The sequence below is a fragment of the Sander lucioperca genome, chromosome 14 (genome assembly GCF_008315115.2).
Source record: "Sander lucioperca isolate FBNREF2018 chromosome 14, SLUC_FBN_1.2, whole genome shotgun sequence".
In the NCBI taxonomy this organism is placed as follows: Eukaryota; Metazoa; Chordata; class Actinopteri; order Perciformes; family Percidae; genus Sander; species Sander lucioperca.
Genome location: NC_050186.1, coordinates 6,835,701 through 6,902,875, shown reverse-complemented (window position 1 = coordinate 6,902,875; position 67,175 = coordinate 6,835,701). Strand labels below are relative to the sequence as shown.

The 67,175-nt window shown below is 41.3% G+C and overlaps 3 protein-coding genes and 1 long non-coding RNA gene across 4 annotated transcripts in view; all 4 read left to right on the top strand.

Moving 5' to 3' along the window:
* Positions 1-20,642, top strand: part of ror2 (receptor tyrosine kinase-like orphan receptor 2) — a 64,260-nt gene extending 43,618 nt beyond the window's left edge. The window contains exons 5-9 of the mRNA XM_031282245.2: positions 8,974-9,095; positions 9,204-9,518; positions 10,173-10,427; positions 16,466-16,671; positions 17,738-20,642. Coding sequence (XP_031138105.1) covers positions 8,974-9,095; positions 9,204-9,518; positions 10,173-10,427; positions 16,466-16,671; positions 17,738-19,195 — 2,356 coding nt within the window. The 3' untranslated portion in view covers positions 19,196-20,642. The remainder of the gene's footprint in view (positions 1-8,973; positions 9,096-9,203; positions 9,519-10,172; positions 10,428-16,465; positions 16,672-17,737) is intronic.
* Positions 20,643-26,238: 5,596 nt separating this feature from the next.
* nfil3 (nuclear factor, interleukin 3 regulated) lies at positions 26,239-32,117 on the top strand. Its single transcript, XM_031282234.2, has 2 exons — positions 26,239-26,475; positions 30,118-32,117. The coding sequence occupies exon 2, from the start codon at positions 30,233-30,235 to the stop codon at positions 31,607-31,609; it is 1,377 nt and encodes a 458-aa protein (XP_031138094.1). The 5' UTR covers positions 26,239-26,475; positions 30,118-30,232; the 3' UTR covers positions 31,610-32,117.
* A 4,921-nt stretch (positions 32,118-37,038) lies between these two features.
* auh (AU RNA binding protein/enoyl-CoA hydratase) lies at positions 37,039-55,525 on the top strand. The gene is made up of 10 exons (XM_031282213.2): positions 37,039-37,338; positions 40,347-40,414; positions 42,297-42,384; positions 43,225-43,311; positions 45,064-45,156; positions 47,147-47,203; positions 49,364-49,551; positions 49,790-49,840; positions 51,698-51,745; positions 55,041-55,525. The coding sequence occupies exons 1-10, from the start codon at positions 37,098-37,100 to the stop codon at positions 55,116-55,118; spliced, it is 999 nt and encodes a 332-aa protein (XP_031138073.1). The 5' UTR covers positions 37,039-37,097; the 3' UTR covers positions 55,119-55,525.
* Positions 55,526-56,841: 1,316 nt separating this feature from the next.
* LOC116038022 lies at positions 56,842-57,355 on the top strand. Its single transcript, XR_004101994.2, has 2 exons — positions 56,842-56,901; positions 56,962-57,355. It is a non-coding gene; the product is annotated as an uncharacterized LOC116038022 (long non-coding RNA).
* The last annotated feature ends 9,820 nt before the right edge of the window (positions 57,356-67,175 follow it).

The window sequence follows — 67,175 nt, the reverse complement described above, 5'->3', positions numbered from 1 at the left end:
TGATCGACCCACACCGTGTTCCTTAAGAAAGGAAAAGAGGCAGCAGTTGGCAGCCATCACTCCCCCCACTCATTGTATAGGAGGACTGTGCTTTTTCCAGTTAAACTCCAGTAGAATAAAACGTTAAAAGGTCACACAGCATGAGGAGGAGCACATTGCTAAGCGCTGGTCAGCTGCTAGAGAGCCACTGCATGAACTGGGGTCATGATGATATTCTTTAACTCAGGGCTGCCAGCATGGGCTCCAGCTAAAAACAAAGGGCCGTCCAAAAAAAGTTGAACCAGGCTCAGCTTTTGCTGCAACGCAACATCAAATACATTTAAGCGCACATTCCTGGGAATACGACATAGTTGGTGCAGTGAAACGTTTTTCCAGTTAGTAAAATCCGGTCTCAGTGTTTCGTCTGGTGCAACAGAAGTACATTGCCAGCTTAAAACCAGACATCCGGCGCGGGGCTCCTCCTAGTCTCACATTGCCAGAGTGCTGTGTCAGCGCTGGAAGGTCTGGCTACACCACATATACATTCTAGGATTGGAGAAAAACAAAACACTCTGGCTTGTTAGCATTTCTTTAAACCAATCAGAATAGTTGCTACACTCCTGATGGAAGGAAGTTGTTTTTGGTAGAACATTTGCACGAGGGGAGGCGAGCTCTGCAAAGGCTAATTCCTCGCAAAATAAAACACCACATAAAATATTAAATGAAGTTAACTGTTGATACAATACAGTTACATGAGCTATTTCAATTAGCAATGTATCGCCATGTGGACATCCTCCCTTGTAGAAGGAGTGTTCGTAACAGATTATAAACCACTGTGTAGTGTTTTGGCCTGATAGGCCTGATAGACTTTCAAACTTATAGGACTGTACTCATGTTCCGGAAACAACACGGCCCACCAACCAGTCCTTGCTTTGTTGTCAGTCTGAATGGCGCTGACCTGTGATTTACCCTGCTACGATGACATTGGTGGGTGTGGTTTAAATTGATTGCAGCTAAGTGACAGAAACATGCATACACCTTCTTTCCTAGGAAGACAGGAAGAGAAGGGATCAAAGCCTGATACTTGAAATAAACACAACCTGGGCCCTATTTTAACGATCTGAAACGCAAGTATCATAGAGAAGAGAAGCAAAGTGTATGCGCAGTGTGCACACTCTACATTACGGCCAAGCATGCGCCCTTAAAATAGCATCTGAATAACGCGCCACTGACTTTAGACTAGGTTTTTCCCGGTCTGTGGCAGAACTGTTTTCTGAAACTGCAAAATAGCACTAGGGAACGTTTGCGCCGGAACACACCTCCTCTTTTTGCTTAAGCGCCCCCGGGAGGGCAAGTTCATTCCCTAATTTGCCGACATGAGTCTGTTGAGGGAAAAGTCCGCTGTGCGTCGGGTGCAAAATAGGAATGATACATGCGTCGGTGTACAAAGTCAATTGCGCTGGGTGCAAAATAGGGCCCCATGGGAACCTTCATTAGTATGTGGTGGTATGCAATAAGATGCAACAGTTCGCTACTGGGTCAAAATCAAAGGCACCAGTGGGCTCTGAAATCTCTCTGGATCAGCAGCATCTAAATTGAAGAGGTGCTGATAAGAATTATGTGGACAACAGGAGTCATTGGGACTATTTCTTCCCACAATGAGCAGCTTGATTCAATTACCTGTACCATGTCAATCTGATTGTAGGTGATCAAAAGCATAACGACTCCCAGAGTCCAGTGTTCACAGAATAGGACAGAGCAGCCGGCTTTGAGTCAGTGTCTATCTTCAGTAAGCATGCAGGCCTTTACTGTGTGTGTATCCACAGCTTTGGGCTCAGACTGTTTGTTTTGTGGATTAAGGCTCAAGTCAGGCCTGGGAGACTAAACCCAGCACAAACATTACATATGAATGACCTCAGCAAAGAGCCACCTTTGAAAACAAGTTCAGATCAGTTGGTTTAACCCGCACAGCTTCCTACACAGCACCGACCCTGAGCCAGCAGCTCAACATGCTGGCCTGCAGCCACACTGACTCTAGACACTTTTTATTATTAGCTTTTATTACCAGGGCTGCACAATATATCTTTTTTGTTAATCGTCATCGCAATATCAACACAACACACATTCGCGAAAGGCTGTGACATATCGTAAATCGACACTCAGAGATTCTTTGTGTTATTTGAAAGAAAATATATTTATTATTATTATTTTATATTCAATTCAATGTTCAATTTGTTCAATAACAGAAAACTGGAAATGATTTCCTTTCATTAGTTTTAAATTCAACAAGCAGTTTGTTGTATTTTAGCAGAATACCGAAGGCAGCAGAACTGAGTACACATAAATATCTGTTCTGTATTCATGGCAAGTAATTTATATCGCGATATTCAATAACATGCATATTTTCCTCATATGGTGCAGCCCTATTTATTAGTAGTATTTATTTTATTTCTTAGTTAGAAATTAAGTGGGTACTCTCCATCTCCAGTGATGAACATACACAATTATTTTCTGTCTTTCTGAGATTTTTCTTTTTTTCACATTATAAAAATAAATGTAATCCCCTTAAGGCCAGTGTTGATCTTATATTCTGATGTTTTATTTGCCAGGTTTGTGTAGACAAACAAGGAATTTGACTCTGGTTAATCTTTGCTCTCAAGTACAACACTCACTTAACATATAAGAATAAAAAACAGAAATGACAGTAAGAAATATAAAAAAAATACTGTTAAGTATATGGTATAACACTGCACTAGAATTTACAAATTTACAAAAAATATACTGTAGCAATTGAAGAGAGGGAAGGAAAGGTGCAATATCAGTATAGTCCGAGATTTAAGATTTAAGTATAAATATAAATATAGTGCAAGGCAGTGCGGTGCAATGGTCATATATTAATAACAATATTGTAATTGTAAGATTGAAATATACATGAGGTAGATGAGCAGAACAGTGTTTATTGACTTTGTTCAGTGTGATGGTGTTATTTCTGAGTGTTCAACAGAGTGACTGCTTGGGGAAAGAAGCTGTCTCTGTGTCGGCTGGTTTTGAGGAACAGTGCCCTGTATCTCCTACCAGAGAGAAGAACAGAGCCCTGTATCTCCTACCAGAGAGAAGAACAGAGCCCTGTATCTCCTACCAGAGAGAAGAACAGAGCCCTGTATCTCCTACCAGAGAGAAGAACAGTGCCCTGTATCTCCTACCAGAGAGAAGAACAGAGCCCTGTATCTCCTACCAGAGAGAAGAACAGAGCCCTGTATCTCCTACCAGAGAGAAGAACAGTGTCCTGTATCTCCTACCAGAGAGAAGAACAGAGCCCTGTATCTCCTACCAGAGAGAAGAACAGAGCCCTGTATCTCCTACCAGAGAGAAGAACAGTGTCCTGTATCTCCTACCAGAGGGAAGGTGGTTGAACAGTTTGTGACCAGGGTGTGAGGGGTCTGCAGAGATTTTTGCTGCCCTTTTCCTGACCCTGGACCGGTACTGGTCCTGGATGGAGGGAAGGTCAGCTCCAGTGATCCTCTCTGCAGCCCTAATTGTCCGATGCAGTCTGGCCCTGTCCCGTTTGGTGGCTGACCCAAACCAGACAGTGATGGAGGTGCAGATGACAGACTGAATGATGGCTGAGTAGAAAGTGGTCAGCAGCTCCTTAGGCAGATTACACTTCCTTAGCTGTCGCAGGAAGTATAACCTCTGCTGGGCCTATTTCTGGACACAGTCAATGTGAGGAGACCATCATCTCGTCATCTCCACAGTCTTTTTGGGGTTTAACTCCAGGTGGTTCTGACTGCACCATTGGACCAGCTGTTCCACCTCCTGTCTGTAAGCAGACTCATCACCATCCTGGATCAAACCAATGACAGTGGTGTCATCTGCAGATTTACAGACGGCTTCTTTGAGGTGCAGTCATTGGTGTAGAGGGAGAAGAGCAGCGGGGAGAGGACACACCCCTGTGGTGGGCCAGTGCTGATGGACCTGGTTTTGGATGAGATGCTCCCCAGTCTGACATGCTGCTGCCTGTCAATCAGGAAGCTGATGATCCACTGACAGGTGGTGGCAGGCACTGAGAACTGGGTGAGCTTCTGATGTAGGATGTCAGGGATGATGGTGTTGTCCAGTTCTCTAGTGTTATCTTTTAGTGTCACAGGCTTTATAACAATATCAAGCACCATTCAATGGCATGTCATTCACACGTTGCTCTTAAGTTTTTGAAAAGGTGACTTGGACTGTGCTGTGAGTGCACAGTGCATGGTTTTTGTACTGGGACAGCAGAGGAGCTTATGATGGGAGTCAGATTCTGCAAAGAGCCTCGGGAAAGTTTGGGCTACAGGAAGTCATTTTCTACGAGCCAGCATCAGACTTTACAATCCACCCACTGTGTCTCTGAGCAGGGCCAACATTGAAACAATCATAGACTGTTAATGGAAACAATACAGAGCAGCGCCGCCTGCTGCTATGGAGACGTGTTACGTTTCGAGCACGCGCAAAGCATACACACGAGTCAGCGTCGCCTCAGTGTGTTTTGAGGCACTTTTTTGGACCTCGGGGACCCGACTGATCAGTTCGACTGGCTTTACTGCCGACGGTCGGCCGTCTGGTTGGTGTGTAAGCACCTTAATCTGTAGGAGGCCCGACTCATTTCCTGGTTCTCCTTCTCCATCAACAACATGAAATCAAGGAGAGGGTTAACTTCTCCTGCTCCAGATCTCACCGTGGTCAGAAAGAACAGGGGAGACACTTTGTTTCTCTCACTATGACTCTAGAGTCACTACTCACTCTGAAGATAATCACCATCACTCTCAAACGGATCAAATTTTATTCTTAATCGTCACATACACACAGTATAATGTAGTGAAATTCTATTACTGCATTTAATCCAATCTAAGTATTAGGAGCAGTGTGTAGCTACACATACAGCATCCAGGGAGCAACTCGTGGTACAGCGTCTTGCTCAGGGACACTTTGACATGAGGCCGGATGACCTGGGATTGATCTGCCAACCTTGTGGTTCACTCACTCTACCACACACACACACACACACACACACACACACACACACACACACACACACACACACACACACACACACACACACACACACACACACACACACACACACACACACACACACACACACACACACACACACACACGCCAGCCCTGCTATTCTCTGAAAGAGATCGACACACACACCAACACATAAAACCTTCAGACCACTAACCTAGGCTACGGCTCTGCGTGGAGACTCCGCAGGATCATAAATCACGCTTTAGTCATAAGCAATGCGGAGGCATGGCGGTCCTGCAAACTGCAGGTCAGATCAATTAGTGTGCTGACTGTTCTACGTGTCCCTTAATGTCAGACAAGATTATTTCATAACGTTTTTTTTTTTTTATTCATTTGTGGTAGATGCTGACTCCTTGTGACTTAAAGGAACACGCCGACTTATTGGGAATTTGTCTTTATTTCTTTATTCCTTTTAGTCCGTGTTGGTGTTGGCCTACTATTTTCTTTTTGTCCCCTGTAACGTTACCTGTGGAAAGCATGAAATGAGCTATATCAATCTAAGTTATTACTACGTTGGCTGCTACAACAAACTCTTAATGCTCTGGCTCGTGACACAGTGACAGTGATACCTGGTTTAGCTCACGAGACATCCAAAGGAGGCTAAGTTACCGTATGACCTCCTGGTAACACTCACTCAGTAATCTCCAGTGGGTAATACAGCAGCGTAAAGAAAAGAGTATTAGGACAGCAGGTGTGGTTAAAACACTACCGCTTTAGTCCAAAGGGGACGCTAGAATCAACACAAACTGAAAGTTACATATAGACACTTTAAATGAACACGCCGACTTATTGGGACTTTGTCTTATTCACCGTAACCCCCAGAGTTAGATAAGTCGATACATACCCTTCTCATCTCCGTGCGTGCTGTAAGGCTGTCTGACGGCTCCAGCGGCATCAGGCCAGCACAGAACATGCAGGTGAATGGTTCCAGTAATCTTACTGCTCCGAATAAGTGACAAAATAACGCCAGCATATTCCTATTTACATGTTGTGATTTGTAGAGTCACAGCGTGTACAAATAACAACGTAACATGAGACACAGCCATCTTCTAACCGTAAACAAACCGGGTACTATATTCTCAGGCGGAAGAATATAGTACTTGGGCGGAATGATTTGCTTTGCAGCAAGCCTGTCTGAGAATATAGTTCCCAGTTTGTATACGGTTAGAAGATGGCTGTGTCTCATGTTACGTTGTTTTTTGTACATGCTGTGACCCTATAAATCACAACATGTAAATAGGAACATGGTGGCGTTATTTTGTCACTTTTGTCACAATTCGGAGCAATAGGGTTACTGGAACCATTCACCTGCATGATCTGTGCTAGGCTAAGCTACCGGTGGAGCCGTCAGACAGAGTTACAGCTCGCACGGAGATGAGAAGAGTATGTATGGACTTATCTAACTCTGGGGGATATGGTGAATAAGACAAAGTTCCAATAAGTCTATGTATTTATTATATAATCGTTATCTATTGGTTCTTCACTCATTCAACATTTCCAGTAACAGTCCCTTTATTAAGTTTCCGAAGTAAATGCAGAGCTGGCCAACGCTTCCAGAGTCCTGCTTCTCTTCATAGAAGGAATGCCAGAGGTCTGTTTGGTAATGAATTTTCCATGACATTATGTTTTAAAGTACTCATACTGAGATATGGGGAGTGAAAGAAAAAAGAATAGAATAATAGATGTAAGAGATTTCCAGGAATGAGTGATCCACACAGTGATATGCAGTCAACAAGTGGTGAACTGTTGGCCTGGCAGCAGCTGTGTGTGTGTGTGTGTGTGTGTGTGTGTGAGTGTGTGTGTGTGTGTGTGTGTGTGTGTGTGTGTGTGTGTGTGGATGAGAAATATAAATGGTGGCACGTTGATTCCACTGAAAGCTGCGGCTGAGGGCTGACTGCAAAATAATATTCTAATATTATGACACTTGATAGTGTTTAATAGACCTTAGAGCTTTTGGTGCAACGTAGCATACTTGTGGAAATGTACTTTTTAGTCTCACAGTACTGACTATCTATGGGCCAGTTACCAGTTTGAAAAAGTCACGGTTTCAAAACCACTAAAACTTCCCGTCATACCGTTCCTGTGGTATGAGCTGGTTTTGGAGTCTTCAAGAACAGAAAGTGCAGTTCAGAAATCCCTCTCCCTGCCCGTGTGCAGTGTGTTTAAAAGTAAAATACATTGTGTTTAATAGAGAAAGAAGTTGTTGTTTTTTTACCCAGACATTTCAAAATAATACATTTAAAGGAAAAGGACGTTTTTCCTCGCCACTGTCGCACCAAATGCTTGCTCGTGCAAAATTGTTGGGTCTCTGTAAATTATAGAGTGTGGACTATACCCACTCCTTCTGTAAAGTGTCCTGTGATAACTCCTGTTATGATTTGACACTATAAATAACACTGAATTAAATTGAATACTGCAATACCGTGAAACTGTGATGTTTTGGCTCTCATGCCTTTTGGCTCTCATGCCTAGTACTGAGCAAATAAAATACAAGTCTCATCTCAACTAAGGCCTGATCTATAGCGTGTAGTTTTGATTTTGTGCACTTTGTATCTCTGTTCATTTTTCTGACCCCATATTTCCTAGGGATTATGATAGATAGTAATCAGAGTCTGAAAGATACTGGGTTTTTGTTTGCCAATTCATTTCTTTTCAGAATCCAATGATGAAGTCATTCATTTTCTAACAAACACTTTTGATAGGGATCCCTGAAATGTTATGTTATTAAAGCTGAGACCAACATATGTACTGAGCAGGACATTTCATTTTAAAAATGTTATTTTGAGCTTTCTTGTGGACCGAGCCTGGACTACCAACAGAGTGAAGTTGGCCACTGTCCATTTGGTGGGCAAACTATTTGAGGGTTACTTTAAACATACTGTTCAAATATCTGAACTGCAATTTCTTGGTATTTGTCAGCCGACATACTGTCATGAGAATGACACAGTTTGGCCCTTGACGTGTCTAGAGTGAGTTCATTCCCTAACAAAGTGTGCTAAGTCAGGAGAAGGCTGGCTGCAGTGGGCTTACCTCTGCTCATCAACCACGGCTAGCTCCGACCCAGAGCTCCCCACCAGCAGCCAGTCCAGACGTTCAAGTTTTGTTGTTGTTGGTGGTGGCTGGTCCAAAAAGAAATCCAGCTGGAGGTAGTAGGCGTTCAGTTCTCAAGGCCAAAGTCAAAACTGGCCCCGGTGTCGAGTCTCAAACTCTGAAGGTTGTTCAGCGCCAAAATCCCACACCAGGGCCACGTTCAGCCCCGGCAAAACATAGCTACACGTTTTTTTAAACGGAAACGGGGGTGCGTTGAACACCCTGTTGTACCAGCCAACCAAAAATTCAGAAGTGACTACTAATATGAATGCTGAAAAGCACACTGCTCACTAGGGCTGGGTACTGAATTCAATACATTTTAGGCACTGATCGAATTGCCTCCCTTAGGATCGAGCATTGAAAGATGCCTCGTCATTCAATACCAAATTTCAACACCTAAGGAGTAAATCTCATCAGCGTCAGTGAGCCAATCAGCATGCAGCATGCTTCTACCAAGATCTAATAATGTCTGTGATTGGCTGTCTAACGTTACACGTCGTAGAGACTTCTTTGTTTTATAAAATTGGTATTGAAAAAAGTCTCTGTAACCGGTATCAAAGTCACAGTATTGGTATCGATACCGGTATTGACATTTTTTGAACGATACCCAGCCCTAATGCTCCCTCTAACAATGCACCAATTTATCTGTAATAAGCTTAAATACCTATATACATATAATATATTAGCTCTGGTCAATATATCAGTCAGGCTTACAGTACATAGCTATAGTGGGAGCTACCTCCTGGGTTCAATAAAGTGACTTAGTTTTCTCTTTTTTTTTTTTTTTTTGTTGCTTTCTTGGCTGGCGTTTAAAGCATAATTTGTTTTTCTTTTCAGGTCGCGTGAAAAAGGTTTCTGCCAGCCATACCGAGGCATTGCCTGTGCTCGCTTCATCGGCAACCAGAGCATTTATGTCGAGTCCCTGCAGATGCAGGGGGAGAGTGAGAACCGCATCACAGGTAAGACAACCAACTGACTCTCTGAGTTACCAACACACAGCTGGGTAGAACTGTAACTACTAGAGATATCTGAGATTACAGTTACAGTCTCTGTTTCCTTCCTCCCAGCCGCCTTGACTATGATTGGCACCTCCACCCACCTATCGGACCAGTGCTCCAGGTTTGCCATCCCGTCCTTCTGCTACTACGTCTTCCCGCTGTGTGACGAGGTCTCTCGGGCCCCGCGGCGCCGCCAGCTCTGTCGAGATGAGTGCGAGGCCCTGGAGAACGACCTGTGCCACACTGAGTACACCATCGCCCGGTCCAATCCCATGATCCTCATGCAGCTGGAGCTCCCCAGCTGCCACCTGCTGCCGCGGCCGGGCACCGCCGAAGCTGCTTCCTGTATGAGGATAGGAGTGCCAGCAGAAAAACTGGGTCCATGTAGGTGGATGCTACGGCATGCACACACACATTTGCACACACACAACAACTTGCAGCCAGTGTAACACTTTGATACTTAGTGAGGCTGGTCAGTTTAAACAATCATTTACTGAAACACAAGTTATTTATCCATTTAATTAAATTATTCTTTTTATCAAAGACTAAGATATAGTTTTAAAAAGTTTTTTTGCTACTTTTTATTGCTTAATCCCTTTGCCTGTCCCAATTCCCCCAAATCATTCCCCTTTGTCCGCTTCACACACACACACACACACACACACACACACATGCATGCGCTTTACTGTGCTTTATGCTAAGCTAGGCTAACCACATCCTGATACTGGACACACAGACATGAGATTGATATGAGTCTTCTCACTTTCAGAAGGAAAGAAAACGTTAAACTATTCCATCCAAAGTAGTAACGTATTATTTACTTTGCTATATTAAGCCCCACAATGTGGAATATAATAAAAGAATATGAATAACATTTGAACAACAGTCCAGTTAAAACGTGTGACCATGTTACACATCACAGGACTGTCACTCACTGAAGTTCTGAATATGCAATCATTTTGTAAACCCCTGGAAATGTAAGTCCCCTCTGGTAAAGTGTGTAGGAGCATCCACACTGAGTCCCTGTCTGCTCCACAGATTCCCCCTCGGACCACAGCTGCTACAATGGAAGCGGGGATGACTACAGGGGCACAGTGAGCATCACTGCGTCGGGCCATCACTGCCAGCCGTGGAGCGCTCAGTACCCTCACAGCCACCACCTGACCCAGGAGTACCCCGAGCTCTGGGGAAGTCACAACTTCTGCCGTAACCCAGGGGGCCAGATGCAGGCGCCCTGGTGTTTCACCCTGGACCCTCAGGTCAGGGTGGACCTGTGTGACATCCAGCCCTGCAGTAAGTACCACCATGCAATAATTATACTTTTAATAGTTACTTGGATTGTTAAAGAAACACGCCGACTTATTGGGACTTTAGCTTATTCACCGTAACCCCCAGAGTTAGACAAGTCCATACATACCCTTCTCGTGTCCGTGCGTGTTGTAACTCTGTCTGACGGCCCCACCGGTAGCTTAGCTTAGCACAGATCCTGGAGGTAACCAGCTCCATCTAGCCTACTGCTCCCAATAAGTGACAAAATAACGCCAACATGTTCCTATTTCCATGTTGTGATTTGTAGAGTCACAGCGTGTACAAAAAACAACATAACATGAGACACAGCCATCTTCTAACCGTAAACAAACTAAGCGTTATTTTGTCACTTATTGGGAGCAGTAGGCTAGTTGGAACCAGTTACCTGCAGGTTCTGTGCTAGGCTAAGCTACCGGTGGAACCGTCAGACAGAGTTACAGCACGCACGGACACGAGAAGGGTATGTCTGGACTTATCTAACTCTGGGGGTTACGGTGAATAAGACAAAGTCCCAATAAGTCGGCGTGTTCATTTAAAGTGTCTATATGTAACTTTCAGTTTGTGTTGATTCTAGCGTCCCCTTTGGACTAAAGCGGTAGTGTTTTAACCACACCTGCTGTCCTAATACTCTTTTCTTTACGCTGCTGTGTTACCCACTGGAGATTACTGAGTGAGTGTTACCAGGAGGTCATACGGTAACTTAGCCTCCTTTGGATGTCTCGTGAGCTAAACCAGGTATCACTGTCACTGTGTCACGAGCCAGAGCATTAAGAGTTTGTTGTAGCAACCAACGTAGTAATAACTTAGATTGATATAGCTCATTTCATGCTTTCCACAGGTAACGTTACAGGGGACAAAAAGAAAATAGTAGGCCAACACCAACACGGACTAAAAGGAATAAAATGTTGGCACTAAATGGAAGGGGGACGTGATTTAATGTCTGCTACTGACTACAACCACATCACGCATAAAGTTATTTTATGAATGAAATAGACATTACATACCTGAGGGCCATTCAGGGACGTTTTAAATCATGTACAATCCTCTAATTGTCTCCATCTGTTGAAAGCCTGACCGAGCGTGACTGTTTCGCCCGTCGTCTTTTCCTTTTCTCTTTCAGTTGTTCTTGGTTTAATTTCCTTCTTTCCTGTGATGGTCCTGTCCCAGTATCAGCCATCACTACAACAGATAACTTTAATACAATTAAAATGCAATTAGGCCTATATAAAGATATCTTCTGCTGCCCTTTTACCTGTTATACCGAAATCTGTGACCCGTCAGAATGTGTGACTGTAGCGCCGTCTACCTGCCGAAAATCGACACTTTGTGGGAAAAATCGGACCCGGGCAGAGGCATTAATAAAATCTACATAAAACTAGTGTTCTTCTCACTGTTAGTCTCGTTTGCTGTTACAGGTCATTTATTATCATCAGATGGAACATTACACAGCTTCACAAACATCTAAAAGTCACATATAGTCACTTAACACATTTGATAAATTTATCACATTTGATAAATAATCTAGATTGGTGTGGTGTTAGATGGTTTTACCTTTTTTTTGTTGCCCAGAACACATCAATCTATGTCACGTGTTCCACTGGATTATGCCGACACTACAGTGTGTTTTTGTGGTAGCAGTTTAGCCCCTTTCAGACATGAGCCTCTTATGTAAAGGTAATGGCAATTTTACAAGTCAGTCTCATGTCTAAATAAGCACCTGAGTCCCTCTTACTTAAAAGTCACAGCAGCAGTCCGACCTGAAACATTTCTGTAACAACACGGCTCAAGGCTAAATTGAACGCTGTCACATTAGCCCAAAGGCAACCCAAGCAGCAGCACAGGGTAAAACGTGCACAGAGAGATGAAATGCATGTCTTAGTTTCGCTTAAAGGTGGATTCTGTGATTCTAATCCAATACACTTTCTGTCAAATTCAGGAAGTCTCCCTACAGTCCGACCAAAATGCTGACATTGCTATAAAACTTGAAACTTGCCACTTGAATATACAGTAATACAACCAAGGCTTGAATATTGGTATTTCAGCCCAAATTTGGGTCTCATTCATTTATTTTTTCATTTTTGTTTTTTGCCAGTAACACGTGGTATATGCCTGTATGGAGTGAGTTTGTCAGCCAGTGGAATACAGATGACAAGCTCTTTTGCCATTCCTCCAGTAGAATAGCAGCGGTGTACCAGTAGTCAAAGTGTTAACCACTAAGACTCAGCATACACCACCAAACATGTTGGTGGAACGTAGAATCTGCCAGTGAGTGAGGTTTCATTTATAAGTTGCACACGGCAGCGGTGGCATATCATAAACAGCAGCGGCATATGTGAGTAAGAATCAGTGTATCTCAGTGGGGAGTGGTATCATACTGTTAAATACCAGCCATAAGTCAGTGGAACAGCAGGGACATTACACTGACAGGAGAATCAGCATATGACCAAGAACCAAGACCGATACTACTTTTCTGTCTCGGCACTGTTACCTTTTTGTGCTGCAACACATATTCATTGATAGTACTTTGATTTTAAAATAGTATTCTAATCCATGACCAGTGTGGCTAGAAATTTGGGGCATTTTTCTTAGGCTACATTTACATTGCTACATTTTAGTTTTTTACGTTTGAGTTTTGATCCCAAAGTGATCTCTGTGTACCAAGTGTTCTTATCTCCAGTAGAAGAACTGAAGAAACATTCTGGTATACTGGACATAAACAGGAGGCAGCGGGGAGACTCCGCCTACTGCTGGTAGTTACCATGGTAACGTTAGTAGCTTTAGTCTCAGAGAAGGAGACGTCGTGACCGATAAGACCCAATCAGGAGGAGAAACGTTGGCGTCAGTGTCGGTGTTGTCAAAGGTCTCCGTTTGAAACACAACCCCGCAGATTCAGAACCACAACGGGTCAGAAGTGTTTCCTAATGTCTCTGGTTTAGGTGCTCGGAAACACCAGAGCAGGCGGAATGAGAGGGGGAAACACCAGAGCAGGGGGAATGAGAGGGGGAAACACCAGAGCAGGGGGAATGAGAGGGGGAAACACCAGAGCAGGGGGAATGAGAGGGGGAAACACCAGAGCAGGGGGAATGAGAGGAGGAAACGCCAGAGCAGGGGGAATGAGAGGGGGGAAACACCAGAGCAGGGGGAATGAGAGGGGGAAAGGCCAGAGCAGAGGGAATGAGAGGGGGGAACGTAGCAGAAGATATTCCTTTTTAAACCAAAACGTAGCAATGTAAATGTAGTCTTAATTTTAGGCATTCATCAAGGGATATCTAACTGTATGGTTGCAAAAATCTATGTACCTCAAAATTTGGTCAGTCATTCTGATGAAGTGTTTTCACATGGGCAATCGATGGTAATTCAACAGTATTTCCCAGCATCATCATGCATCATCATGTAGAAAGCTGGAGGGTAAATCTAAAAAGTGGTGCATTTTGATTGGTCAAATGACATTAACAAGGTCTTTTAAGTCCTCAGCTGGCATGTTGTGTGAGCCAAAGTATCACATTACCAATGTGGGTGCACACAACCCCAGGACGCTGTCATGAATGATATTTTGTCAACATGTATGGACTAAGGGGCCAATCACACCAACAAGGGTTGCTGGAAACGCGTCGCCAGCAAAACCATTGTTTTACAATTGGACGGCACGCTTAACGCTCCCTTCTGTCTCGCGCAGCGCGTCATGTTTTTCTAGCCGTTTTTAGGCGTGCATAAAAGTTAAAATATTCTCGACTTTCCTGCGGAAGTTGCGAAGTCACACCGCTCGTCAATGTCACACTGGCCTAGGCAGCCAATCAAATCAAGCAAGAGGCGGGCTTTACTACTTTACCACTTTCTTCCTCAAGAAGAAGTAGAACCACTTCCTTCATGTTTTAACGGTGGAGGAACTTTACAGGTTTGTCTCGGTGTGATCGGCCCCTAACACAGTTTAGTGTTACTGGTTGGTACATTGCTTGTGTGAACAACAGATGGTGCTGCCTCTCCTGGAACAGTGTAGGCAATGTATTCTATCATTCTCACATTCAAACACCATCTTTGTCTGTGGCCGGGTTAGCTCAGTTGGTAGAGCAGGCGCACCTTGACGTAGCAGCCGCAGGTTCGACTCCGACCTGCGGCCCTTTGCTGCATGTCATTCCCCCCTCTCTCTCCCCTTTCATGTCTTCAGCTGTCCTGTGGAAATAATGCCCTAAAAAAAACCACCATCTTTGTCGTGATTAGACTACCAGATTCTTTCCGCTGATCTAAGGGACTGTTGGTAGCTGCATGCGGTCTGCAGTGCCGGACAGCACAGTGAGTGATCTGTCAGCACTTGATTTGTAACGGAATGCTGCAATGTAATGAAGAAAGCCATCCACAAGCTTTACACTCTGCTGTACATGTTTTGCCAAGGTCTTTAGCTGTCCATTAGTCCTGGAGGATGATGATGTGCTGTAGAAGCTATTGGCTCTACAGTCTTCACATGTCCCTGTTGTTGATGTGTGTATATATACAATTCCTCTGTCAGGTGGACCACAGGGCCCAATCAAAGTGCAGACAGGGTTATTACCAGCCACTGCTGAAAAATGTCCTGGGACATTTTGAAGGTCAACAGGAACTCAGCTTCTGGAAATCGTAAAACTTTCCCCTCTCTTGGCCTGTCTTATCCCAGTCCCTCCTTTGCTCTGCCAAAGTACTTAGATCCACTGGTTGGAAGCAGGTGGCTTTGGGTTAATGAAGTCACACAGTGGTCCACCTAACATATAAACTGTGGTTTTATTTCTTCCTGCAAACTGTGGGAGTTCCAACTTGAAAAATAAGCACTGTTCTTTATTCAAGGCAGTTACTGGCATGTTCTATTTCTGTCTATCCACGCACCATTTCTAATTACTGCAACTTTCTACGGTGTAGTTATTTAAAGTGGCGGGCAAAAAAAGAAAGAAAAAAAGAAGCACACGTGTGCAGCTGCTGCGGGTGGTGCAATAATCGCTCTAGTTCTGTTAGAAAGCTGCTAGAGTTTATATTTTTGGGATAGAAAATATTCAGGGCTCAGGTTCTGGAGGACCAGACGTGGCATCACTGCTATAGTGTACACTATATTGCCACTGGTTGCCATGGGATTTCTTCTCATCTAACAGTCAGCCAGATGCTTTAAAGGTCCCATGGCATGTTCATTTTCATGTTGATACTTGTGTTTTGGGTTTCTGCTAGAACATGTTTACATGCTTTAATGTTCAAAAAACATATTTCTCATACTGTCTGTCTGAATATACCTGTATTCTATTTCCCCTCTGTCTAAAACACTCTGTTTTAGCACCTGTCTCTTTAAGCCCCACTCCTGAAAAAGCCCAGTCTGCTCTGATTGGTCAGCGTTTCCGGGTCTTCAGCATCTGCACTTTCAGAGTCTCTGCACCGTCATTGCAGCCGGAGAATGACTGCAACGGCACTGTAGCAGAACTTTCTACCTATGTATAGTACAGTTGTGACATCACAACCGTACAGGAAGTCCTGACGCCTGGTTTAAAGGCACAGTTTCTGAATACAGGCTGTGTGCATTTCTCTGTGAATTGAGCATTTTCATACTTTCATAGGATTTATATAGCACCTCCACCTGCTTTATAATCAAACAATATGGGACCTTTAAGCTCAGTGTCACTATATGGTACATCTGTAATGAGTTCAGTTTAACCCTTTGTTTCACTTTTTGTTCTGAGATCTTAAAGTCTCACTGGGCCCTCAGTAGTTTTTCTGTTCATTCTTTGATTTTCAGGGGACAGAACCCATTTGTTCCACTAAGACCAAACCAGGTAGAACTGATGAGAATTCTGTGCCTGCTCCGTGAGGGTGGATGTAGTTTTAAACGTGGATTATTCTAAAAGTTCTACATACCATGTGGAAATTAAGCCGAGTTGTTGAACATGGAACAAAGGAGTTTTACTCCTATTGCTCTTGAACCGGGGTACTCTAAATACCACACATTATGTATTCAGAGATAAAATCAAAGAGGACTTAACTCACTACTATCTCTATTATCTTCCCCTCTCCAGAGCCTCCAGAGAACCCCAGGAAGGAGATCCTGTTCATTCTAATCCCCGCCATCGCCATCCCATTGGTCATCGCTTGCCTCTTCTTTCTGGTTTGCATGTGTCGCAATAAGCAAAAGGAATCGTCGGACACACCACTCCGCTGCCAGCTCAGCAGCTCACCTAGCCCGGACATGGAGCTGTCTCTCCTCAGTCAGCAGAAACAGCAGGTAACACACACACACACACACACACACACACACACACACACAGTGCGTTTCACTATCTTTGTGGGGACCCATCATTGACATAATGCATTCCCTAGCCCCTTACCCTAACCTTAACCATCACAACTAAATGCCTAACTTTAACCCTTACCCTCACCCTAACCATAACCTAATTCTAACCCTAATCCTAAAACCAAGTCTTAACCCTCAAACAGACCTTTAAAGTTGTGGGGTCCAGCATTTTGGCCCCACAAAGCTGTCCGGACCCCACAAGTATACTGTATTCCCGGTTTTTGGACCCCACGAATATAGTTAAACAAGAACACACACACACACACACACACACACAGGACAGAGTCTCATTTATTACTTCATCACATTCTTTCTGATGTATGGCCGCGTTCACACCGACATTAGCACTGCATTACACAACACAGCCCCCTCATTCATTTTAACGCAAAATAAATGACTAAGCCCAAATTCATTGAGGATTTTGCACCGTGATAAAGTGTAAGGGTAATAATAAGGTAGAAGATGGGTGCTTCAATATCAGTTTATTCTGCATTGTAAGTGATGCATAGTGTTACCAAACTACAAAGCACACGGTGAACCCTTGCACTTTATTGGTCACTCAGGGTGTATTACTTTGTAACATCAACGGGGTGATTCTACTGTTTACCTGGTGATTGTACAGAGTTTAAAATGATTGTTAGTGTGAGAACCAGAGCTGTAAAAATCCTTTCTTATAGTATTATAAACCACTGAGCAGTGTTTTGGTGTCTGATAAACCTTAAAACCCATAGATCTATTACTCAAACTCCAATCTGAGGATCTTATTCATCATCTCATCGGTACCTGAAGCAGCACACCCCCACCAACGCAGTGCTATAGTTATTTTTTAATGCAGTGCTGGTTTAGGGTCTGAACACCCAGTAGAAAGTAAGAAAGTGACCTCCGTACAGCTGGATTATAAACTGTTGCATTCCTGTGCTAAAGTAATACATTAGGTTTTATGGTTGGCCATACACTTTGATGACACGTCATTGTATTTATTGCTTTGTGCCTGCAGGCCAAGCTGCGGGAGATTAACATGTCAGCAGTACGCTTTATGGAGGAGCTTGGCGAGGATCGCTTTGGCAAGGTTTACAAGGGCCACATGTACGGCACGGCACCTGGCGAGCAGACCCAAGTGGTGGCCATCAGAACATTAAAGGACAAAGTGGATGCCACTCTCTGTGAGGAATTCCGCCACGAAGCCATGCTCCGCTTTCACATCCAACACCAAAATATTGTCTGTCTGCTGGGTGTGGTCACTAAAGAGCAGCCAATGAGCATGATATTCACCTACTCCGGCCTTGGCGACCTGCACGAGTATCTGGTGATGCGCTCCCCTAACTCAGACGTTGGCAGCTCAGATGATGGCAAGACAGTCAAATCCACACTGGAGCAGGCTGATTTCCTTCATCTTATCACCCAGATTGCTGCTGGAATGGAGTACCTTTCCAGCCAGCAAGTAGTCCATAAAGACCTTGCTGCCCGAAACATTCTGGTCTTTGACAAACTCAGCATCAAGATCCTGGACATGGGCCTGTTCCGAGATGTCTACTCTGCTGATTACTACAACCTCATGGGCACAAGCCCTTTCCCCATTCGTTGGATGTCCCCAGAAGCTATTATGTATGGCAAGTTCTCCACCGACTCGGACATCTGGTCTTACGGGGTCTTGCTGTGGGAGACTTTCAGCTACGGTCTGCAGCCATACTGTGGCTACTCCAACCAGGACGTGATTGAGATGGTACGCAGCCACCAGCTCCTGCCTTGTCCAGATGACTGCCCATCCTGGATCTACACCCTCATGCTGGAGTGTTGGAGCGAGTTCCAAGCAAGAAGGCCTCGCTTCAAGGACATCCACACACGCTTGCGCTCCTGGGAAAACCTGTCCAACTATAACAGCTCTGCTCAGACATCTGGCACCAGCAACACCACCCAGACCAGCTCTCTCAGCACCAGCCCGGTTAGCAACATCAGCATGAGCACAGCCAATGCGTCACGCTACACCAGCCCTAAAAAGAGCTTGCCATTCCATCAGCCCCAGTTCCTGCCCATGAAGGGTCAAATGCATCGGCAGATGGTGCCGCAGCAGCTCTACATCCCCGTCAATGGATACCACCCCATGCCAGCTTACCAATACCTGCAGAACTTTTACCCCATGCAGATACCCATGCCCATGCCCCACCAGCAGATGCACCACCCGCCACAGATAGTTAGCAAAGCCGGTTCTCACCATAGTGGCAGTGGATCCACGTCTACAGGCTATGTCACCACTGCCCCCTCCAACACTTCTGTCACAGAGCGAGCAGCTTTACTAAACGATGACTCCAAGACCAATGATGAGGACTTGGCTGATCAGGCGTCCCAGCAAGAGCTGGACCACAACAAGGACCTGATAGTGCCTGAAACAGAGTTGCTAGGTGACAGTGACCCCCCACAGACTGATGAACTGGGGATGCACTTGTCAGACACATAAGTGCAAGCTGTTTGCAGTAGAGCCCAAATATTCTGTGAGCCGTGCTTGCCAAAAATTCAATAAGCAGCATAAAGTGACGTGAACAGTTTTGTGGAACGGTGACTGAATGTTTTTTACGAGTTTCTTAGCTAGTACTGACGCATTTTGAATGTCAAGTATGTCTCGTGTTTGTACCTCTCAAACTCCTGTGTCAAGCAAGTCATTAAGCAAAATGAATCTGCAATCTCCTCTATAGACCTTGTTTTTATAATGTTGCCATTCAGAGGAATTTATGCTGTTGCTGTTGCTGTGCAACACAAAACATTTTCTTCCCCACAACTACTTCAGAGGATGCCTTGCCTTGATGGGAGTTTTGCCTTCTCTACAGCAGGGCTATTCACTGGGCGAGGGCAGGATTCATGCCCCCAACGACTACCCCCCACATCGGGCACCACACCCCTCTATACAGGCACCTCGACCTGACAGAAGGAATTGCTAGCTCAGCAAAACGTCAGATGATCCCTCACCCTCTTCCCACCCACTCACTATGCCAGTTGTGTTTATTGGACACAACCAGACTAGAGGTATTGCTACCAGAACCCAGAACTTTTTTTGAGCATGTTTTGGCCTTTATTTGATAGGCCAGCTGAAGACAGGAAAGGGGGGAGAGAGGGGGGATGACATGTAAAGCAAAGCAAAGGGCCGCGGCTTGGACTCGAACCCTGGCCGCTGCGGTAAGGACTGAGCCTCTGTATATGGGGCGCGCGCTCTACCAGGGAGCTACCAGGGAGCTCCCTGTGAGTTTTTTGTAGTGGTGGCGTTTCGCTCGTGCGCAACTTGTGCACCCCATATGACAATATTTTGTTTTTTGCCATTATTATTCTATGGTTTGTGAAAGCCATAATCATAGATTAATAGAATGTATGATGAATGGAAATCCTATAGGTCTATGGGTAACTTTGTTAATAATTATACTCACTGAGCTGTATTTTGGAACTTACCTCCATCAAACACGCGTCTTCATTTCCCCCTTGGTTGATACTTCAATCATCGTCTACTTTGATAACCAAATTGCACACATTTGTATGTACTTTGGTTTCAACATGTTATTTGTTTATAGTTTTTCTTTATTGGTGAAGATTCCTATAGCCTGGTGTAAATACAATGTTCTTTCCACCACATGTTTGCTTAGTCTAAGTGTTTAAGTGTTTTGCCTACAATATAATGTGTACATCCATCTATGGAGTATCCAATAAAGTCATATGAATAAAATGGTGTTTTTCCCCTCGGTAAGAGAAGGAAGTCATGTCCTATCACTTGATAATATTTTGTCATCATCTGTCATTACATGTGCAGAGAGTCTAATATATGGTACACTGCGCAGTCAAGTTACATTAGGCCAAAACATATGCTTTGTAGTGAAGAAAAACATGTATCGCTGATACTAATAAAATAATCTAAAAGATCACATACTGTACCTTTTCCGTATGGGTTCACATTCTCATTTACAACTGCTTTATATATTGTTAGGATTATGTTTCCCTTTAATTAAACAACAGGTAAGCATATGAATGTTGGTCCCTGTATAAAGGGACTAAAAACACGAGTCATCATCCTGCTGAAAGTATCCATTTGACAACAAGAACACTGGGTTTGACAAAATAAACTTAACTCAAAGTTCACTTACTTTTTAACAGACCTTTCAACCGCACGTTATAGTCGTCATCCGTGAATGTGGTTGTTGGCTTCGTCCTTTAAAGGGTTTGCTAAGTTCTTCCATATCAAAGCGTGGAACTCTGGCCCCGGGAGGCAGAGATTGTAACTTTTCCCCGTTCAAACATGGACTTGGTGTCTAAAAACAGCAGCGTACCATCCTCTTCCTGTTCACTCATGAAAAATGGTGTGATGAAGTGTTGGATGATACTGAAGTAGGGCTGGGTATCGTTCATATCTTTTTGATACCGGTACCAATACCAAGACTTTGATACCGGTTCCTAAAAGGAAGAAAAGACATTACACATTACGGCACAAATCTTTGTATTTATGTCTCAGCTCCTACTCCGTGAGCCGTCTCAGTGTAACAGAGTTTTTCCTGCGTGTCTCTACGACGTGTAACGTTAGACAGCCAATCACAGACATGATTAGATCTTGGGAGAAGCATGCTGCATGCTGATTGGCTCACTGACTCTGATGAGATATACTCCTTAGGTGTTGAAATTGGGTTTTGAATGACAAGGCATTTTTCGATAATCGATACTTCAGAGGCAACTGGGTCGGTGCCTAAAAAGTGCTGAGTTTAGTACCCAGCTCTATACTTAAGCAGTACAGTTTGGTGAAAGTGTCGCCCGTGTACTGGTACCAGATGTCAGGAGAGGTAGTGAAAGTTTAATCAGTTTCTAATTATTTATTCTCTCCCTCTCTCTCTCTCTAAATACAATTCCAGTTCACTCAGGAATACCATTGGATGGGATTGAAATCTCTGAAAAAAGCAAGAAATTGGACCATTAGTTAAGATTATTTTGTCAAACTTCTAAGGTCAAGGAGGAACTTTAATGCTCCAGAAGATGGGCTATGAAGTGATGCACCTAGTCAGCAACAATGCTAAGGTACGACAGGGCACGCTCTGCTGATAGGACAGAACTACTCCATGGTTTCATACTTTTTACTTCAAACAGCAGACTACTTGTCATATACCGGTTTGTAAAACTGCAACTCATATTAATAGACACGCTTTTTTGCAGATGTATGTCAGGCTACACAGTAAATAGGAAGTAAGGATTAAGATACAGGAGATCTCCTTGGCACAAAAGATCACAGGTCCATTACCAAAAGCAAAATAATGGAGCTCACCAACAAGTGAGAAACTAGCCATCACATCTGGCCAATCCGCCACCAACCACAGCAGTCTGTATGAACATCTGCAAGTGTGTAAAAACAGACTTCAGGGACCAACATATTTAAACTGTCCTGACCACACCTCCAATTAAAGAGTGTACACAAACAAGCTGGACTCTTCCCTGGACAGGATTTTTTTCCAAAATTATTGTTAACAATTTTAAAGGAATTAAATAGCACCAAATAAGTACTATAATTTGTTTAAAGTGATTATAAACATTTTGATTGATGGTCTTCGTTTCTCAAAACATAGCTGTGTACTTATTTGGGAATATTGGTTTTAATATAATCGAAAGTTCTATTTACAACCACAACATTTAAGCAAGCAGGCTACAGCCAATCCACATAGAGAGGGTTTTTGATATCTCACGGAAACGATACCCTTCCATTTTATTTCATTATTATTTCGTGTTAGACCACACTGCGTCTCTAACGTCATCCACTCTGTCCCAGCCAAGACTCAACACCTTAATACCTTGGTGGCGATCTCTGGAAATTTGAATTACGTGACTCTCGCCAACACCCTGATAAACTTCACACAGCTTGTTGACTTCCCCAGCAAACAATCCCGCTTATCCGGGGTGGGGTCTTGGGCACAGCAGCTCCAGCAGGGGACCCCAAACTTCCCTTTCCTGAGCCACATTAACCAGCTCTGACTGGGGGATCCATAGGCGTTCCCAGGCCAGGGTGGAGATATAATCTCTCCCCCTAGTCCTGGGTCTTCCCCGAGGCCTCCTTATCAGATGTCCCAACCACCTCAGCTGGATCCTTTCGACGCAAAGGAGTCAGCCTAAGGCTGGGCAATATATCTATATTATATCAACATTGATATATGAGACTAGATATCGTCTTACATTTTGGATATCGTGATATCGTAATATCCTGATATGACACGTGTTGTCTTTTCCTGGTTTTAAAGGCTACATTACAGTAGAGTGATGTCATTGCCTGAACTTACCAGACTGTTCTAGCTGTTCTGTTATTTGCCTTTACCCACTTAGTCATTATATCAACATTCCTGATGATTATTTATCAAATCTCTCATTGTGTTAATATTTTCTGAATGTTCCAAAAGTCAACCTGACAATGTCGACATTGATGTATTTGGTTAAAAAATCTTGTGATATTTGATTTTCTCCATATCGCCCAGCTCTAAGTCAGCCATGGCTACTTTCTACTTCTACTCCTCTACATGGCAGAAGAAAATATTGTACTTGTTATTCCAGTATATTTTGACACTTATTGTTACTTTTTACATACGTGAGTGATATGATGCAGTACTATACTACTAACATACCCAGTAGTATGCAAAGTATCTAAAATTGGCTCCACATTGCTAACTATGTTACAATGCTCCTACATGCATCTGTTAGGGATAAGAAACATCATAATATAATATTCTATAATAATATAACACTTTGGGCGCCCGGATAGCTCAGCTGGTAGAGCAGCGCCCATATATATAGAGGTTTACTCCTCGACACAGCGGGCCCTGGTTTGACTCCGACCTGTGGCCCTTTGCTGCATGTCATTCCCCCCCGTTTCATGTCTTCAGCTGACCTGTCAATAAATAAAAATGCCCAAAAAATAATATAATATTTTGAAAGGAACCATTCTGCATAATGAGGACTTTTATAATGCATAACCAAAACTTTTCTGTCTGTGTGTGTGTGTGTGTGTGTGTGTGTGTGCGTGCGTGCGTGCGTGCGTGCGTGCGTGTGTGCGTGTGTGTATTTCCTGCATGCATCATGGTCTTTCTGTGCTCCTCCTCTCTGTCCTCATGGTCACATTTCTCTCTGGTTTCTTCATTTCATGTATATTTTTGTTCAGACATAAAACGTAGGAACTTAGGAATCAGCTTAGACTCCCATCCATGATTTGACAAACAAGTGTGTAATATCTGCAAAAAAGTTCACTCAAATCGCAAGTGCTTCAGACTCATCACAGAAAGTACGTGGCACTCACACAGCCCAGCATGCACGCCAAGATATGTCTACACCTCTCATACTGCATAACTACCTGGTCACAGACCTCACAACTAACTATAAAACCAATCATATAACTGTATAACTCTATCACCAGACAATACAAACAATGTCTATCTGTTAAACAAAGCACTCAGTGGAATCCCTGCACTGTGAATTTCCTAAAAATGAACACAAATGAACGTTTTTGTCCTGTTTTTTCACACTTTTCCCCCCACTACCACCGTTACCAATTTGTTCCCACTAGTATTACACTTATTGTTGGAATACATGGTCAGTAAACCTCATTTATATGAAATTATATCTCATGTTTGAGTTTTAAAAAACCCAGAAACTATGATTTCTTTTAGGTAGAATGTTTGATGTAGGCCTGGAGCCTCAGTGAAGTGTTTGTCATACAGTATTACAGTGTTTGATCTTTGGTGTGCTACATTTAAAGCTATGTTGTGGGGCAAATGATGGTTAGGAGGGTGTCCACTCTTCATTATCCTGTATAGACTCATGTAATGATGACATGACCAGCGCACAACCTTTTTACATCTATATAAAGAGGAACAATACAGTGTCGGCAGTAATAGATTTACTAAACAACAACCTTGTAACTGAAAAACATTTAAATGCTACATTTCAAATGTTCAGAATCCATCACCTAATTCATTCATTATTATCGTATAACTATTTTAAGAATTATGCATGACATATTTTTAAATGAGCATTTTGCAAAAAGATCACGTACCCCCTGCAGTACTCCAAAGTACCCCCATTTCAGAAATAATCCCCTCCCCCCCCACACACACACACACACACAACACACACACACACACACACACACTTTCCCAAATCTCATTTCTGTCCCCCCCACTTTCAAATTCCTTTTCTATTATTTTATTCATAATTCTCAGTGATCAGCCCATGTTTGAACAATAGAGAAATTGTATTGTAACGATTTCTTCTGGAAGAATTCCTCATTATGATCAACTTCATTATTTCCCTAAATGTATATAGAAATACAGGCAGTGGCATTCAAATCGAAAAACTCTCAAACCAAAGTTACACCTCTGGTATTTCCTTGAATACATAGAGTGCTCACATTAAAAACAGGCATGTGAACTTCCAGGAACACATACTTTGAGCAGAGCCTCTGGTATGCAGCAGCCATCTTAACTCTGAACCTCCAGGTACAGGCCATGGATGGAGAGTCAGAGCCCAATGCACCGGCTATCCAACAGGGACCCCTAGAGGCGCCGGGCAGTACGGCAATCAGACAACAACAGCTCCAGGCCTCGGTGAATGGTGAATGGTGAACGACCAGCCAATGCAAATGGAGCGATGCAACACAACACACAGCTGGATGAAATACAAAATCTGAATATATCTGTATGACATTATGAAGTCCGTGCAGGTGGTGGTGCTTTAGTTATGGTATCTTGCTGAGTATTGTAATTCCTACTGCATTTTAACTATACTCAAATAATACTTATTATTTAACGTTTTGGCTGGTAAGTAAAGCACCATTTAGCTTGTTATTGATACAGTATGCAACTTTATTGAGAAAATACATCCAAATATACAACATTTCAGACACATACTCAAAATAATGATCCAGAGAAAACAATATGACTTTAAATAAACAGAAAATAGTGTCAATAACAAAGAATATGTAGAGGGGGATGATTAAACAATATACAATTACAATAAGAGACAAAAAGAATATACATTGTTCTTCACCATAGTGTCTATAATTTTGAAATACTTAATATATTCTTTGAATTCACGTAAAAAAGCAGTGAAATTGGGGGGTAACATTTATTGTTTTGCATTTTGTTAAATTTGTCCGATAAAATCCAATAAATTGACAATGAATTCAACTTTCAAATTCTCATGTTCAAAATAAAAAAAAGATATTTTTACATTCAATTTGGATATTATGATTGGTTTTACACTATATAGGCCTATAATGCATAATTCAGATCCCAAAAGTAATTGAATGTATACAATTGTAATATGTGTTATAGATTCTGGTTCATCATTGCAAAAACTACATTTGTTTTCAATTTGAACTGACGCACCTAAAAGCACCACACGCTCAGCGGATGACGACATACATTTGAGCTCTCTGCTGAAGCCCAAAGTCATTGGCTAAACTTTGGAAAATGCTGTGTTCCTATTGGCTGCAGTTGCTGTCATTTCATCTCACGTTGCCAATACACTTAACCAGCCCCTGACCTACTAACACAGATCATGAGTCAGTAGCCACCTTGAGAGGGAAAAGCCAAGGGAGGAGAGCCAGGTACTTCGCAACTTGTAAGATTTTCATCGACACTTCTTTCCTTATTAGCTGATGAGAAACCCATACTTCTTCTCTGTGCTTGATACGCGGCGGAAAACCAGACCAAACTCTCCAACCAGGTGCTAGAAAAGGTACAGTTATGATTTGAGGTTAACATTTGCCACTGTAGTGTTGGAGATTTGTGCGGGATGGTGTTGTGTTTACGTGTTCGGAAGAACGTCCCAGAATCCCGGCGGCGCAGAGCTTTGAACTGTCCTGTCGCTAACCTCCATGCTTTCTTGCGTAAAGCCCACTTTAACATTTAGAATAGCCATGTTCAGATTCGCATTGAAGGTGAAATCAAGCTCAAGTTCGAGGCAGTGTGTAACGTTATTATCTCGGCTGTTAGTAGTTGACTGTAACGTTACTGTATTGTAGCCTGCTAAAAGCAGGAGAACGGAGCCATGTATTGGGTTGTATTCGGGCACGTAGGCCTGCCGTTACAGTAGTAGGAGTTTACGGATTGCGACAGTGTTGTAACCCAGAATATGAGGTGGCTGGCAGACACGTTGGCAAAGCCTTGTGGCTGCTGTCTCGGGCGACTTGGGAGGCAGCGAGTTACGCTAACAAAGCAACCTCTTCTGTAACTTTATTAACCTATAATACTGCACATTACAACCGCTTACTTTTCTTGGGCGTAGAGACCCCACTGATGTATACAGAGTGAATGCTCACATTGTCTCAGCACAGCCTGTTACATACAGCGTTAAATATCTGACACATTATTTATGTATTAATTAAGATATATGCCTATTTTAACTTACACATGCAGAGCAGAACAGCATACTGCCACACAGGTAAACATTGCATAATGTCTGCAGCCATAGAAACTGCTGGAGTCGGAGGCCGGGGGCGCAGAGTTTATTGTGTCAGGAATGAATCAATGAAGGAATCTGGGACAATAGGATGTGTTGACGGTCCACTGCGGCCCGGCCCGGCCCGGATCCCCCCCCCCCTGCATGTACCCGCCGGCCTGCCGCGGCTGAACCGACGGTGAACTCCCGCGCCCCCCAAATCGAGCTCACGTTGCGGTAATATAACCACCCATTTTTATCACGTGTGATCCAGATTTAGCCTTGATGTCATTATGTTGCCTCGTTAGAACAGATCCTCACATCCCTAAATAAATAAGCCCAGCCGTGCTGTGGCAAATCAAATCTCCACATCTGTAATATTTCCCCTCCTGTGATGTAAGGGCACACTATTGGCATCTTCCTTTGTATTTTTGTAGTATGTATGTGTGCGTGGATGTCATATGTCTGTGTGCCTATGTGTCTGTATGTTGTGTATAAGCTATTGGACACTGTTCATCAGTCGCATATGGTAACATCAGCCATAAACTATTTCACAGAATTGCAAGTTGTCTAGTGGACTTCCACTAGGCTTGTTTGGATAGTAAATCTCATTAGGGCCACACCATAATAAGTCCATTCCATAGGAACCAGGCTATACATTAGTCTACTTGTCATTTATTAATAATGTTTATCCCTTAATCAATGATCCCTAAATGTAGACCCTCAACAGGACAAATGAGGACACAAAGTCAGGAGAGACTTTTTTTTTTTGGGAATTGTAACCACACCCCTAACCTGTATTTCTATTATTAACTTTATTTCCATAAGCCAACATCTTTCTGCAGCAGTCCCAGTTGGTTGTGTGGCAGTGTGTTAGGATGCCTGTGTGTGCTGTAGGCCTGAGGTTACAGGCTGTGTGTGTGTGTGTGTGTGTGTGTGTGTGTTTGACATTCTGCAGGGCCACGTGTTACCATTCCAGCTGTCTGTAGTCCTTTGTTCTATCTCCTCTGGATGTATGGGAGCTTGGAAGCCCAAAACAGGCTAAACTGCCTTTTTTTTAAGCAGCACCTGGGAGTAGGGATCACTTTAAAATGTATGTAAGCAAATGTCATCTTCAGGTGATAATGGGCTAGAATGAATTATGACTTTATTAATACTTTATCTTCTGTGGTCAGCACTGAACTGTTGCTTTAAGAAGCAAAAAGAATGGATGGTTTGTGTTTGGAGATGCTCTTAACTCTGCCCATGGCATCACTAACACAACCTTCTTTTAAACACATTACGCCAGAAACCATGCATTGTTTTCATTATTGATTCATTTGTATTATTTTCTAGATTAATCAACCTGGACCATATTTTCCTATGTTTTTTGTGTAGGTTTTTTGGCAGTTTGCAGATGATCTGTATCAGCATTTTATTTGCCTGATAACTGATAAAGTTAATGAATTAAAAAGTGGTCTACTTTGGCTCCTCTACAGCTCTGTGTCTGTCCTTCTGCTTCAGTTTGACTCACCACTGAGTCTGACTTCATGTCATGTCCCACCCCCCCCCCACAACACTATCTGACAACCACAAGGTTGGCGGATCAATCCCAGGTCATCTGCCCACATGTCAGTGTCCCTGAGCAAGACGCTGAACCACAAGTTGCTCCCTGGATGCTGTATGTGTAGCTACACACTGCTCCTAATACTTAGATTGGGTAAAATGCAGTAATAGAATTTCACTACATTGTACTGTGTGTATGTGACGAATGTATGTTAAAAATAAAGTTTGATCCTTTTTTGTATTAAACGTGAACGCTGTAATTGACAGCCACATCCCTGGCTGCAGTGTAACCCTATGGGGCAAATGTAAATCGTTAATTTTGTCCACTAAAAGTTCAGTTTTTGCCGCTGACAGGCTCAGATTATTATTCTAAGTGTCTGACAACATTATGGAAAGGATTCCTACAGAGATAGACCTTTTAAAACCTCTTTAAGACCTTTCTGTTTAACCAGAAACAGCTCTGAAGTCACTGGCTCTAAACCCACCAGACTCCATTTAAAAAAGCAATACTTTTAGCGTGTATAGAGCCAGCATATTTTCACATGTCAATCTGTAAACTGTGTTTATTTCAACCAAAACAAGAGTTGGGATGGTTGGAAAAGTGGAAAGACAACCCAAACAGGCTTTTCATAGTTTTATTTTGTTTCTGTCGACTTTGAATGAAGTGTATTTTACGATGCTAAAATTACTGTTTATTTACATGAAGTCTGGTAGGTTTAGCGAACCCAACCCGGACTTATTTTTTGAAAGGTTAATGTTTCTCTTTACCAGAAAAGTTGTACTCCTTAGAAATCCTGTACATAATGTTGTCAGAATATTAATTTAAGTCTGTCAGCGGCAAAACGAGCACTTTTGTGAAGGTAAATACAAGATGGACAATTGTCCTATTAACTTACATTGTAGCTTGTTTCTCTGCTGCCGACTGCAGAGATCTCTCTTAATACTGGACCAATGTCAAAGATTGTTGTTCCATCAGTCAGAGAGAGAGAGAGAGAGAGAGAGAGAGAGAGAGAGAGAGAGAGAGAGAGAGAGAGAGAGAGAGAGAGAGAGAGAGAGAGAGAGAGAGAGAGAGAGAGAGAGAGAGAGAGAGAGAGAGAGAGAGAGAGAGAGAGAGAGAGAGAGAGAAGAGAGAGAGAGAGAGAGAGAGAGAGAGAGAGAGAGAGAGAGAGAGAGAGAGAGAATTCACTCCACTCATTCTGTCTGCACCAGATCAAAGTTAATGTGTCCCTTCAAAACATCTTTAGGATCCATTATAAAAACCCACATTGTGTATCTAGATTCATATTGTATCATCTGAGAGGGAGACATACCTACCTTAATGGAAATGCATTACTTAGAAAATGGTTAACTCGACATTGACCTCTAGAACCTCTCTCATTGTCTGTTATTCCACAGATTTCCTCAACTCAAGTGGATTAATCCAATGTGGCAGTTACTATTGCTGCATTCAAGCATGATGGTGTACAGTTAAAGACCTGTCAACATATTGACAGTAGCCAACAGTGATAATATGCAATCCATCAAGCAAGAGGTGGACTCCACTGAGTCCTACAGTGGAGAGGATGCCCTGGTCCTGGCTGTGGCTTTACAGGGGACTAACAGAGACGGGATGGGCCAAAACATCCCTGGTATTCCTTTCAAAGCAAAAAGTACCTGTCGCAGGAAAAGAGAGTTTATCCCAGAGGAGAAAAAAGACACCGTTTACTGGGAGAGGCGTCGCAAAAACAACGAGGCGGCCAAGCGCTCCAGGGAGAAGCGGCGGATAAACGACATGGTGCTCGAGAACAAGCTGATGGCCCTCGGAGAGGAAAACGCCTCCCTCAAGGCTGAGCTGCTGTCGCTGAAGCTGAGGTTTGGCCTGGTGAGCTTGGCAGCATATACCCAGGAAGTGCAGAATTTATCCAGCTCCACCGCCATCGACCTCTACCAGGAGTTTGTTCCACCCAGCGCTGGCCAAAGTTCGTCCGGCAGGGTTTCGGAGCCTCTTCATTTGCGCAGCACCTGCATATCAGTCATCAAGCATTCCCCCCACAAGCTCGAGGCACGCACTGCGACTCAGGGCAGCTTTGATATCTGCAGGCCTGCAGAGGTCAAGCAGGAACCAGCAGAGAACGGCGGCTATGCACAAGAGCGCAGTAGTCCCTATGAACTCTACAGAAACTACATGGCCAGCCCTTTGTCTGGAGTCTACTCCCAGCCGGCCTCCTTCCTGCAGCTCACCAGGTCGTCCAGTGACTCCCCCAGGAGCTCAGACGACGGCGCTGTGAGCAAATCCTCAGATGGCGAGGATGAGCAGCAGGTTCCCAAAGGGTTGATGCCCTCTGCAGCTGACCCAAGAAGTGTCATTGTCTCCACACACAAAGTGCCAGATGCCAGTTCTTCAGCATTGCCCCATAAACTGCGTATCAAAGCCAGAACCATCCCGATCAAAGTGGAGGCCATGGACCCTGAATACGAGTCTTCTGGAAGGTCCTCCCCTCCCGTCAGGGTTTCCGAGGGAGGATGCTACCGGAGCACTCGGGACTCTTCAGAGTGCACCCAGTTGTTCCCGTGCCCTTTGTCATTACAGGTCACCAACATGCAGGACTGGAGCCAGCCGTCTGAGCAGTGGCATAAAAGCAGCACAGAGACCCTGCAGAAGGGCTGCCAGAGTAGCAGACTAACCACGAGCCCTGTCTTAAACAAAAGCGTTGTAGATGTAAAAGAACGTTCCTTCGCACACTCGCATGCTGAGGACTTGTATCTAAGACCGGGCCCTGCCTGCCCATCTGCAAAAGTGGCCTCTCTGAAAAGACTGATCCCAGCACAGCAAGGGTCTGTGATAGAGTCAACCAAAAGCCCCACTGATCATCATGAGTCATTACCACAAGGATGGTCCTCTGCATGACCTCTGTTGTTGTTTTGTTTTTTTGCATTTCCACTGTATTTGCTGTTGCACTGTGTGGTTCATATTGGAGTTAAACAATGTTTCAATTATTGTAACTTTTCAATTAGAAGGTGTTCAAATAATAGCTGTTGGAGCACGAGCAAAGGCTGTTTGTATAGTATAGGCTGATTTAAAAAACATTGAGTAGGCGTGGAATTACCTGTACTGTAGTTCACAAGGTACATTCATTAAAATGTACAAAGCCACAGCTGTAATCTTATCAGTACATGTCATTCTCACCACTCTGCTCCTTAGAGTTTCTCATCTCTAACACAAATACTGTTTTCATTCACTGTTTAATTCCATTTGCTCCTACTTTGGCATTTCTGAAACCACTTTCAATATATGGGCAATGAAACTTAACACTTCCTGCAATTGTTTATATTAAAAGCCTTGAAAATAAGACATTTCGGCCCTCAGGCCTTCTGCACCTCACCACAATCCTTGATGTGCGTTACTTTTCTATATTATTATTATTATTATTATTATTATATATATTTATAATATAAAATAAAAGCCTACCAGGAAATGTCAGGATTAGGCCCTGTAAGGAGAAACTTAACACTCCCTGCGATTATTTTGACTGATATTGCGATTGTGATATGATTCACGATATTGGAGGGAATGATCATTTTTGTATCATTATTCTCATTTTCATTGAAAAATATTAAAATTTCAAAATGTAAAATGATCATAGTGTGATTAATGCGAGGATCTGTACCAAACAAAGATTCTCTCTTCTTTCTGTAGGATAGGGATTTGTAGGCTGGGACGTCACTAAATTTAGAATGGTTTGACACATATTTTGCCTTAAACAAATATTGCACGCCCCTGGATATTGCACAAGTCCATATTGTGATTTCGATAAAATTGTGATTAATTGTGCAGCCCTAAGTGCTTTTACCAGTAGCTCAATCAGGTCAAAGCTAAAGCGACTGGAATGAACTGGTGATTGAAAACAGTACTTCTGTTAGAAGAAACAGCAGAGTGGTGATTATGACATGACTCTTTCACTGATTAGGTTAGTGATGAATTGTACATTATACTGAATTTAAACAAAGGGTTTCTGGGCACTGTTTGAGAATTTACAGTAAATTGTTCATTGATGATGTGTGACAGACATCATTAATGTGTAGGATATTAATATTAGGGATCGACCGATATGTATTTTTTAGTGCTGATACAGATTTTTTTTTTTTTCATCAGCCTTAGGCGATGACCGATACGGGCTGCCGATTTTCTTGAGCCGATATTTGGAGCCGATACTGCTTTTGCTCCCTCAATTTACATCACAAAAATGTAAACCCTGCCACACTGGATTTGTTTTCAGAATCTGCTCTGCCATTTCTTTAAAAATAATAAACAAAAACACAGATCACTGTCACTTTGGCAATCATCTTACATTCATATCACCCAAATGATGTGTGCAATGTGCATCATATGGATGGGTGCACTGCATATGGTTAACTGTGCAAGGGTAAAAGGCTTTCATCAACATCTACAACACAGCCTTGATGATGCATTGCTTGCTGACATATTATGAGACAGATATACTCAGGTCATCACAAAATGTCCTTTGTCAACACATTTAAATAATTTAAGAAAACAATAAACCTGACAAGTAGCCATTGAAATAAAGTGCTTGGTTTGTAATTTAAGACTGCCATGGTGCTGAAAGCCTGCCAGGCTTCCAGCACTCTGCTAGTGGGGGAGGGGCAGTGCATGGTCTGCACGTGAATTGCAGCGTCTCCAGCAGCACAGAGCTGCCTGTGGACGCCTGTCTGTAAATAATGCCGGGAAAAAACTATCGGCGAACGCAGCAGCCGCGTATCGGCCGATGCGATAGACGTAAAAACGCAAATATCGGCCGGCCGATAAAATTGGTCTATCACTAATTAATATGTGTGACGCTTTTATTTTATTTTTATTTTACCAAATGATTCATGACTGCTGTCCCACCTACTGTCACTGAGGCCCCCGCTATTAACATCATCACGTGTTTTCGGCTGGGGCCAGTGTGATAAATGTTGCCAAAGGTTTGGACATTATTTGCTTTAAAGCTGAAATCTGTTTTTAACTAATGTAGTAATGTTATTGTATCCATTTGTGTGTTGGTGTGATGACAGGTTTACAGTCCATATGGCTGCTTTAAAGGGAATGTTCTGTGGTGCTTTATTTTATGGGTTTGTCATTTCTAAAGAAGACATTTCCTGGAAGGAATGTTGTCATTTGGTTCTTATTATGGGAAAGAAGAAAGATGTTTAATTGGTACTCTTCCAATTATAATTCAATTAAACTGCTGATGGAATGTAGAATTTAGTCAGAGCACAGCAGTTCAGCTGAACATGTACAAATATGGAATTTGTCTACGGCAAACAAAGTTTTTCTTGAATTTAAATGGAGCTTTTTTTAAGGATACGCTATTTTCCCTATAATTATTATCTAATGACATAGTTCTTTTCAAGAAACTAAGAACTGGGACCCGTAAAATACAGCATTTCTGTTCTCTCTTGTCTTGTTTAAAAATGCAGAAAGTTCCAGATTTTTGGCGCTAACCTAAGTTCAGCGTAACTTTTAAATATGCTCTGGTGCAAGGGTTCACTGTTTGCCAAATAGCCATCGCTTCTCTTTTGTTTTTTAGTGGATTTTTGTTGATTATTCAAACGTTCCGGTCTGCTGGTTATACTGTACTGAGACTATGCGTGACACTGACTGGAGAATTGTGATTACCATCTGATGGAGCTGACATCAGTATATCTGAATGGTTTCATAAAGCTCAGACACATTCTATCCTCAGGTGTTTGCAACATTTATATATCAAGAGTCTCCAGAGATTCAGGCTACATTTACATTGCTACGTTTTGGTTTTAAAAACAAATAAATTCTGCTACGTTCCCCCCTCTCATTCCCCCTGCTCTGGTGTTTCCCCCTCTCATTCCCCCTGCTCTGGTGTTTCCTCCTCTCATTCCCCCTGCTCTGGCGTTCCCCCCTCTCATTCCCCCTGCTCTGGCGTTTCCCCCTCTCATTCCCCCTGCTCTGGTGTTTCCTCCTCTCATTCCCCCTGCTCTGGCGTTTCCCCCTCTCATTCCCCCTGCTCTGGCGTTTCCCCCTCTCATTCCCCCTGCTCTGGCGTTTCCCCCTCTCATTCCCCCTGCTCTGGCGTTTCCCCCTCTCATTCCCCCTGCTCTGGTGTTCTGACCCGTTGTGGTTCTGAATCTGCGGGGTTGTGTTTCAAACGGAGAGCTTTGACAACACCGACACTGACGCCAACGTTTCTCCTCCTGATTGGGTCTCATCGGTCACGATGTCTCGTTCTCTGAGACTAAAGCTACTAACGTTACCATGGCAACTACCAGCAGGGGACAGAGTCTCCACGCTGCCTCCTGTTTATGTCCAGTATACCAGAATGTTGATGAGATATGAGGTTTGGGCGTGTTAGTTTAAACAGAGATTAGTTCTTCTACTGGAGATAAAAATACTTGGTACACCGAGATCACTTTTGGCTCAAAACTCAAACGCTTAAAAACCAAAACATAGCGATGAAAGCGTAGCGGTGTAAATGTAGCCTCAGCATTGAACCAGAAAAGACAGTGGCAGTTCTAGACCATTTGAAATGGAGGGGCCAGGCTGGGGCCACATGCGATTTTAGGAGTACCAAATAAAAGCACAAGTGTTACATACCACCAACCCTCCATAGGTTTGGTTCTACAAAAGACTAATGATACACGTATAACAATAAACACAAGAATACTCTGTGTTAACCTACATTTTATGTATCACTGCACATGAATAATATCCTCTCTTTGGGGATAAAGGTGGGGTTAAAAATGTGTGAAAGTATTGGCCACAGTTAGGGGGGCCAGAGGGGGTTATGGATTCCAGATCTGTCAGGGGTTCATCAAGTTCAGGGGCGTATTTATTAATTTCTTATACCCATTTGGGGGATTACATCATACCTCCTGGTCTTCTATGTAGACAATTTCAAATGGCTGACTTCAGCCAACCCAAGATGAAGAATGGTGTGTGCATATGTTGTCATAGTTTGGATTATGATGATGATGATGATGATGATATTGATAACTCCATTTGCCCAGCAGCCTGAAGTCAAACTACATGTATCTGAACACTTTTCACAAGATTTATTGTAATGGTGAGTTTTTGTTTATAATAAATGTATTGTCACTGAATCAAGTATATTCTTTTCTGTGTATTTCTTTTGTTGTTTTATAAATTATCTGAATCTCAGTATACCTGACTGATACTTGAGTTTTGAGGCTGATACTAATATTATTTGAATTTAAAAAATCTGATAATTGTATTTTGGCTGATATTGATTTTGTCACACATTCAAGTCTCGAGACAACTGTGGGTCCCAAGTTGTTATTTTTAATGTTAGTCCAAGCCTAAAGTCTAAAGTTCTGCTCAGTTATTTCCCAATCACTTAAAACATCAGTGGGAGGTGTATTTTCAGCCACTAGGTCCCTCAGTCAAAACAATAACAATAAGTATATACCGCATATTCACAAAATTAGCATTTGTGAATGACATTCGCCAGGCAGAACTGACGGTGACAAGATATCCCAAATGTATGGTTATAAGTTACATATTCTTTGTTGTCAAGATAAGCTGAAGACATATTGTATGATCAGAGCCCAACACTAATGTGTGTGTATATATATATATATATATATATATATATATATATATATATATATATATATACTTTTATGGAAACATACAAATGTAATTACCGATATCCACAATTGGCATTATGACTAGTAAAAATGCTATTACAGATATCTACAGTCTATGAATTATGACTAAAAACAATTTAGTTGTGCCAATTGTGTCCAGTATGTTTATTTTGAAAAAATAGAAATTAAAATGATGACTATTAACAATTGAATTGTAGATAGGCTTTGTGAAAATGGAGCTCTTCCAATTATATTGTAGATATCTAGAATGTTCATTCTGGATAGGAAGACTGTCTTTTTTGTGGATTTTTGTACAGTGGATTGTGGATATCTGAAATGTTCTTTTTGACTACGGAGAATTGAAATGCGGATATCTGCAATAAATATCCAGTCTAGCTAATAAATGTTAAAACGGCCACTTACAGCCTACTTTTTAAGGATTTAAAGATATATTAAATTAATAATTAGTATGTTCAGTTGTAGATATCTTGAAATACAATTTCTACAAGTAAGAATGTTATTGTGGATATCTTTAATTACCATTCCATGAGAATATCATTTTTAACTAGGAGAAACGCTGTTATCATCTAAAGTGTAGGATTGGAGTGAGCAGACAGGAGTGGCGTTCGATTAAATGTTAGAACGGCTTGCCATAGCCTACTCCCATACTGTCCCGTACTGACTGCAACCACGTCACGTGACGCCAACACGTGACCGGGTTCACAGTTGAATGTCACTGCGGCTCAGCGTCCTCTATGGTCCTCAGCATGGCGGTCCTAGTGGGACACAGAGCCTTGTTGCAAGCCTTCCGCGTGAAGGCAACGGGCCATGACAGTGTGTGTAGGCTGGCAGCGGCCTTCTGCTCGAGACAGTATGCTTTCCCCGGGAAAGTCTCGCCTTCTTCTCGCCTCAACGGTCCCAGAGCCGGGACACGACACTACAGCTCGGACTCGAAGGAGGACCTGCGCGTCCGATACCTGGACGGAGAAGACGCCGGTAAGTCCCGCTCAGAATCAGTGTCATTTTAAAGGCAGGTTTGTCAAAGGAAAAACGGTTATTATTGTCTAAACGGAAGTCCCGGTAGCTTGCCAACAACCGGGCATTAACTGTGAAACGATGTAGTCTGCCATCCCACTGTATCAAAGTAGAGTGTACGCGTTGACGTCATCTTTTTTAACGTAATAACAACTTACTGAGATGCATGCAAATCTCTCACAAGTGGGGTGTGGGGAAAAATCGAAAGTCTTATGCATCGTAATTATTTTTGCCGCGATTTTTAAAATCGATTAATTTCCCTAAAAGCAATATTTAAATTTTTAAATTTTTTACCAATGATTGAGCTAAACATTTTCTGTTTATACGGTACCGCAGACAGCGACTATATCATATCTGTTTCCAGCAGAACAGAACGAAAGCAGAAAATCCATCTTATGTTCTTCTTTACAAAGTAAATAAATGCACCGAATCGGCTTCAGATTCGGCCGAATATTGGGCTTTTTGACAGGGTTGGGTTTCTGCCGACTCTTCGAATTTTTGTCCACCGAACCCTACGCTTGCACTACGCGCGCTACGCTGGTCGACGTAATGACGGCGCCGTTGATTACGGGAAGGTCAAGTCCAGCTACATGTTCAATTTGCAATGCTGATTTGTCTCGTGGTGGCGAGGACCCTAAACAATACACAACATCACTGCAGTTAAAACATTTGGTATGAAACATCTGAAAGAATACGAGTTGTGGAATGAAGGAATCTACAGACAGCAGCCAAAATGCAGCAACTTCAGGTACGGCAAAGGAAGGACAGTCACAGCTAAAAACTGGTGTTAACAGACAGTGCCTCTCCTGGGCTGTCAGCTGTTCTCTCAGAGTCTCCCTACAGTGGGAGCGGAGCGACCGAACGGCCGGCTGCTGCTCGTTAGCCAACGTTAGCTTTCTAATTTCACCCACCCAACATGCCTTCATCATACACTGGTTAGTGAAAATTTGCCAAACAAAATTGTCACTCATCTGGCGATAGCGATGTGCTTTCCTGCAATGTGAAAAGAGCGTGTGAATTCAACATTAAGTTGTTACATTGAACTGTTTTAGAGGCTGTGGACGTGGTTTACTTCATTAATGTGTTTACTGTGTTCATGGACTGAGGATGGGAGGAGGATTCAGTATTCGGTTTCGGATTCAGCAGAATCTTAACCAGTGGATTCGGTATTCGGCCGAACCCCAAAAATCTGGATTCGGTGCATCCCTAAAATAAATGTCAGACTGACTGACTGACATGTGATGTCATTCTTCAGTTTTTAGAAATGTCTCATGATGTATTGTCTCTAGAAGTGTTTTATTCAACTTTTGTTTTTGTTAAAGAAGGAAAAGAAAATCCCGATACAAATCCAATCAGCACCCATGTATCAGGAAAGAATTGGATCGGGACAAAAGCATATGGTCCCAGCTCTAATAAGTAATAACAGTAGACTGAGTAGAGCAGGATACAATAAAATGTTAAGATCATATCATTACAGTGCCAAAAGCTATAGCATAATAACACTTGAGGTTGGGCTGCAACTAGCATAACGATTATTTTCATTATAGATTAATCTGCCGATTTGATTAGTCAGTTATTCAATTGATCTATAAACCATCAGAAACTGGCCAAAATACAAAAGAAAATCAATTTACTGATATGTAAGAGAAAGCAACCTGGAGACTTGAGAACCTGGACAAACGGTTAATTGATTATCAAAATAGTTGTATTTGATGTAGTATTGTATGACATCCTGTTAGTAGAAAAGGTTTAAAGCGTAACTCTCGCCAAAATGCAACCTAGGGTCTTTTTGTGAATGTACCGTATTTTCGTTTTTGGGTCAAATGGCCTTCTGAATGGGAGTGCTAGGGGCACTTTTATGCTAGCCTCAAAATATCTATTTTTAAACCACTAAGAAGGCTCGACACAACATGAGACTTTGCTCCAAGTATCACCAGGGGCTCTACACCTTAACGAAAGCATTGACAACATTGGTTGTGTTCACAGAGTTTACTAAAAAGAAAGGTTTTAACAACTCACGTTAGCTGTTGTTCTTCCGGTCTCCGTCTGTCGAGCCAGTCAAAAATAGTCAAGGGAGGAGAGTAAAGATGGAAAGCTCCTAAAGCTTAGTTCCATATAAATGGATGGATAATTTGTTGTTTTTTTGTTAGTGAAACACAATATTGACCTTGTAGTTGAAAAAGGAACCTCATATAAGAATGACATTTCCTCCTATGGAGTCCGTTCATTCGGAGATCAACTATTTTGGACTGGGAAAATGGCGGATAGCGGAAACAACAGCTACAGTGAGTTGCTGAAAACCTTTCTTTTTAGTAAACTCTGGGTACACAAACAATGTTGTCAATGCTTTCGTTAAGTGTAGAGACCCTGGAGATACTTCAAGCAAAATCTCATGTTGTGTCGAGCCTTCTTAGTGTTTTAAAAATAGCTATTTTGAGGCTAGCATAAAAGTGCCCCTAGCACTCCCATTCAAAAGGCCATTTGACCCAAAAACGAAAATACGGCACATCTTAAAAGTGGCGATTCCGTCCTAATTATGCTTTTAAACTAAAGTTTGACTCGGGTACATTCACAAAAAGACCCTAGGTTGCATGTTGGCGAGAGTTACGCTTTAAGTATGTTGTTTCTAGGACACAACTGCCAAAACAATATACAGTACCAAAATGAAATAGCTTTCTACGTTCCTCTGCTGTATTGTAGTCTGTTGCATGTAGCAAGGACTTAGGACACAGCATTTTTCATGATGTGATTTTTGTTGTGTTTTCCAGTTGTAACGTTGTCGTGTTATAATAATAATAATACATTTCATTTAAAACGCCTGTCATGACACCCAAGGTCACTTCACAAACACAATCATCAAACATCGTTGAAATTATATTCATCTCATAAAACTAAAAATGTGATGTCTAACATGCTGCTCTTCATTAATGTACTTGTTAATTAATCAGCATGATGTCATTCTCTTTCAGGTATTGTTGTCGTTGGGATAAATCGACCCAAAGCGAAAAATGCCATAAGCAAAAATCTGGTCAAGATGGTAAGATGCCTTGGATGTTTTTTTTTTCTTTGAGATTACTTTTGGGGGGGGGGGGGGGGGGAGAGACGACTACACACGGCAGTAAGCATAATCGGTCCGCATACAGTAAAGGCAATGAGTCTTGGGTCTTATTTGAGAATTTTTTTTCTCTTATTTCTGACAATTTGATCAACAAAAATGAATCCCAATTAACAAAACTGGTTAAAAAGATAATATTAATATTTAAATAAATAACCGTGAGAGTCCGGTACAGCCTGACTCTCATATTCAAGTTTATGTTCTGCTTGTTCAACGATTGTTTGTTAAATTGCTCTTAAAGGTCCAATGTGTGGGAATTTCTCCCATGTAGCGTTGAAATCATATATCAATCAACTCTCTCACACCACGCAGTTCAAAGTAGGTATTACAGCTACGGTAGCCTTCACGCTTCAAAAAGACGGTCTCTTGCTCTTTTCAATCACCTTTTTCTTTTTCTGGGTGAAGAAGACTCCTGTTCCTGAAATTTGGATTTTGAATACGTGTGGTACTCCACGTTTAATTTTTCAAACTTGCCGGGGCCGGGAAGCTACGATACCCATTAGCAGCATTAGCAGCAGCTGTGAGGTTATCATGTGACAGTGAAAACGTGAAAGGTAGAGCAGTACGTCCTGTATGTCCCTTACCAGCTAACGTATTTCAAGATGGAGCATGAATATGGAACGTCTACCCCAGTTCATGAGAACGCAAATGTTACATTTCAAGCCAATAGGAATACTTGGAGTTGATGGTGGTGGTAAATATTCATTAAAAAGGACAAGTTTGTGAACGGGCAACACACACAAACATAACATTGATAATGAACAACTAAACACGTTACACACTGGACCTTTAAACACATTCAGAGAGGATCTGAATTGCTATTTTTATTCTCAGTTCTTGTCATTTTGGTGCTGGTGAATTTCCTTTGGGGCTGGCTAAAACCTGTTTGGGGGGCGTCAAAAATTCCACCATGCAGGAAAAACCCTGGTTGTTAAGATTTGTGCACATGGGCTCCTCTGCGAGCCTCGCTGACCTTTGGTTACCCATGATACCTTCTATGCGTACCTTCGCAGAGGCGTTCATGTGTCTCCTTAGAGGAGCCTCATTCCATCTTAACTATGATGGCAGTGTATGGAAACAAAGTGATCAATAGATCTTAAAAAACGATGAAGTACTTGTAGCTCTTTACTGGCTTCCAGCACTCAGGTTCAGTGTTTCCTGATCTCTCGTATAATTTGAGTTTGTCTTGAAATATGCTCCAATTTATTATTATTTTGGTTTGTTAATACAAAGTGAGTTTTACTAGCCTGACAAGCCAGACCCACATCCAGATGTTGGGAACCATTGGCAGGGCTCAATCCGAGGGGCAGGATAAACGGTTGTCTTTCAAATTCCCTCTGCACTCATAGCCAACCAGAGCAACGCTAGTTAATAGATTAAACTTTAAACTCTGAACACATCTTCCTTTTTTAAGAATGACTTCAGTGCCATTCTTTGTTCTTTTCACAAAGAAAAGCTGAACTCCAAGTCTTCCAGAGTCGCGGCCAAAGCAGATTCCAAAGACCGCTGTTCTCCAGCAGCAGCAGCCATCTTCTTTGTTTTCGAGTAGCAGGGAATTCACGCGGAACCGTCGCAACTCTGCCCTCATTATGTTAAGCCCCGCCCACCGACTCTATACACAATGTGATTGGCCTGACCAGAATTTGGTTTTTCCAGCTCGCAAGCCAACGGAGAGTTGCTAGACGACCCTGGCTGCAAATTACATTTGCTGCCGCTAGGGGGGTCTAGATTTCTAGGCTAGAGTTTTACATTTAAGTCATAAAACATTTTTTTAATCCCCTCCCAAAAACCATGTGTGTTTCAGATGTTTGAGGCTGTGGAGGATATCAAGAAGAATAACAAAGTGCGCAGTGTAATTCTATGTAGTTTGGTTCCGGGGATCTTCTGTGCAGGTACACTCTCTTTGTTTACTGGCATGCTGCATTTCCTCTTTTAAATCCCTTTTTTAAAATGAAGACATACTTTATTGATCCTGCAAGGGGAAATTACATTTTTTCAGTCTGTTTTTACTAATTACACACATGCCCGAAATACAAACATGCCTATACATGCACTTATGGAGAGTCAAAGTAGTTTATAGGCTTAGTAGGCTTCGGTGTCTTGCTTAAGGGCACTTTGGCAGTGAACTGCAAGCAGTCCACACTCACGTACACATACTTGGTCCGCACGGGGACTTGAACCGGCGACCCTCTGGTACTGCCAACCCCTAAAACCATGTAGTCGTGTGCTTTCTTAGGGTTCGTGGCCAGAATTATCTTTTATGTCACTTCTTAAAACCTATTTACATACAAAGGTATTCTCTTAACTTTTATTTTATTGATTATTTAAATTAAATTATTTCATGTTATATTGTTTTATTTTACTTTTTCTCAAATATAGCTCTTTCGCGTAATGTTAACTTTTAAACCGTTTTTTAAATAGTTTTTATAATTGTTTTTGTACCTTTTTGATTTGAAAAGTGTTTTCTGATTCACTTCTTATTCTTCAGTTGTAGACATTTTGCCAGTCCAATCTTTACACATACCTTTGTTTATAATATTTCATAATTACATCTTGACTCTGGAATAGTGAGCAGGTATGAATCTAGTAAATGTAATTCTGTATTCAGCTTTATGTTCAGAGACCTTGATACTGAGGTTTTGGCAGATCCCAGAGCTGTGAGTGGTGGACCACACTGTTTCAGGAAGCCACAGGCCTGTGGCGCCATGCTGATGCTCTGTGGGTTTGTGCAGGTGCAGACCTGAAGGAGAGGGCCAAGATGCACCAGAGTGAAGTGGGACCGTTTGTGTCCAAAGCCAGAGCACTCATCACAGAGCTGGGTAAAGAATGATCAAGTTCAGTGTAGGGCTGGGTATCGTTCAAAAATAATTCATATCGGTACCGATACCAATACCGGGACTTTGATACCGGTTCTTAAACAATCCTTTTTTCAATAACAATTTTATAAAATCCATTTTAACAAAAAGTAATGACAACATTACACATTATGGTACAACTCTTTTTATGTTTCAGCTCCGACTACATGAGCCGTCTGTGTAACGTAGAGTCTTTCCTGCGTGTCTCTACGACGTGTAACGTTAGACAGCCAATCGCAGACATTATTAGATCTTGGTAGAAGCATGCTGCATGCTGATTGGCTCCCTGACGCTGATGAGATTTACTCCTTAGGTATTGAAATTGGGTTTTGAATGACGAGTTATTTTTCGATACTTTAGAGGCAATTTGGTCGGCGCCTACAAAGTATTGAGTTGGGTACCCAGCCCTAGTTAAGTGACTGTTCATATGTGGACTTGAACAGGGGTCTCCAACCTTTCTTCATCTAAGGGCTACTTTAAAAAAACTAAAGTGGCCAAGGAGCTACTTGCATCACATCGCTTACATTTATTAACATAACACGCATAAGCTAAATTAAGCTACTGTTTGATGAAATTGTAATACCCAAAGCTTATGAAAAATCTTAACTTCACGTCAAGGTTCATGACTATTTTACACTTCTTTTATCCCAGATTAGAGTTAACTACATCTCTGAAAATATTCAGACGTGAAAAAATTACCACTTTACACGTCTATGGCCCACAAAGTCAGCTAACTCACTTTTAATATGGTGGTCATTTTGTGTCTCAGTTTGTCAACCTATTGGCGAGCTACTGGAAACCTGCTCGCCAGCTACTTGTTGGAGACCCCTGGACCTGAATGTGACAGGGATGCATGTTCATGCATCACTTTATTTAATAATAATGTTTGTAATAATGATGTTTGTTTACAGATCTCATGTTATTTTGCTGTTATCATTACTTTGAAATGGTGAAGAAGAAAAAAGTTTGAATCTTGAAACTTTGATTAATGACACAAGCCAGCACGAGTCAGGGCAGCCCAATAAGGTTTCATTTTCTGCTGACTAATGTAATTATATACTAGTTAAGTAATTGTAATGTTCTTCAGTGCTAATGTTATAATCACAGGCGGGCGGTTCCTATCTTCTCCCTGGCAAAAACTGGGAACACATCACTGTTGATTATGTGAGGATGTAATGTGTAATGTGAGCTTCACTTAGAGATGGTTTGGACGGATATTTGATTGAAATATAACTCGAGAGATCATATCGGGGTGGCCCTCATTTACAATGACATCGAGTAATGTACAACAACAACACAGAAAAGAATACACATCACAAGAAAGATAAAAGACAATAAAACTCAATTGATGTATACAATTTGATTAAACAAAAGTTAGGATAATATGGATACAAAAGAAAGTACAGTTATGTAAAGCAAGTACAAGTAGGAGTTTGCAAGTTTGAAACCAGATTTCTTAATTGTCCAAAAGGCACAAGTGAGTTGATTTTCAGAAAGTGCTGTAATTTGTCCATAGTAACACCTTGGTGAAAGGAGTTAGGGTTACGAAGTGTCTCTGGCTAATTATATGGCCCATAGCCCAGAAGCAGGGGGGAACTTTGTGCATGGATTTGTCAGAAGTGAAGTAAATACATGTTCCACCAATGGAGTTGGATTTGAAGTTGAATAGTTGTCTGATGTCTCTTGACGAGTACCTTGTTGTCTTTTCTTTGACAGGTAACCTGCCGGTACCAACGATTGCTGCCATTGATGGAGCTGCCTTAGGAGGAGGCTTGGAAATGGCCCTTGCTTGTGACATCAGGATTGCCTGTAAGACTCAGTGGACTTTATTTTCGAGGTTACAGATAACGTTAAAGGTGCCTTTATTGTAATTTCTAAGCATACACAGAGAAACGAAACTTGTCCTCTGCATTTAACCCATTCTATACATAGGAGCATGGGCAGGCCCACTCTAGTACATTTGTTTTGCCAGTGCCTTTTTTTGGTCAGGGGGCACTGACAGGAATACTAGCTTGAAGTGTCTATATGTAACTTTCAGTTTGTGTTGATTCTAGCGTCCCCTTTGGACTAAAGCTGTAGTGTTTTAACCACACCTGCTGTCCTAATACTCTTTTCTTTAGGCTGCTGTATTACCCACTGAAGATTACTGAGTTAGTGTTACAAGCAGGTCATATAGTTGTGATGAATGTATTGCTGAGACAGAAAATCATTCATTTACAATAAGAGAATACGTTTCAGATGCATCCTTTCATTTCCAGTGTTGCTACGGTAACTTAGCCTCCTTTGGATGTCTCGTGAGCTAAACCAGGTATCACTGTCACTGTGTCACGAGCCAGAGCATTAAGAGTTTGTTGTAGCAACCGACGTAGTAATAACTCAGATTCATATAGAACATTTTGTAAAACCCACGGATGCTTTCCACAGGTAACGTTACAGGGGACAAAAAGAAAATAGTAGGCCAACACCAACACGGACTAAAAGGAATAAAACGTTGGCACTAAATGGAAGGGGGACGTGATTTAATGTCTGCTACTGACTACAACCACATCACGCATAAAGTTATTTTATGAATGAAATAGACATATTACATACCTGAGGGCCATTCAGGGACGTTTTAAATCATTTACAATCCTCTAATTGTCTCCATCTGTTGAAAGCCTGACCGAGTGTGACTGTTTCGCCCGTCGTCTTTCCCTTTTCTCTTTCAGTTGTTCTTGGTTTAACTTCCTTCTTTCCTGTGATGGTCCTGCAAAACAATTAGGTCTATATAAAGAAAACTCCTGCTACCTTTTACTTTGCTGCACAGGCTTTTCCGGTGCTACAAAGAAATCTGTGACCCGTCAGAATGTGTGACTGTATCGTCGTCTACCTGCCGAAAATCGACACTTTGCGGGAAAAATCGGACCCGGGCAGAGGCATTAATAAAATCTACATAAAACTAGCGTTCTTCTGACTGTTAGTCTCGTTTGCTGTTACAGGTCATTTATTATCATCAGATGGAACATTACACAGCTTCACAAACATCTAAAAGTCACATATAGTCACTTTAACATACATGTTTTGGTGGTGGGAGGAAACCAGAGGACCTGGAGAAAAGCCATGGAACAGTGCTAACCACTGAGCCACCGTGCCGCCGCTGGTCTATGTCCAAAACACTGTTCATAGTTATTAGCAGCAGTCTGACAAAGCAGTAGAAGCCGTTACAGCTGATGCTGACACACTGATTTAAAAAGAATGAGGTGTGTGTGTTGTGTGTGTACCCCCTGGGCTAATACACTACTGATATCATGAGTCTTCATCACAGCTAAACATGCTGACAGGTTGCTGTCAGATCAGTGGAGCCTGTCTGCAGCGTTCAGACAGATGAGACAACAATCAGAACAGAACATCTGGGTTGAATCATTTTCAAAATAAGGCAAAAGATTTGATACAGCAAAACTTCAAACTGCATCACACAACTTGTATTTCCAGATGATGAGTGTGGGTTTTAAAAGCCTCCTCTGTTCCTGGAAATGGCATTATAGATGTAGAAAGTAGGTTTTAACAGAAACAAAGAGGCTGCACAAGCACTTTGATTGACTAGTCCAGTTCAGATTTCCTCATTCTAAATGATTTTAGCCCATTTAGTTCTTCTATAGTAGTTGTGTGTTGAGTAATGATGTTTTTGACCTTATAAGAATGATCAATTAATCTAATATATATTTATATACTTTGTTTATTGTATCATATAATACATCTATACTAGTACTGATCGTTGTATTTATGTCTAAGTAGTAATACTGCTCTTTGATCTCTCTAGCCAATACTGCCAAAATGGGACTAGTTGAGACCAAACTTGCGATTATTCCTGGAGCAGGTAAGGCTGGATTCTTTTTATGTCATCATCTCCAGTGAAAGTATTATTGCTGTCTAACACATCTGCACTTCAAGGGACTGCGGCAGGTTAAAGCAGGGTTTCTGCTAGAGGTGTTGAAATGAATCAAATAATCGATGCATTGAATCATGGACATGGACGATGCTGCCTCGATAATCGGCCGGGCCATAATCGATTATTTCTGTTTACAATTTAATGTAGGCCTAACAAGCTTTCTGTTTACATATTCTGTTATGTTTTGCACATTCAGGAAGTGCCATGTGCTCAGTGCTGTAGTTTTATGTATCCAATTTGTTTAGTATCAGAGCACTGCAGAATGTTTTGTTTTTGAAGCTTGAAAAGCTATGAATTAAATATCCTATATGGCTTTAATAGAAAAATGTATTTGACGCATCGTGATGCATCGAGATATCGAATCGCTGACATGATTAAATAGTTTTAGACAGGTCTTTATTTTCCTACCTCTATGCAACGCTACCTCTAATGCTCATTGAAATGCTCCTGCAGAGCTTTACAATGTGTTTCCCTGGTGACTAGACATCGAGGAAATCGGGGAATTGTTTCTGTAGTCTGAAATCTAATGTTTCTTTATTTTTTTATGTCATGATGTATTGTAGGTCCTAAATTTCATTCATAATGGTCTTAAAAAGGTCTTGAAAAGTCTTAAATTTGACTTGGTGAAACCTGCAGAAACCTGTAAAGAGATCATTTAAAACCTCTTTGAAAAGAGTATGGATGACTGAGGGCCAGATGTACGTACATTTGTGAATGTAGTGTTATCAGCACCATGGCCAACCCGCAGAAAGTGCACGCTGTGATACTTCAGCTTACGTCGTATTTACCAAACCTGCAGTTCATTGGGTAATCGGCACCTTTCTCCACCCACTATACTGTAAATTGCGCTGAAGCAAAGTGTTAAGTACTGGTGCTATGATACGGCTGAGTGCAGACTGAGAAATTCCCACTGCTGATGCTATGACTGTTTGAAATGATCCTGATGCCAATATTTGTAATGTAACAAGGAGTTTAACAACTGCTGGAATGGAATGTGAACGCAATTTGCCATTTTCAGTTTCCGCGACAGGCAGTCTGCTCTTTTACCTCAGTGCGGCCTGTTTGTACATACCTTGCCATACTTTTACGCGCACGTTGCGAAACAAATACGCCTGAATTGTACACCTCCCTGTAAGACCAGTATGCCCAGAATGCACCTGACCACACCTCCCTGTAAGACCAGCATGCCCAGAATGCACCTGAACACACCTCCCTGTAAGACCAGCACGCCCATGGGCCACAGATGGGAGCAGGTGCATTTGCTATTTAAACGACGTGGGCGCTGGACGGGAAACTGACAACTGCGTCGGTCTTAAACTAGCAAAGACACTTGGGTCGGGCTTTGCACTGCGCTGCGCCGGGTGCAAGATAGGGCCCTTTGTGTCCAAGACAAATTTTCTTTCGGGACAGTAAAGTCTATCTGATCTAGTCAGTTACCTGTTTCAAGGTATACCGTGGTTTGAAAAAGTCAAAAAAGTTTTCAAAACCTCCAAAATAGCTTTCTGGAGGGCTCCTAAGAAGCTTTGTGCTGGGGAGAGACATGTATGATGGGCTTATGGTGTTGTCCTTAATACATATGTTTATTTGGTTTATGGTTTATTGTCTGTTATTTTGTTGAATGGTCTTGAATTTTGTAGGTACTGTGTCATCTTTTCTTGATTTTTTTTTTTTCTGGTTGGATGGTGATGACGAAGGGGGGTGTTCATGTTGCGAGTTGTATTTTGTTTTTGTATTTTGTTAAAAAAAAAAAAATTGTTAATCACAAACTTCCCGTCATATTGTTCCTGCGGTATGAGCTGTTTTTTATGAGTGGTCAAGGACAGAAAGTGCAGTTTAGGAATCCCTCTCTCTGCCAGTGTGCAGTGTGTTCAATGGAAATAAAGTTCTTTTTCTACCCAGAAAACTCCCCGCAATTTCAAAATAATACATTTTAAAGCTGTAATTGCAATACCGTGATATTTTTGCTTATCATACGGTCAGAATCTCATACCGGCCCAGGCCTAATCTGATTTGAACTTGGAGCAGTGTGTTCAGTGTCTTTGGTCGAGGTTCCATCCTGGTTTCTCTTCTCTCGTCACGTGTGTGCAGGTGGGACTCAGCGTCTCCCCAGGGTGATAAGTGTCTCTCTTGCTAAGGAGCTCATCTTTGCTGCTCGGGTGGTGGACGGAGCAGAGGCGTGTCGACTGGGCCTCGCCAATCATTCTGTGGAGCAGAATAACAGTGGAGATGCTGCCTACCTGCGGGCTCTGGAGCTCGCCCGCGAGATCAACCCTCAGGTAACACGGCCACTCCACTGACGGGCAGACCTCTTTGATACACTGGGGGAGGAAACAAAACGGAGATTTGGTGATGAATATCATGACTAAATAAACAGATTTTATTAATTTTTGGCATTGAATGATTGCATTATAATATTGTACTTATTCAAAACAATTTGTTAATGCAATTTATATCACACACAGCAGTTTGTAATACCTTGATTTTAAAATTTGATTTTGTCTCTCGGCTTCACAGGGTCCAATTGCAATAAGGATGGCAAAACTGGCGATCAACCAGGGGATAGAGGTAAGGCTCAGACGTCAGTGCAGGTCTGCTTTTACCGTGTTTGACGATTGCTTTAGCTCAATTTTCACAACAGTGTTTAAATTTGCAAAACTGTGAACATATTTTGAATATTTTGGGAGTGTCTTCTCCACCCCTGGCTCTTCAGGGCGGTGATGTCATCACATACCTCAGCAATGGCCTGATGGAGGGTTGCCTATTCATATGGACCCCTGCCAGACACCTCCCACATCCACGCTGAAAAGATTTATTAGATTAGTTATGTAGAGTGTGGTGGATGAAAATTAGGTGCTGATTCCGGATGAGCTGCAAACTAGTCACGTACAGCCAAAGCATGATGGAAATTACCATTAACTGCGCACCACGGTGCGTCCTGTCTGAGCAGCCCAGTTGGTAAACATGGGCGCCGAAAGGAAGCGGGCACACCTGTGCAGTCTATGTAATGCAATGCAATATAACAAGTGCAACTACAGACTCCAAAATGGCCATCTGGTTGAAATTAGGGCTGCCACCTCTTAGTCGATTAGTCGACTAATCGGTCGTTTTGGTCTTAGTCGACTAAGATTTCTTTAGTTGATGAGTCATTTTTTTTATGCTTATTCATGCTTAATTACTCATTTCCAAGAAACTTATGAGCACATTTCTGGTAAGCACAAGATTTAAAGTGGTGCTTTTGCAGGATTAATTGTGGAGAAACTCAGCTTTACAGATGGTTCATTAACTACATTTATATTGTGCTTTTCTAGTCTTAACCACCTCTCAAAGAGCACAGCTCTGTTGATTACATCAACTAATCGATTAATCGACAAAATCATATAAGTGTTAGTCGACTAAGAATTTCTTTAGTCGAGGACAGCCCTAGTTGAAATCAAGTCTCACAACAAAACATTATAAAGATGCATTTTTGAAGGGCTTAAAGTCAACCTTTTACATGAGTTTTCCATGTCACGAAGGTGGCTCTCTTTTAACCTGGCTAGATTGCCATGGCAACTGCAGACCTAACCCGGTTCCGACCAGTTCTTATTCAGAGATTTTGATTGAAACTGGCAAAAAAGCACATTCACCAATCCACTCCTTATGAAACAGCAACGCTCTATAGTCAATATAAGTGATACAGCGAACCGTTGTGCTTTTTGATGTAATATTTTATTATAGGCGGAAGTAGGCATTATGCGATCTATCCATTTTGTGCGATAGAAGAGTCAAATGATACCAAACGCCCCTCTCATGAGAACGCACACAGAGCCTGATGAAGGAAACCTGGTTAACAGAGCAAGTTTATAACCACCTTCATGGTACCCATTACCTCTGACCGGGGCTTCAGGCTTTGTGGAGCCAGTACACAACCAAAACCCAGCTCTGTCCAACTAGCTTTGTAGACCACCCCTCAGGTTGCAAACACACTTTGTGATCTGTATGTTTAGTATAACAATTGAGCACAAAATGTGGCTGTATTCAGTGCTAAGTGGAACATGTGATAAATTACTTTGCATTTAGTATCTAAGTATAGCCATTTGTGTTTAAAGGTATGAACTTAGGGAGGCAGTTTGGCTCTTTGCATAAACAGTTTTTCAAATTGAAGCTCTGTTGTGAAAATGAAGTCACAGCAATTAGAAAATCCTATAAATCGTACAGGAGTTACTCCCGCCTTCTCCTGCAGGGACTTGGATACACAGGAACAATGAAACACCTCTCATTCTTATGGAAACCCGTCATGTTGTGTATCAGAGAAACTGTTACGTGCACCGGCATTTATGTCATGGTTTTTCATTAGAAATCATCAGGACTGAGACACATGAGAATTAGACATTTTCTGCTGCATTGTGAACATTCACTAAGAGATGCCACATTCTCTTTCAGGTGGATTTATCTACTGGTCTGGCAATTGAAGAAGCATGTTATGCCCAGGTGAGTAATTAAACTGCAATTAACAATTATTTAACCTGCTGTATGCAGATATGAAAATCACTCACATTTTGAAACCAAAATAGGTGACCTACGTGAATCGTGTAGATTCGATGAGAAAATGTTTAAGGGGGGGGGTTAAGTACTCGGGCCTGATTTCTGGCATATGACTATTTTAGAAAAATAAATAAATTGAAAAGTCCACATGGGATCTGTTTTTGATGCGCTGGATTTAACCAATCATCGAACTTCCACCTACCAATGAAACTAGTTCTAGCAAAGTAGGGCGGGTCTTTGCCGAAATGTGAGAGTGCGGTGCCGGTGTGGTCTCCGTGGTAACGCGGCTAAAAAAAATGGAGGCAAAGTTTATTAAACTTGGAGCATGTAGATACAGCTTTAGTTGAGAAAGGAGTTAAAACAAATGGCGCTGGGCATGAATAGAGGACAAGAGGAAACTGGTGGAGACGGGAAGCTGTTAAGCACGGTGCCTCAGATTGAGGGAAATCAAGGAAGACACTGTACGGCAGCAGCGGTAAGAAAGGGCTGCTCGTCACAAAGCTTCGGTCCGTGCACTCTGTCATATGAGTACGTTACCGACAACGACGGCTCCCGCTACCACTGCGACTGTTCCTTCACTGACCGACCGTGTTTGTGATATAAACAATACGTGTGTGCGTTCATAGAGGAACATGATTTGTCATTAACGATGGCCACCGTGTAAGAGCTATCTGAAGCCCAAACTGCCTTGACAAAGCTGTGTGTTTGGAATCAGCATGGCAGGTATTTAAACATCACGGCATTGTCCCAGAGTTTAGACGTCTAGCTATATGAAAAGATAAACAATGCCACGTTTTTAATAAATGTACATGAAGCAACTAATATCAACATGGACAAAATCATGAATGTACTGTTTTGATGATGACCTGGCCAAAGTAGTAACGTTTAGTTTTCACAATGATTCATTGTAGGATTATGATATCATTGCAATATGTGAATCCACATTGACTCTTTATTTAACATATGGTTGGAAGAAGTGAAAATTGATCCAAAACTTTTTAGTTTTTAAAAATTATGACTTTTATTATTGTGTAATGTCAGAAGGACTTTAACTGTTTTGCCAGTCAAATTAACTTTAATGAGTGCATATTGAAATATTACACTGTTGGTTGGCAAAAAATGCATCTCAAAATGCATCATATTGATGCTTTAAAATATGGAATATTTAAAATTTTCTTCCGGGGGACCCCCCTAGAGGGGTAATATCCTTCTCACCTTTTTCACCCCTGACCCATTTTCATGCCTGTGTATGAAATATTCATTTGGTTGGCATTTTATCAGGTTAGCATAGCTAAGTTGTACTGCATTCATGAAATGTCAGCAGAATGGGAGGAGCAACATTTCAAGTATTTTTGACTTGTAAATGTTACATATTATACATATAAGAATCATGCAAGTACATCAACTTCAGCAAATATGCTGAACAGATGGTAATGGAGAGGTCACGGACTGAAAGGAAGAGCAGCCTTGTCGAGCTCGAGCTTCAGGTGGTGTGCAGATATCCACTGAGAGATGTCAGCCAGACACCGAGATTTGTGTTGTCACATGGGTTTCAAACGGGGGGGAAAGACCGACTTAGTTGAGTGTAATCAGCATAGCTGTGGTAGGAAAAGCCATGCGATTGTCCTTGAGGTAGGATGTGAACAGGAAGAGTGCAGAGCCATAGACTCCAGATCTTGAAGGGTGGAGAGAGGATCTGGTGGTTTACTGTGTCAATGGCTGCTGAAAGGTCCGGCAGGGCGACGACTGACCTTTCAGAGGCTTCTCTAGTAGTGTGGAGTTCCTTTGTGATGGCAAAGAGGGCAGTCTCATTTGAGTGAGCTGCCTTGAAACCAGACTGGTGGGAGTCAAGAAGGTTGTTCTGGTGGATTTTTGAGGGTGAGAGTTTTAGAAAGACACAGAAGAAGTGAGACAGGTCTGTAATTCTTATCATCAGAAGGGTTGAGGGTGGGTTTCTTTAAAAGAGGATTCACTCTAGCTGCTTTTAGATTGTTAGGAAAACAACCAGTTGTCAAAGAAGTATTGACAAGGTGGGTTTTGTACAGCAGACAAGCCGGCCTCTAATTTAATAATTTAGGAGTGATCACCTGCCTTTATAGGCACATGCAGATGAATATCATCAGTGTAGCAGTGAAATTTAATTCCATGGCTGCGTATAATTTGGCCAAGAGGTGAAATATAAAGAGAAAAGCGGAGGACCGAGAACAGAGCCCTGAGCTACTCCAGATTTCATATAAAAAATATTGATGTTGTATTTTAAAGGAAACACTGTATAGGTAAGAGTGTAACAATGCAATAGCCAGGCCAGAGATGCCAAATTTGTTTTTCAATAGGTCCAGGAGTATAGTGATCAATAGTGAATACAAGCTGCACTGAGATCCAGTAGTAGAAGCACCAAGGTGGAATCTGAATCCATATTAAGGTTAAGGTCATTTACAATTTTAGTAAGCGTTTTCTGTTTCTCTGGAGCGTCAGGCCCTGAAAGCAGACTGAAAAGGTTAAAAAGAATTACTATTTCATATTTGGACTGACAGTTGTTGAGCCACCAGTCTTTCCAGTACTTTTGAAAAGAATGGAAGGTTAGAGCCTTGTGGATAATTATTTAGAGACCCTGAATCAAGGTGCGGTGTTTTAACTTGAGGTTGAGGTGAATATTAAAATCACTAATATTTAAATCTCATCAGAATATGAGTAACAAGTTCTAAGATAAATACTTAATAATAAAAAATTGGGCATAAGGGCCAGGCGTCTATGGAGTGCCACATTTGATTCAGAGTGCTGCCAAGACACAGGTGACCTACTCTAAATACTGTACCTGAACACATCCTGTGTAGACGCACACGGAGGACTGAAGCTGCTGCTGCCCTGCTGATGTGCTTCTTTAACTATGTGAGGTGTGAAGACAAACCGTTGGCAGGACTGGGTCACTCATGTGCACATGTGTGAGAAGGAACCAATAATATAACAGCTGTATTTCCTTCATCAGGGGCCTAATGTTCAGGTTTTTATCCAAGTCTTTTGGAGAGGTGTTGATTCAACTTTATTTATATTTTAGACAATACAATTTGTGCTGTTGTTGAATTGCATTATGTTATCCTAAGAGGTGTTTTTAAAATGTAGTCTACCCTTATGAGTGTACAAAATATTAGAAACCCCTCAGGTTGCAGGTTCTCCCTCAGGAAAGAAGTTAAGGGAGATATGCATCTTTTCTTATGACTAACACATTTGTGTTGTTTTTAAGGTGATACCAACTAAAGATCGATTGGAGGGTTTGGCTGCATTCAAGGAGAAGAGGCGTCCTCAGTTCAAGGGGGAGTGAAGCCCCACTGCTTCCAGAAAACAATCCTGAGTTCTGCCTTCAGCTCTCCTACTACTCCACTGCTTCCAACATGTTACGGGTGAAACTGGACACGTCGACACCCAGAGGATGTCTGTTAGACCGCAGGACATTAGGGCCTCTCCTGGCTGGCGTTTTTTTACCAGGGACTCGAATGTTCAAGTGTAAAGCACGTCCACCAAGCAAACTAACCAATCATTGGCCACTGCTTACAGTACTAAAAACTTACTTGACTAACTCAACTGGCAATCTAAAACATCAAATTACTTCAAATGGCTATTGATCTTTGCATTAGATTGGTAGTTGGTCACTAACCTCTTTGACTAATAATCCAATCATTCAGCCATTGACGTGTCTGAATGCTTCACATAAATGATGCAACAGAAAGATTATTGCCTCTTTTTTTTTTTTTTACTTTGGTAGAAATGTACCACTCTGTTCACAACACTGAATAAGACCCGAGGCCTGTACTACGAAGCAAGATTTGGTGTTAACGAGGTAACTTCAGGTTCAACCCAGGGTTTTGTGTATCACGACGGTGGATCACTTGTTACGGGGTTAAATCAATGTGGTAACTTACGCTGAACACCTAACCTGGTAGAGAGAGAGAGAGAGAGAGAGAGAGAGAGAGAGATCCCTGATAGGTATTTTTATGAAAGATATAACTTTTCAGCGGATGGAATTCCGTATAGGCTATTTGTCGGCTTCTTGCGCGTGTGTTGCCAATGCCACACATCAGTTTGAATTATGTTTTTATATTTTATTTGCTCTCACAATCGCTTACCACTGCCAGGGTTGCAACTGAAATAATAGGCTAAAGCAACAACAGTTTATGGAAAGGACAAGTGTAATTATGGTCAGATCTTAGTCCTGACTGATGGAGAAGTGATATTGATAAGCGTTGTGATTTACACATTTACAGCGTCTGCTTTTTATGCCACCTTTCCTTCCTGCATTTTGCCTGTAAAACCATGTCTGTGTTCTTCATATTTATGTAGAGTTATAGTTTGCTCTTCTTATATAAATATGCGCCTCTGGTAGACGTTTATGATTGGTCATGCGGTGCAAACACCACCTCTTTTATGTGAATGCACGCACCACTGGATTGGGAAACCCTGAGTTGATTGAACTAGTTGATAACCACCATTGTGACACAGCTTATGCGGGACCGTGGTTGTTAGGTTAGGTGAAGCCTAGTAACTGAAAGAAATCCAGGGTATGTTGATCTGGATTCATAGTACAGGCCTCTCAGGTGTCTGCATGAAATCATAAAACAGAAAATAGTTTTCTCTCACTTGAATAATGTCCAGAGGGTGGGATTTTTTATTTTAAAGTTATTACCACTATGTGTAAGATTTGGTGCCTCTGCCTCCCTGTGCTATTAACAAAAAAGACACTGTGACCCAAGATGAATTGGCTGAAAACAGACGCATAGCCTAAATCTAGTATCAAGTTTAGATGTTTTTCTTTAATCATAGCATGTTAGACATTGGCTTTAAGGACCACAAAGGTTGTTACTGTGCCTCAAAACTAACCAGAGCTCCATAGATGTCTGACTGCACTGACACATCGGCCTCGTGTGTAGTACCTAATTAGAAGGAATTCCTTTGATTGGTTAATTTTCCAACAGAATATAAACAACGTTGCGGTCACTCAAGAGTGACTGACTTTAAAAAAAATACTTCAGAAATGCGGAAAACCCTTAAAAATACATTCTTCAAATGAAATCGGCATGTTGCAAAAACAAATTATTTTGAGAATCAAAGTTTGTTCTCAACTTTGGAAGAAGTAGTCGAGGTGGGGGGGGACTCTACATCCATACTAGCTTTTTTAAGAACTTTCAACCACATCTCATTTAAATTAGTTGATGGTGCTCAGACTCAGTAAGTTAGCTCATACTGAGACACTTCATCAGCTCATAGAGACCATTACATTTGGTTAAAAGCTTGAGATTTTCCCCCGGACATATTTGATATTAATTTTTATTTATTTATTTTCTACAGAGCCCCCCACATACAACAACAACACACACACACACACACACACACAATATAAACAGCTTTTATGAAACTGTTGATGGAAGATTCAGCCACAGTGGAGATGATTTTATGTTATGTTAGTAAGTGAAGTGTGTGTGTGAGTCTCCTCCAGACTGGGACGGCCCACAGGGCATCAGACCGTGTCCCTCGGTTGTAAATAAAACTTGTCTTCCCCAACAACTTTTGTATTGTTTTGAGTGCACATTACATAATGACATACGGTTGCCCTAACTCTTCCTCTTCAGTTCTATGGTGTTGCTGATAGTGGTAGAATGTAACTAAGTACATTTACTCCAGTACTGTACTTGAGTGCAAAGTCTTTTCTTTTCATGCCACTTTCTACTTCTACTCTGCTAGAAGAGAGAAATGGCCAGAGAGAAATATTGTTCAGAGAGAAATATTGTACTTTTTACTCCACTACATTCATCTGTTACAGCTTTAGTTACTAGTTACTTTACACATTAAGATTCCTGCACACAAAACACATGTAGTTTATAAAATCTGATGTTGGATCCTTTACTCTTTCTACAATGGTTTAATACAACAACTACATTTTCATGATAATACTTATACACTTTTACTGTAGCAACATTTTCAATGCAGGACTTTACACTGTGGTGTTTGTACTTTTACTGAAGTAAAGGATCTGAATACTTCTTCCACTACTGCTCGCTGACATACATTATGTTGAGACATATTGTTCATAAATGGGGATTGGAATCCCTCACATGCAGTCAGCTGGTGGAAACTGATAACTGAGCGTGTGCGTGCATTGCTAAAAATAGGCTCAAGCACTCTCTCATTCGGGGAATAAAATCTGGAGCTCAGATCTTTTTTTTTGATTATTGAGTTTGAGTCATTATTACTGAAGCAGTTGTAAACAAGTGCAAACACTAACTCCAGATGCTACACCGGTAGCTCTCCCTAATAGCATTGGACAGTGGTGGAAACTGTCCAAAGTAGAATAACAAACGAAAGAAATGCTGGAAACCACAACTGTCAATTCAGAACAACTGATTGATGTCCCCAAACTCCCAACATCATCAGCCTGAGATCAGAACACACACACAGACCTGAGGAAATAATGAATATACAAGTAATAATGATTATGGGACATTTAGTATTTCATTTCTTTATTAATAGTTTTTTTTCCTGCATAATTGAAATACTAATGTAACTTGTTTTAATGTATCATTTATCACCCACTGAAAACTATAATTATTCTGCCTATGAAGTAGAGAAAAGTACACTGTGTGTGTGTGTGTGTGTGTGTGTGTGTGTAGAGAGAGACTGAAGTGGAAACTTTTAGCTTATGCATCAGACATTTAAAACTCTCATTTCACTTAATAGGTTATCATGTAGGATATATATCATATATAGCATACATATATATATGATCAGGGCTTTATATTAACTTTTTTTGATCACCAGCCAACACCACTAGCCAATTTTTTCCCAGGGAAAATAAAACAGATTATGAGTGCTGCTGAATACATTTAAGCATCCGTGTTTCTTTAAAAATATGTGTTTGGGTTGATGGCTGGCAGATATACATAAAACTATAAACATTTACATTTACTTCTGCTCTCGAAAAATATCTCCACGTTTTGTTTTCTCCTAACTATCTTTACTACTTCATTTCAAGTAAGGTCAAACTGGCTCGTTACTTTACAAATGTTATACCTGCCAAAGTTCATTTTTACCGGCATTTGGCAGGTTGGCGGATGTCAGTTTAAAGCCCTGTATATGATATCATACATTTATATCACATACTAAAATATATCATACCAGCTGACAAACCAATGGTTCCTAGGCAACAGACTGGTACAGCACATTTTGCTACCAGGCTCCAAGGAAACTTCCATTCAGTTTATAAAAAGCTCAATAACCATTTATGCAGCAATTATCTTGGACCGCAGTCGCTGCTGCATCTCTCCTCATCCCTCCCTAAGTCATGTTATACTACTACTAATACTACTACTTTAGAAGCCTTGTGTTAGGCCAGACTGCAACTACGTCAATAGAAAACTAGTATAAACTAGTCTGCAGTATAAAACAATTTGGGAACCATAAACAACAACAGTGGACAGTCATACAAAGTGCTAACACTTTACTTTAAGTGCCCCTTTTTAGCATTCATAAGCAGTATATAAAGATGTAATGTAATGTATTTGATCAGTAGAACTCCCATATATAAAGAGATAATGAAGGGAAATATAGTAAAACAGTTGTCATAAAATGTTTTTATTAGAGAAATTATAATTGTTGAAAAATACTTTATATCTGCTTACAACATTCATTTTTTAAAGATTATTTTTTGGGCATTTTTAGGCCTTTATTTTAACAGGACAGCTGAAGACATGAAAGGGGAGAGAGAGGGGGAATGACATGCAGCAAAGGGCCGCAGGTCGGAGTTGAACTTGTGGCCCGCTGCGTCGAGGAAATAACCTCTATATATGGGCGCCCACTCTACCAACTGAGCTATCCAGGCATCAGATGTTGCATCTTGCATGAACCTTGTGCAACTTCTACATCAACAACCCCACAGTGTTGTGTTTACTGTCACTATGTAATGCCGTTGCTTGGGCTTTCAATAGTTAAAAAAACATGATATCACCGTGATATCTATCCGAGCAGATTGTTTTGGTTTCATTTGTCTTGAGATTTCTGTCTCCATCCAAATGCAATGGAGGTGAATGGATTTAGTTTAGCATTGAATAACTCCCTTAAAAAGACAGGATCATTAAAAAATAACATGGATAATTCACAGACATGACTATCCACGGTTTTCATAGGAACCTTTTTTTTCTGTAGAAAGTAGTTCCACTGAAAACAACCTTGGGAATACATATCAATACATAAATAATACTTAACTCAAAGTTCACTTGCTGCCTTTTTGCTTGCATCTCGTGCAATATTTGATGATGAGCCCATCAGATACAGTACAAAGGTAAAGCTCGGGAAAAGTTAAGTCAACCTTAAATTAGTCTTGCATTGTTAGACCTTCCTCGACAGCGCTGCGGAGGAGGGTCTGACTAGTCCACGCAGCATTCTGGGATGGGAGAAAAACATGCTAAACTCTGGACGGAGCCACGGTGCCTCTGCTAAATAGTCTCAGGAAGGAACTTGTTTTGGTGGAACATGTTTACGTTCAAAAGTAGTTTTCGTCGTGCAACAGAACAGATAGTCTAGCTAGCTGTCTGGATTTACCCTGCAGAGATCTGAGGAGCAGTTAACCATAGTCCTCACAAATCCACCAGAGGTTAGAACGCCAACACAGAGACAGAGGAAGGAGACGGTGGAATTTCTGCCGGCACCGGAGCAATCCCAGAAGTGGAACGTCGTGGATATAGAATAACCTTAAGTTAATTGAATAAATTGTCACAGAATTTATTACTTAGTTTATTCTGTTAATGCAATATTTCAGTGTGTCTCAATATCTCAATGTGTGTATATGTACTATATATGTATGTATGTGTGCATATAGGTATATTGTGCGTATGAGCACGTATACACATAGGTATATGCGTACATAACTAACAGTTTTCTATTGTTAATAATTGATGTCATTTCTGTATTATGAGTAGCAGTAATTAGCCCGCACCCCAACAGTCACTGCTACAGTATAATCAGCTTGACATTGATTCATTATTTTGTGTCTGTTCCGTTTGAATTTCTTTATTGTCATTTATTTTAATCTCAAGACTGAAATAAAGTTTGATGGACTAGTATAATGAATATAGGATGAAAGTCGGCCGTCTCCACATCACAGATGCTGCAGCAAAGTTTCTTTACTCTGTGATGAGGAGTGCTCAGAGTCGAATCAGGCTCCTCTGGGGTTGAAGTTAGACATACAGTGCTGATGGTAGGTTCGGGGCTACCGTGAGGATATATAATATATAAAATAAGTAGAAGGTGTGTGTGTGTGTGCGAGTGACTGTTGAGGCCCCGGCCAGCGGTTGCGTGCAGGCGCGCCCTGTGGCTTCAAGCTGCTGCTGCTCAGACCCTGACATCAGGCTGCACATCCCCACTGTGGCTGGCCTCCTTCCGGCAGATGTCCCAGCAAGAAGCCGGGGGGAATCCCACCACAAGTCAAGGTTGCGTAAAGAAAGACCTGTTCCCCAGTACTGGAGGCCTGCACCCCAGCCGCTTCTCATGGGAAACGTCGAAGGTGTAACTGTAACGGCATCTTTGACACCATCTAGTCTGTCTTTTGTAGTTTGTTTTTTTTAGGAACCGTTTTTGTTACCACAGGTCAGCCTAGCCTGGGAGATGTGGCTCTTCCTCCCTGACCATGCACAGGGCTGTTTCTGTTTAACTCTTTCTCAGCACGTTGTTTTGGACCTTAAATGCCACTAAAGTGAAATGGAATTCAGCCGTCATTCCTTTCATTATTTTGTTTATACCTGTGCTTTTCCTACTGTGACATGTCAAAAATGCCTCCAGTGAAAAGACCTATTGTATTGGGTTGGAGGCAGAAATCTCAGAGGCAAGTACTGTATGTCAAAACCTGGACAAAAACAGTATCGATTCCACTAGAGGGAAGTACGTTTTTTTTAATTTGGTGAACAGACCCTGTGAGGTAGGAAAAAATGCCACAGGTGTTGACAGGTTGAGGTCACTAATAGTCAAGTAATTCATTATTGATATTAATATCAGTAATTATAAAGAGTAATAAACTATCAATTCTGTATTTACACAGGTTGAAGTCATTAATAAAGCCTGATGAGTTTCTCATTTTCTAACAAGCCAACAGCAAGAGTTAGTAAGCCATCTGCCATTATATATGGTACTAGTGATATGATGAGGGGTTTCCGGTTGGTGGTTTGTGGTCCAGATGCACTGCATTCTCCAGGAAGGTCAGAGGTCAAACGCTCCATTGTTCTGGACTATCTGATGAACTACAGAGCTAAAAAAACAAAGCATTTGTCATGATGGAGGATTAACACCAGCTGGAGAGGTATTTCACAACCAAAAGTTGTTTCCAGTTGTTTACATATATATATATATTTATCTGCTCTACGAAGCATTAGTGTGGGGTGACAGCTTGAATGAGTGTATTTAGAACAAACTGCTGTTAGCACAGTGACTCCAAAGGAATGTGTATCATCACCAGCTTTTTTAATATACTGGGGGCCTTTTACAAAATGTGATGCACACTACATGAAATATGAGAATGATGCTGATTCAATTGAATTTCATTTATAGTTTCAAATCATACCAGAAGTTCTCTGAGGACAACCTTTGATGTAGAGCAGGTCTGGACCACACTCTATATGGACATCATGTTGAAACATTACAACATGACATTTAACATGGAACATATTAAAGTTGTTTTCCAATATCAAAAAAAAGTTTACTGATTATCTATTGAAATGGGAATGCAGAGTATTCTGGAGATTGTCTGTAAAGCTGGTTTAACACTACCTGCAAGAACATTTCCCAAAAAAGCAAAGCGTTTTTAAGTGTGTAAACCTACTATTTTAAGGTTCCTTGTGGAGTTTTAGACCTCTAGTAGTGCTATGGAGCTGTTATTCTATTAGTGTTGTTGGCCGCACAATAATGCATATTAACAAAGACACTATTCCACTGATCAACAGGTGGCGTTGCAATGCGCCAACCAAGACAGGGAAGTAGACTGAAGCTAATTAATCTGGATGTAAACAGTGTTGGATTTTAAATTATTAGGGCCCGAGCGCCGACAGCGGCGAAGGCCCTATTGAAACTGAAGGAATTATCTTTTTTTTCCGCGCAATGAATCGCCTTTTTGGGGACCTTATCATACTCAAAAACTCACCAAACTTTGCACATTGATTGCATCAGGCCTGGTGAAATCTTGATATTTTAAAGGGCGTGAAAAAATGCCTCGCTAGCGCCCCCTACAAAACTTAAGAAATTCAGCCCCTGCAGTACGTTTGACTCACGAAATCTGGTATGCATATGTATCATGTCAAGGCGTACAAAAAGGCTCATTGGAGTAATAACCTAAACCCAACAGGAAATCCACCATTCTGAATTGAAAGTTCGAAATTAGTGTGTTTTTGGCCATTTCCACATGTTGTACTTTAACGAACTCCTCGCTGTCAAAACAGGAAGTGTGTGTAACTTGAGTGTACATTGTCCAATTGGCTCACTGAGCATGTGTGTGTAATTCAGGCCTGTGTGTAATGTGTATAATAATAACAACATTATTACAAGTGAAAACATTGTAATTTCCCTTGTGGGATTAATAAAGTATAAATAAAAGAATTCAATCCTGATGACATCTAGGCCATTCAAAAGGTTTTAAGAGTAAAGAAATGCATTCAACGTGCTTGTTAGACCTCAAGGATAAATACAATGTGTTTCAGTGAGTGACACTGAAGTTTGTTTAAGTTGAAGTTTATTTGATTGGTATAGCACTTTAAAAGTAAACAATTTTTGCACCAAAGTCCTTCACAAAGACAGAAACACAAGCATGAAAAACTGAAAATAATAATAATAGAAAACAGTGGTGGAATATAAGTACATTTACTCCAGTACTGTACTTAAGTACAAATGTTGAGGTACTTGTACTTTACTTGAGTCTTTTCTTTTCATGCCACTTTCTACTTCTACTCCGCTACATTTCAGAGAGAAATATTGTACTTTTTACTCCACTACATTCATCTGTTACAGCTTTAGTTACTAGTTACTTTACACATTAAGATTTTTGCTCACAAAACACATGTAGTTTATAAAATATGATGTTTATGTCTTGTGAATGTTGAAAAGCTAAATTGCTAAAGCTAAACTGGATTGTTGGAATCATTGCGTAAGAAGGTGAAATAGTGAGAATAGTTGGAGAAGTGGGAATGATTTTAATTAGTAGGAAATTCATTAAAATGTGGAATGATACCAACAGTTTATAAAACTGGATTATATAATATAGCATTTCGAAAAAAAAGCATTTAAAAGTAATAGTATGGTAATAGTATGGTATGTCAAAGTATAAGTATAGTATGTCAAAAAAAGTGATAGTAAAGTTGATCAAAAAGTGATAAAGAAGTAAATCACCTGGTAGAGGTTCGCCCCAAATACAGGCTCAGTCCTTGTTGCAGCGGCCGCCGGTTCAATTCCGACCTGCGGCCCTTTGCTGCATGTCATTCCCCTTCTCTCTACCCTTTCATACCTAAGCTGTACTATCAAATAAAGGACTAAATATAAATTGTCATAGTATAGTATGTCAAAAAAAATCATAACATAGTATGTAAAAAAAAAAGTGATTAAAAAAAGTCATAGTGTAGTATGTAAAAGAAAGTCTGGAAGAGCATGCAAACAAAAATTACAAAATTACATAATATTGTATGAGGAAAAAAAGTCATTGTACGGGATGGTATGTGAAAAGTAGTGATAAAAAAGTCATAGAATAGTTTGTCAAAAAAAGTCATAAAAGTCATAGTATTGTTTGCCAAGAAAAGTGATAAAAAGTCATAGCATAGTATGGCGTAAAAAAGCATAGTGTAGTATGATGAAAAAAGTAATAAAAATCATAGTATAGTATGTCGAAAGAAAGTCATTGTCAAAAGTCGTAAAAAAGTCATAGCATAGTATGTCAAAAAAGTGATAAAAAGTCATAGTATAATATATTGAAAAACTAGTATGTACATAGTATGTCGAAAAAGTCATAGTATAGTTTGTTGAATAAAGTGATAAAAATGTCATTATATTGTATGAGGAAAAAAGTCATTGTATGGTATGTGAAAAGAGGTGATAAAAAAGTCATAGTATAGTATGTTAAAAAAAAATCATAAAAACGTCATAGTATAGTTTGTCGAATAAAATGATAAAAATGTCATAGTAAAGTATGTCGAAAAATTCATTGTTAAGTATGTCAAAAAAATGTCTTAGTATAGAACGGTGAAAAAAGTGATAAAAAAGTCATAGTATAGTGTTTCGAAAAAAGTGAAAAAAGTCATAGTATAGTGTTTCGAAAAAAGTGAAAAAAGTCATAGTATAGTATGTTGAAAACAGTGATAAAAAAGTCATATGATAGTATGTCGAAAAAGTCATTGTAAATTATGTAAAAAAAAGTCATATTATAGAATGTTGAATAAAGTCGTAAAAAAGTCATAGTATAGTATGTTCAAAAAAGTGATAAAAAAAGTCATAGTATAGTATGTTGAAAAAAGTGATAAAAAGTCATAAAAAGTCATAGTATGTCGTGTTAAAAATTAAAATAAAAGATAAATAAAGTGCATTTCAGTACAAGCAAGAAAACCAACAAAACAAAATACCAACAAAATGCATCATGCATTATCTTTGCAAAATGATTGTAGTACAAAGAAATAAAAAAAAAAAGTTCTGGTCCTACCCACATTTCCTACTTTTCTAGTTTAGTTATGTATAAACAATTTAATTCTTCACTTATTTATAATGGGTCATGACCGAAAGAACAAGATCCAGGGTACAAGCGGCCGAAATGGGTTTCCTCAGGAGGGGGGCTGGTGTCTCCCTTAGAGATAGGGTGAGAAGCTCAGTCATCCGTGAGGAGCTCGGAGTAGAGCCGCTGCTTCTTCGCGTCGAAAGGAGCCAGTTGAGGTGGTTCAGGTACACAGTGTAACTTTAACAAAGTACAAATGCCTCGTTACTGTACTTAAGTATAATTTTTGCGTATTTGTACTCCATAATATTTCCTCAATAAAATGTATACTTTTACTCCACTGCATTTCCTCTAAGCGTCTACATTACTCGTTACTACAAAATAAAATCAGAAAGACAATTGTTAGACTGCAAGTTAATGCAAGCTCCATTCCAGTTGGTTGACGTAATGCCTGTTTGTTGCCAAGCGCAAAAATCATAGACCTAAACTAAAGAAGAATAAGAGGAAGCATAATAATGGAAGCACCTGTTGCAGGCTCTGCTGCCAACGTAACAGTGGCTGTATTTGCAAGAAATGTTTTCGTACGTTGGAGTAAAAGATTCTTTCTCACAAAAAATTAAAATTCTGTTTCTGTTTTTCCCTTTGATAAAGGTGCTCTAAGCAATTTCATGCGTTTTTTAGGCTACATTTTTTGTCACATACAGCAAACATCTCCTCACTATCCGCTAGCTGCCTGTCCCCTGAACACACTGTAAAAAACATCTCCTCACTATCCGCTAGCTGCCTGTCCCCTGAACACACTGTAAAAAACATCTCCTCACTATCTGCTAGCTGCCTGTCCCCTGAACACACTGTAAAAAAACATCTCCTCACTATCTGCTAGCTGCCTGTCCCCTGAACACACTGTAAAAAAATGCAGTCTCTGTAGACAGCCCAGGCTCCACAAATGGCAACAAAAACAAACTGCGCCAACCTGCACCACCAAACATAACAAAAATAAATAAATAAATAAGATGGAGGGGCGGGGATGGAATTGAGATTGAATTAGGCTTGATAATAATATTAATTATGGGGCACTAGTCAGTTCAAATTGAATAAAATTCAGGAAATGAGACCAGACCTGGTAGAATTTGCCCCTACCATCATTCAGTCTTGCAATAAGATCTTCAAATGAGGCTGTGTCCGTCATTAACTTCAGCCAGTCTGTAAACTAGGCCTTACTTGGCTTTTCCAGTGTCTAAGAATGATTCGTACTGCAGTGATAAACCCAGCTAGTGTCAGAGCGGATTCCACTTTAGAAATCTCTGGTGGCAAAAGGGACCTATCTCCAAGTAGACACAGCTGGAGAGACTCTGGCAATGGTGTGGCTAACCAACCGCCAATAGTTTTAATGATTTGTTTCCAAAAAGGAAAGACCAGGGAGCAATCCCACAAAAGATGGAGGTAGGAGCTTGTGACATTCATACACTTCCAACACAGATTGTCCTTCATTAATCCCATTTTATGAAGCTTGACTGGTGTATAATAATACCTGTGAATAACCTAATAATGTGTGAATTTGCTAATCGCATCCCTCACCGGCCACCCTGCATTGGAAAATGAATATGTATTGTAATTGAAACAAATGTGAGCATGTGGAAATGAAATGGATGTGGCCGG

Coding starts and splice junctions, on each gene's coding strand:
- nfil3 (XM_031282234.2), top strand. CDS start 30,233: ATGCAATCCATCAAGCAAGAGGTGGACTCCACTGAGTCCTACAGTGGA.
- auh (XM_031282213.2), top strand. CDS start 37,098: ATGGTCCTCAGCATGGCGGTCCTAGTGGGACACAGAGCCTTGTTGCAA. Junction 43,312..45,063: donor AGCACTCATCACAGAGCTGG/GTAAAGAATGAT, acceptor TTTCTTTGACAG/GTAACCTGCCGGTACCAACG. Junction 49,552..49,789: donor CCCGCGAGATCAACCCTCAG/GTAACACGGCCA, acceptor TCGGCTTCACAG/GGTCCAATTGCAATAAGGAT.